At 45.9% G+C, this 70,948-nt stretch overlaps 2 protein-coding genes across 2 annotated transcripts; both read left to right on the top strand.

Moving 5' to 3' along the window:
* The first annotated feature begins 18,986 nt into the window (after positions 1–18,986).
* LOC144251161 (differentially expressed in FDCP 8 homolog) lies at positions 18,987–29,176 on the top strand. The gene is given in 11 exon segments (XM_077794251.1): positions 18,987–19,116; positions 20,048–20,145; positions 21,784–21,933; positions 23,287–23,428; positions 24,634–24,798; positions 25,314–25,441; positions 25,583–25,696; positions 26,640–26,720; positions 28,076–28,216; positions 28,399–28,500; positions 29,159–29,176. Coding segments are annotated over 11 exon segments (1,263 nt in total). The 5' UTR covers positions 18,987–18,992.
* A 3,778-nt stretch (positions 29,177–32,954) lies between these two features.
* Positions 32,955–57,187, top strand: LOC144251160 (mitochondrial inner membrane m-AAA protease component AFG3L1-like). Its single transcript, XM_077794250.1, has 18 exons — positions 32,955–32,963; positions 33,872–33,959; positions 34,575–34,643; positions 35,968–36,062; positions 36,924–37,073; positions 38,356–38,424; positions 39,037–39,161; positions 40,861–41,131; positions 44,752–44,889; positions 45,089–45,242; positions 47,104–47,211; positions 47,861–47,986; positions 50,563–50,673; positions 51,769–51,884; positions 52,393–52,587; positions 52,668–52,847; positions 55,215–56,558; positions 56,753–57,187. Exons 1-18 carry the CDS (start codon positions 32,955–32,957, stop codon positions 57,185–57,187), a joined length of 3,783 nt encoding a protein of 1,260 aa, XP_077650376.1.
* The last annotated feature ends 13,761 nt before the right edge of the window (positions 57,188–70,948 follow it).

Here is a 70,948-nt window from a genome sequence, read left to right as displayed (position 1 = left end):
GACAAACAACCTGATAGAAATATTTCTAAATTCATTAGTATTTCAATATATGTGCATATAAGAAATTACATAATCAAAACACAAAATCTGATAAACTAAGGTAATCATAATAAAAAGCTACTTATATGCAATAAAATACAGTCCTATTACATACGGGATCTATGGACCTGAAATAAAACCATGGAGGGAGGCTGAAAATAAGAGGAAAATAGTAAAAAAATATGAAGTATAAAAGTATCAACTTAACAAATACACGACTGTAGCCATTTTAATATGGAGAAAAAAACACTTCAGGCAAAAACCTTTAAGGTAAAGTGAGGACAGTTATAAAAGAACAAGTTTCCAGGAAACTGTAAATCATAAACCTGTGTGTATCTAATTATAGATTGTTCTAGTATATGTTGCAGATTCATCTAAAGTGTGTATACTAAGAGGGTGACATACAATTTTCTCAAGTACACATAGACATTTACAGAACACCTGGGGAAACATTCTCTTCAAACTTCAGTTTTCTTTTCAGGAAAAAGATAGTATTTATAATATTATTGAAATTTTAAATAATTGATGCACATAAAGCACTTAGTGCTGTTTCTGATGCATAGTAGGAATTATTTATCATCATCACCATTCCTGTTAAACACACAAAAAACTGGCTTACATGTATATTCTCCCCTTTGAGCAAGATGTTTAAATATGCTCACGTTTAAATATAAATAAAAATCCGAGACCAAAATACTTCTTAAAAAGATCCATTCACATGAAGGTTCCTTTTCCACTAGAATTACTTTGCTTTATTGGTTTGATGAAATTCATCTTGCTATGTCAGGCATGATCTTCTCCATTTTCCCTCCAATGTGAACTCTCTGAGCAGGTATCAGATATTTACAAGGTAATAGTATTCAGCAAAATTCCTTGGAATGATAATCTATCCTGGACCATGGCTCTTCCTCAGGCTCTGTTTGTTCCTGTTTGTACACCCAAAGCTGATTCCCATGGCCAGCTGTGTTTCAAGAACCACCTATGCCAAGAATGGTTCTTTCTGTATGTTGATTCAGTTTATTGCATTGGCTTCAGAATACAGATTCCAATAAAGGTGCAAGATGCAGGAAAAGGGGGCATTTATTGCTGAATGGACATTAAGATATACACAAGGCTTCGGAGGGCTTTTCTTATTGTTTGTTTTTATTGTAGTTTTTTAAATTGAAATGTAACAAAATGTAGAGAATGCTTACATCACAATTGTTCAATGAATATTCAAAACATGCATATACCTGTGTAAGCAACATGCAAATATAGGAAATTGAACATTCCAGCACTCTCAGATGCCTTCTCATTACTTCCTCCAAATAAAATACTGTTATGGTTTGGATATGAGTTATCCCCCAAAAGCGCATGTGTGAGACAATGCAAGAAGGTTCAGAGGAGAAATGATTGGGTCATGAAAGTCTTAACCCAATCAGTGAATTAATCTCCTGATATGGATTAACTGAGTGGTGACTGAAGGCAGGTAGGGTGTGGCTGTAGGAGGTGGGCATTTGGGATATATATTTGTATCTGGAAAGTGGAGACCTCTCTCTGATTTCTGATCAGCACATGAGCTTATTCCCTCTGCTAGCATGATGTCCTGCCTCATTCTGAGCCCTAAGGAATGGAGCCTGGTGTCTATGGGCTGAGACTTCCCAAACTGGGAACCCCCAAATAAACTTTTCTTCCCCTAAAATTGGTCTGGTCAGATTTTTTAGTTGCAGCAGTAAAAGAGCTGACTAAAACAAATTACCATCTCTTCTAACAGAATGGATTAGTTCTGCTAGTTTTTGATGTTAGTATAAATGGAATCATATGGCGTGAGCTATTTGTGATTACTTAGTATTCCTTTGAACATTAGTATGTCTGTGAATTTCATCTAAATGTTCACATGAACATACTTGTAGTTTTCCATTGTCATTGCTACATACTATTCCAGTGTGTGAATATAGCAAAAATGTGTTCATTTTTATCTTAATGACCATCTGGAAAGCTTCTTTTTTGATGCTATCACAAATAGTACTATTATAAATGTTCTTGCACATCTCTTTTGGAGAACATATAAATAAATTGCTCTTCAGACTGTGTGTCTATATGGAACATTTGGGTCACAGGTGTACCATGTGCCACTTTAGCTGATACCACCAGACAGTGTTCTAAAGCTGCTACAATCACACTCCCTCTTAGTGTATGGATGCTCCAGTTGCTATTTTTTTGATTTTCTGTAGTTTTATTTTGACATTAATACAGAATCATTTAAACGTTTTGGGGATGTGTATATCTCAAAGTCCGTTAAGTGCTAATAATGATTTTGAGCACTTTTTCATTAGTTATTTGGATATCCTCTGTGTGGGATGCCCCTATTCACCTTTAATTCAGAGACCTTACTAAAGTCATATTTTAATATTTTTAGATATTCTACTAAATATTTCTTATAACTTCTATGGGTAATAATTTATTTTCTCGGTGTAAAATATTTATTTTTATTTGTTTTTTTTTTAATATTTATTTCTTAGTTTTAGGTGAACACAATATTTTATTTTATATTTTTTGTGGTGCTGAAGATTGAACCCCGTGCCTCGTGCATGCTAGGTGGTCACTACCACTGAACCACAGTCCCAGCCCTTTATTTACTTGTTTTAGTAAGGGATTGAACTCAGGGATGCTTAACCATTGAGACATATCTCCAGCCATTTTTTATTTTTCATTTTGAGACAGGGTCTTGCAGAGTTGCTTAGTGCCTTGCTAAGTTGCTGAGGCCGGCCTCAAACTTGCAATTCTCCTGCCTCAACCTCCTGAGCAGCCTGGATTACAGGTGTGCACCACCATACCCAGCTCATTGTAAAAGTTTTTGTGTAAATTAAGCCTCTCTTCATTTCATAAACACATACCTCATTGAAATTCTTCTCTTCTACCATAACAGCCTAAATCTTATGAAATGCCAGCAGGTACATAGGGAAACAGAGGAGGAATAAAAATTGTCATAAATTCAAGAAACTTATTTTCTAAATTTGAGTTACTTTTCATTTATAATACATATTCACAATTACCAAACTATATCTAGGTAGTTCCATGTTGTCTTGATTCTTACTAAAATGACATTGTTTAGATCTTTCTTTGAATAATCTACAAAGCACATAAAAATAAATATTAATAAATATTGTATTGGAAATCTAGGGAGCTGAAAGAACAAAGTGCTAAGACAAAAGTGATTATGGCATCACCAGGTATCTCTTAAGGAGAAGGAAACTAGAGTTTGCTGAATATTTGACAGAGCAGCATATATTGCTTGGATTAACCTGCTAACAAAAATTATAAGAGCTGAAGAAAATCCAAGTCAAAAAAAATGATAAAGGCAGCACAGGAGAAAATTTGAAGGAATGCATTCTTTAAATAGTAAGAGTAAGATCCACATTTTTTACAACTTTGTATTGAGGACACTTTATAGTTATACCATGCTATGAATAAAAGCAATCCAAATAAAATAGGTTCTCTGCACAGAGGCGTTATAACTAGGAGTTCAACAGAGAGCAGCTGCACAGAGTCAAAAGCCACATAGGAAAGAACAAGGAATCTGTATACGAATTTGTTGCTAGTCAGGGATGTCATCTGATGTACTCAAATCTAAGATGCAAGATTAGTAGAAGGCATAGAGTGAAAGACTAAATATGTAAGCACAGATTTTTGCATCTGCCTAGTGCTGGGAAGCAGATGGCTATTCAAGATACACAAATTTGGGGTGACTTAAAAAACTCAGACTTTTAGTTATGACATCAGAAGGACAAGGATTAAAATGATCTAATAGTATCTCTCTGCCTGTCAGAATAAAAACAACCCACAACCTTTCCTTTTTGTTTTTCCAGAAATATAGCAGCACGTAGAGTTTCCTCAATTAAATTTTTAAAAATTTATCCTGATTTGTTCATGTGATGACAGAATGCAAATCATTTCATATTTCACACATATAACACAATTTTACAAGACAGTCGTTGTACAAAATGTATTTTCACACCATTCATGTCTTAATAGTTTCACACCATACATATCTTAAGAGTTTCTCCAAAATTTTCTACACAATGTGGAAACTGATAAAAAATGCAAATCTTGATATATAACAGAAACAATTGAATGGGAACCAAGAAAAACAACCAACTATAAAAAGAGACCCTGTGTTATTCACTTATTGGAGCTTTCAGATAGGAACTTTAAAATAACTATTATTAATATATTCAATAGAACAGAGGATAAAAATTTTGAGCAGAGGCCTGGAGTTCATAAAAAGAGTAAAACTGAACCTCTATAAATGAGACATAAAATAATTGAAATTAAATTTTCAGTTGATGGGGTTAATATCAGTATTGAAACCATGGGAAAGGATTTGTGACTTGTTGTTCTTTTTTTCCCGAAAACTGTAAAAATCAGTCTTAACTTGCAGGCCATATCAAAATATATAATGGGCTGAATGTGGCCCATGGTTTTCCAACCCCTGAACTGGGAATATAGTTCAGTGGCAGAGCACATGCATGAGGCCTTGGGTTAAATCCCCAGCACAGAAATTTTTCATTTACTGAATCCACAACCTGCTTTAGCCTTCTAAAACTCAAGATACAAATTTCTTATTCTTCATTTAGCATAATTTTGAATATTAAATATTCAAAGTCAAATAGGTCGCTCTGGGTCAAGCCCCAGGCCCTGAGGTCTCTGGTGAGAATGGAACAGCTATTCTGCACCGCCTGCAATTCCAGGAGCTCCTCCCTGCCCTCCAACGCCTGGCTGAGGGTCTGCACCCGGGAATGGCGCGGAGCTGCGCGGCCCAGTGGCTGGCGAGCGCAGTCCCCGGTGGTCCTCCAGTCAGCCACAGAGCCGGGGCAGGCTCTAGCCCCTTCAGATCCATGGGCGCCTTGCTCCGCCTCAGCACAGCCAGAAGGTGAGCGCGAGGGGGTTGGGAATGGGGGTGGTGCTGCCGGGGAGGCTCGGGGTGGGGGGCGGAGGCGGAGGCAGGGCAGTGCCTCAGGCCCCAGGCCCTGTGCTCCCAGCGCTTTCAGTTTGCCCCGCCTGGCGAGCGGCTTGCACAAGGCGGCTATGCTGCAACATACAGACACACACACACACACACACACACACACACACACAAACACACACATTAAATTAAAATGAATGTGGGAAGTTGCAAAAAAAAAAATCTAATCAGAGTTTCAGATTAAAAGGAAAAAAAAAAATGATGAACCAGAAGAATTATTAAAAAGAACTTGTGGAGAATTTTCTAAATATGTTGATACATCAACATGGGTTCATGATAGCCAAAGCAAAATAAAAAAATAGAAACTCACTTTTAGTCACATTCTATTTAAACTGAAGAAAAATAAAACAATATGAAAAAATATATAAAATCCGTCCCTGTAAATAAGACACATCACTATTAGGGGAATAGCAATAAGAATATTGTTGACTTGACTAAGAGACTATGGAAGCTAAGACAATAGTAGTGATATATTTAAAGTAATGAAAGAAAAAAAACTCAACCTAGAATTCTATATCTTGCCAAAATATCCTTAAAAAATGAATGCAAACATTTTAGACCAACAAAATAAAAAGCAAAACAAAAAACAAACAAACAAACCTTAGATAATGCTGCAGAATAGAAAAAAGAGCAGTCCAAAAGACCAATCTAAATAAATATTAATTATATTACAGTGCATAGGTTAAAATGTATGTAAAGATAAACTGTGTTAAGATTATTGCAAAGAACAACTAAAATAGATTTGAACTATTATAAATTTCTTGCATTATAATGGAAGTGTCCAATCACTTAAAATCAAAATTAAATATCTAAAACATTTAAAAATGTGTTTTAACAGGATCTGTGATTATAACATTGATCAGCTATAAAGAAGTTTAAACTTTTGCAAACACACAGAGACAAAATTATGTTTCATAAAGTGGCAAAATAAATTATTTTTTTCATTTTATACATTTTGTTAAAAAAAGTATGAGGCAGACACCCAAGGAGATATTTCACAAAACAAATTAGTATCTCAAATTAAGCCACCAAAGGATTGTTGGGAATGTACAAGATGCCATTAACAATGGCAAAGATCAATTGATTCAAAATTGAACAATTTCGAGTTTTTGAAGTTTCAGACAAATGTGCATGATATAAAACATTGCACAATTAACATTTTGTAAGACAAAACCACCTTAATACTTAAAAAATTAGTCATGATTCTATCCTAAACAGGGCAAGGGGTTATATCACAAAGGAATAGGTGAGTGTAGCTCCACCCATGGGGCTGTAGCAAGGTATACCCATGCACAAGACACCGACCCTCGCACCCAAGAAGATGGGGAAGGCTCTGACACATTTCTGTGACTGAGCACCTCAGCACCTAGCCGGGGAGTATGACTCAGTCACTTGTAAGGTTGGTCTCCCACAGGTGTGCATTACTTGCCTGGGGCAAGACTCCATTTTGCCTCCCTGTGGCCCCTTGTCTGGTAAGCCAAGGCATATTGTCAGACCCAAATGCCCTGTACTCTGCTTGGCGGTACCCCAGAAGTGGCTTCCATGGAGGCGGTACCTTTTCACATCACTTTCATGCAGCTTTGTGTGCAGAAGAAATGAGACTGAGGGGGCGGCTAGCTCTGGCTTCCAAGCAGAGAACTGAAGCCCCGGAGGGTCACACACCTCTGGTTCTGGTCCTAATGTAGGCTGGGCTCTGGTGTCCAGCACAGATGGCAACACAGATGTTCACGTGATGTCTCAGCTGTCACTGTGTAACAAACCACTCCAAACTTAACAAAATAGCGATTTGTCCTGTTAACTAGGTGATTTTTGATGCCCCATGGTGTTGGCTGGGATGACTCAAAGCCCAAAGCCTCACTCTTGAGACTAACATCCGCTGGTCACCAGCTGTGCACAAGGGCACTGTCTGCCTGTTCTCCATGCAGCCTATTCCTGTCCACGGTGGACATGCAGCTGCTTCCAGGGGCACTAGGCCCTCCTAGGGCCAAGTCAGAAACAGGCCCACTGTCACTGAGCTATGTCCAGTGGGTCGGCCCAGATGCCCAGGAAGGGACTGCACAGAGATCCAAGAGGTGTCCCAAACAGTCTGGCACACACTGAACTCCACATGTCCTGACCCCCTCCCCAGGCCCGTGTACCCACTTTGGTGATGCCAACTCTGTCTTCCAGGTACTTGGGCCAAGTCTTAGGGTTTCCCTGGGTGGAGGAAAGCCGTTCACCCCAGAGCAGCTGTGAAGCCCTAGATAAAGCCCAGAATCCCCAGGGTGTCTCACACCTGCTGCCAGGAAATCGGGTGGCTCCACATGAGAGTTTGGATCTTAAATGTTCCCCACAGGTCACGTGCTGAAGGCTGGCTCTCCAGCCTGCGGCACTTACTATTGGGAGGTGGTAGAACTTTGAGGAAGTGGGGCCTTGTGGAAGGAAGTTAGGTCACTGGGTGTGTGCCCTTGAAGGGGACAGTGGGACCCAGGTTCCTTTCTTGCTCTTTGCTTTAGGTTTCCAGGCAACATGGTGAACAGGTTTTCCCCACCACAGGCTTCCACCATGATGCTCTGCATTAACACAAGACCCAAACAACAGGCCAAATCTCTTAAACCCTGAGCTAAAACAAGCCTTTCTTCCTTTTAAGTTGATTTTCTCAGGTATTTTATCACATGATCTTCAGAATCCACCCAGAACTCCAATCCCCACATCTGCTGCTATGTCTGCCATTTTGTCTGGTCCTTACTAAGCTCCTGCTCCTGCTGGGCCACTTTGATCCCTTCCTCATATGGCGGCCACATGCTCATGGGATGGCGGTCAGTGCTCACTGTTCTTGCTCATACCCTGCAGAGCCCACTCCTCAAGGGCAACAGAATCACTCAGTGGCCTCACACCTACCTCTCCTTCCAGTTACATCTGTTCACACCACTTTCCTTAATGTTCCTTTTTTAATATCCATTTTTTTTAGTTGTAGTTGGACACAATCTCGTTACTTTATTCATTTATTTTTATGTGGTGCTGAGGATTGAACCCAGGGTCTTGTACATGTGAGGCGAGTGCTCTGCTGTTGAGCCACAACCCCAGCCCTCATTTATGTTCCTTGAATGCACAGCTCAGGCCACCTCCAGCTCATACTAGACCACTGGTGGCCATGCTGAGCGTGCACTGGCAGAGGCTGCGTGAGCTGGGGCCATGGTGCTGCAGACAGAGGGTGGGTGTTGTTCTACCTGGAGCCCCTTGCTGTAGCTCTGGGGCCCACACTCTGCTCCCTCTTCCCTCTCTGGCTTCCCTTCTTGGCCTCTCTCTGCTGCCTCCTCTCTTGCATAACCTCCCAGCATTGGAGTGCAGGAAGCCCGTCTGAAGGTGAAGATATTCTGCACCTGACAAGTTGCATCTTCCAAAGAAGGCCACAGAACGGCTTCCACACCACAGGCCCGGCCACAGCCCTGCCACTCTCTCTAAGAGAGTCTAACCCCTTCCTCTAGAACTCAGAATGGGCTTTTGTAAGGATAGCTGCAAAAACAAAACAACAACAAATACCCCAAAGAGAATGTGTATGGAGCTCCAGGTTGGGGTCCCCATCTGGGATAGGCACGTCAGGGTGAACATGATAAAAGGGCTCCTGTTTGATGCCAGTGGGTTTGGGGTGGCCTTCTGGGTTAGTCAGCTTTTCCTCCCGGTGACCAAAATGTCCAGGAAGAATTTTGAGGAGGAAAAGTTCATTTTGTTTCATGGTTTCAGGGTTCAGTCCCTGATCGGTCAACTCCATTGCTCTGGACCTGATCTGAGGCAGGACATCATGGAGGAAAGGCCTAGCAGAGGGAAGCCAGGAAGGAGAGAGAGGGCAGGAGGAGCTTGGAACAAGATCTACAACTCTCCAGCCCTGCCCCACCGGGCTAGTTATCACCAGGAGTCCATCAAATTGCTAATCTGACTAGGTCACCATTTTACAATCAAATCATCCATCTCACCTCCTGCAGACCTCATGTGAAGACCATAACAGCTGCTATATGGGGATGGACAGCCACTTTGTGCAGAAAGGAAAAGCATAATTCTAGTTGGTTTTTCAAAGTTAAAGCAGAAAGGACTTCCTCATCACGAGCACAACTGGTGTGGCGAGGCTCCAGAAAACTGTCCTAGTCTCAGGTTCAGTTGTGTTGTGTGGATCTGTTTTGAGCAGGCATGTGGAGTTACCCATGAGCTTAGCCCCCTCCCCCAAGACAATCACCTCCTATAACTTTCTTTTCTTTTTTGAGACATGGTCTCCTTGTATTGCCCAGGCTGGTCTTGAACCCCTGGGCTCAAGAGATCCTCCCTCCTCAGCCTCCTGAGTAGCTGAGACTACAGGTCAGAACCACCACCACAGCATTTTTGCAATTTTAATGTAACAGCAGCAGTGTTTTTTAAGTGGTGAAGAAGAAAGAACTCCAAGTACCACACCATAAACAAACAGGTGGGTGGGTCACAACTCTATGTGGGGAGAGAAGATCCAGTTGCAACTGGTGAATGGAATGTACCAGTCCTGATGCCACGCAGGATCTGGGCTAAGTCAAGGCACCCTTCTGCACAGCTCTGCCCCAGCACAGCTGCCTCCACCCCCGCGCTGAGTGGAGCTCAAGTGCCGTTTGGTACACTCAAGCACACGGACAGCTCACTCCTGGTCACTGCGAGTGAAGGATATGGACAACAGGCCTCAGGGAACTTCCCTTACTGTCCCCCACCTGCCCTCCTTCCATGTCCTAAATGAGCTGGCCACCAGAACTCCTTCCACGACCTGGCGGTGCTAAGCCCTATAAAACCCAGCCCTTTGTTGCGGCCTGCCACAAATTTCCCCTCAGAAGTGTGGTCCATGGAGGTCTGCCTCCATCCTTTTCTTCTTTTTGTATTATTCCATGTGCTTTCAGTGAGAGTGGTGGCCAAGAGGGGTGGGGACAGACAGCACCTCAGTTCCTCTTCTCTTCTGTTCCCACTCACCGCAGCTCAGATGGGTGTCCAAAGGGACTGATGGAGCTGCCACACTGTACAACTCCAGGTGGTTATAACTGAAGGAGAGAAGAGTGCCCCTGGAGTTGCACATGCACAAACTGTGCAGCTGCCTGCCCTCTGGGAGAATGGTAGCTCAAAGATGGTGAAGAGGCAGCTGGGCATCTCTCATCTGCACCCGTGACTGAAATGCCTTTGACCAGTTCTGCTTTGCTAAATCTGCTTCCAAGATAAAGAATGACCACTTTTCCACAGAGCTTTCTCTTTGTCAGGCTCTCTCCTAGGACTGTACACATACACCTCCCTGAACCTTCCCAACCTGCCCATGCTGCCCTGAGCAACTTTGTTCTGTCTCCCAGAGTTCCCAACACACCGTAAATAAACAGACCATCAGAGAGGCCAGTGGAGCTTTACCCTGCTGCCATCCAAAAGGAACTAGCTTGACTCCTCTTTACTAGCTTGAGATACACTGTTTTGGCTGACCATATGTAAGTCCCTTCCTTCTGACCCAAACTGCAAGAATCCTGGACATGCTGACCACAGCTTCTGTGAGTGAGTCCCCCAATAAATTGTGCTCTGTACTACCCTAGACCTGGCTGCCTCTTTGTGGTCTTCTGACACCTCCTGGACAGTTCTCCCACTCCAGGACTTGGTTTTTCCTTTATCTGCATTTCACAGAGAAGATGAGGAGGCTCTTTGCTAGCTTGTCCTGAGTCTTGGTGAAGGTTGTGTGTCTCCCCTCTGGGTTACAGTGGCCAAACATCTGCTTCCTCCAGAGCACCTTCACCAATAAGAGCTGCGGCTTTGCTCCTATGGCCGAGGTGATCCAGTACTCCTTGGCCACCTGTGCCTTTATTGTTCTGATTTTGAGACCAATCACTTCCTACCCCCTTACCCACCCTTCAGACCCACAAGCACCAGTGTATGGTGTGGGCTATGTGACAGGATGGGGAAGGGTCAGGGAGGGGAACCTGGCACCTACTAGCCCTCAGACATCTCTGTCTCTTGCAAAAGTTCCCCCTCTGGGGGACTTCACCTAGCATTGTACTAGTGCTCCCCTCCTCCAGTGGGTGGCCATGGCCATTATTACCCATGGAAAACTGTAGCGCTGATGCTGACCTTTTCCATTCTGAGGAGCAGGATGATTGTCCGAAAACAAAGATTAACGAAAACAGAAAACACTGGGCTCACCAAGGTCACACTCAGAGTTAACTGAAACTGGCCAGCATGTCTCAGAAAGGGGGAGAGTAAGTGTCCAGGCCCTCCTGGCATCCCTGCCCTAACCACCTGGATTACCCCTGACTGCAGGATAGGCGGAACCCAGGGGAGTCTTCACCTACAGATGGTGGCTTTTAGAGAGGGGAAGGTGGGGGAGAGCTAGCAGACAGAACTGAAAAGATGAAGGAGGCTTCTGAAAACAGGAGCAGAAATGGGGTGGGGGTAGGAGGGATGGGGTTCATAGGTTTGGGACCACCTGGCTCTTAGAGAGAAAATGTCCACACTTTGTGAAATATCCCTTTCCTACCTGTTCTGATCCATTCTCCATGGATCAGCATCAGAGGTATTTGTGAGTTTTTTGTTTTTTTTTTTTGTATCGAGAATTGGATCCTAGGGTGCTTTATATTGAGCCATATCCCCTGTCCTTTTTCATTTTGAAACAGGGAAGTTGCTAGGGCTTTGTTAAGTTGCTGATGCTGACCTCAAACTTGTGATCCTCCTTCCACAGCCACCCAAGGAGCTGGGATTACAGGCATGGCCACCACGTTGAGCTTCACATAATTTTTTGAAAATAAAGTCATAATGGGGTGATGTGGTGCACACCTATACCCACAGCTACTTGGGAAGCTAAAGTGAAAGAATCCCATTAGCGGTCAGTCTGAGCCACTTAGTGAAACCCTGTCTTAAAATGAAAAATAAAATTAAAAGGGTTGGGGGTTTAGCTCAGTGTCAGAGTGACCCTGAATTCAGCCCAAAGTACTGAAACCAGTCAACCATGCCACTTTACCAGACTCTTCCAGTAGAGACAATGACCACAGTGATGTTAAAGACACTGAGGGCGACCAGATGCCAGTAAGAATGTGAAATGGCATAACCACCATGAGAGAATTTTTAAGTTTCTTAGAAAATTGAACACACTCCATATAATCTACCTATTCTGCTGCTGAGTATTTTGCCTAGGAGAAATAAAGGCATATGTCCACACAAAGACTTGCACACAACTGTTCTAGCAGTTTTATTTGTAATATCAAACAGTGGCAACAGCCCAGATGTTTATCAATAGCAATAAAAAGAGTCAACAACTGCTCCCTACACAACATGGATGAGTCTCAAAGTAACTACTGAGTGAAAGAAGTTACACAAAAATAAGTACATACTGTATGAATCCATTTCCAGGAAATTCTAGAAAAGGCAATATAGTGACAGAAAGTAGAACAGTGGTTGTCTGTAGATAGGGGCAGAAAAGGGCACAAAGAACATTTGAAGACAACAAAAATTAGGTTTTCTACCTTAATTGTGATAATAATTTATCAGGTTCACATATATGTCAAAATGCATCAAATTGAATACTTATAATGTGCAGTTTATTATATGCCAATTGTATCTCAATAAAGAAGAGATAATAGATTTCAGAGGCTTCCATCCCACAATTTAAAGCCAACATGTCTATAGCTGGCCCATCATCCCTCCATCTTAAGCCCTGTCCTCCTGCCTTCTCTTGGCACAAACTCTAGCTGCAGAAGCTGCTTTTGGCTCCACAAGCACACCATGCTGCCAGCTCCTCAAGGCCTCTGTGTTGGCAGTTTCTCTTCTGGATGCTTCTCTCCTGCTTACCCTTGGTATCTTGGCTGGAGCATCTGGCCTTCCTGCCCCTCATCCCAGGTGCCACCTCCTCAACCTTCTTGGTGCTCAATACATCCCTGATTAGTTTGCTTCTTTGCTTATTGTCTGTCTGCCCTCCTGGGTTCTGGGATCTTGTCTGTCTTCTCAGCACCATATTTTGGTGCTCAGTCAGAACATAGTGCACAGTTGGTGCTCAATAAATGCATTGTTGAATGAGTGGAGATATGGTCATGACATATACTAGTTAGAGAGAGGCGGACCTTAAATTGTGAGTCAAGTATGGGGTCATCTTGGCTCTCCTTGGAGCTGGACCAGGACCCACCAGTTGCACAAACACAGGCTCATGTCAACAGTTGGTACTAATATGTGGTTATGGAATGGGCTGCCTGCTAAGCGCACTGTCTTCCTCTCAGCCCTGGCCTTGCCTGGGCATTCAACCCTTCCTCAGTCCAGGGCCCAGGACCAGTAAATGAAGACAACAGATAGCTCACCTGCAGCTCCTAGCTTCTGGTGGTAGTGGGAGGACAGACAATAAATGGAAACATACAAGATGGGGGCACCAGTCAGTGCTGGAGCTGAGCATGAGGGAAGGACACCAATGCAGGAGGAAGCTGTGGAGGAGCCTGGGAAGCCAGGGCTGAGGGTGCAGCCTGGCCTGTTGGGAATCAAGGAGAGAGACTGTCGAGGGAGCCCTGAGGTGGAGTCTGGAACAGGCTTCTTTCTCCCAGGATGCCTGTGGCTGCTGAGTTGAGAGTGGACTTGGGGGGAAAGGGGTTGGGGACAGGTGCAGCTGCCATTAAGGGTGGTATAGCTTTGAAGAGGCTGAGTGCCCACTTGGACATGTTGAGTGTGAATGGCTTACCAGATATCCCAGTGATGTCAAGAAGAGTGCTGGATGTCAGCCTCAGAGTCATGAGGAGTGAGTGAGGCATCACTGGGGAGCCATTGACAGAGTTGTTTCTTAGAGTCACCTGACTGAAGGCATCCAGAAAAGGAGTGAGCAAGGACAGAAGGGGTAAAAGGATCCAGGGCAGAGTCAGAGCACTACAGGGTCCAGAAGCAGGAGACCTGAAGGAGCAGCTGGTAGGGTGGGTGAGCAGGGAAAGGTGCCCCCTGAAGGTCTCTCTGTTCATTCTCCTTTGTTGTGGCCCAGTCCTGGGCTTGCCAGAGGACCATAAGGGCAGGCAGGAGAGAAGCAGGGAGAAGGGCCAGGTGGAAAAGAGTCTTCAGGACAGGGGCCAGGGAGGGACAATCAGACCATCAGACCAGCAGCCTTAGAATCCCAGCTCAGTGAATTCCCCTCCAGTATGAACAGGTCTGGAGAGGATGAGCACAAGGCACCAAGTCACCCAGAGCTGGGTTGCAATCTTGCTTCACTCCTTATTGGTGATGTGATCTTTGTGAAGTTGATGAGCCACCCCACCTGTAGACCACCAACCTCCAGGCTTGGATAGGGTTAAAAGAGGTGGTCTGGAGTTCCCACTTGGGAGCCCCCAGTTATAGGCTCTATCATCATGGTGTCCTCTTTGAGCAAAGTGGCCATTTCCAGAGTCTTTCCACAGAGACCAGAAACAGGGGCACCATGCCCCACAGCTGCCCTCCTCTGTCTCAGTTCCTCCCTGCAGGGATAAAGCTTATCCCTGAGCTGAGGGGCAGGACTGTGAGCTGGAGCAACCCTGCTTCTGTCTACAAACTCCCAGAAAGCACTAGTAACTCCAGCCTCTGCGGCAGAGGCTGTCTCCCACTGCTGCTGCACTGAACAGCCCCAGCCTCCCTGGGTCGAGGATGGACTTGAGAGGAAACTGGGGTAGATGAGTGGAGCTACCTGCTCACCAACAGAGAAGACCAACGTGGTCCAGCACAACGTCTGCTGCCTGTTAGGAGGTATTTAATAAATAAATATTAAATAATAAATATTATTTAATATTTATTTTTCAGTTTTTGGTGGGCATAACATCTTTATTTTATTTTATGTGGTGCTGAGGATCCAACCCAGCGCCCCGCGTTACCGCTTGAGCCACATCTCCAGTTCCACTTTTCTTTTTTAAAGTGGTGTGGCTCGGTTTTATCTAGGACTTTTGCAGCCTCCAGACTTACCACGTTGAGCTGTGTCCCCCGGGGCGGGACGTGGAGGCCGCCAGGCGCGGTCAGGGCGCGCGCCTTGGGGACCTGGTGTCATGAGCCTCCAGGCCACAGGCCGCAGCAGCGCGCGGCGGGGCCAGACACAACGTAGCGGCTGAGGCGCGACGGGTTACAATGTAGAGGCGGCGGTGGCGGCGGCTGAGTTCTGGTGAGCGCAGAGCGGCCTCCGGGCGGCAGGCCCGGCCAGCGGGCTGGGAGCGGGAGCGCTGGGCCTAGGGCGCGCACGGCCCGCCCGGCAGGACCTCCTGAAGCCTGGCTGTGGACGCGGACGCCGGAGTGCAGAGCCGGCGGGAGGCCCCCGCGAGCCCGAGGCAGGGTTCCGACTCGCGGCCCCAGCTGCCCACCCTCTGGTCCCCTCCCGGGAGCGCCAGGCACTTTCATCTGTCAGAGTTTAGGACCTAGACGGGGGGACCTTTCCACCCAGTTAACTGTCACCGTCAGTATGGGATCCGGGAGGCCCAAAGTCCCGCATCACTGTGCCTTCCTCAGCGATGCTGGGTTGCTCTTTGCCTCAGGTTTCCCCTCTATGAAATGGGTGGGCGTGGTGGCAGACTGATCCCCACCAGGACCTGAGTATCCCCAGGGTGCATTCGGGTGGTGGGTGAAGGTGGAGGTACGGGTTGGGGGAGGTTTGTCTCTGCAGCTAGCCTCATTGGTGGGTCGTCCTTAAAGGAATGGTAACGCTGTCCCTGGGCACACCTGGGTCCTGGCAGGCCTTGTTTAAGGTACAGATGAAGCGCACTTGTCCCCTCCAGGGTGAACTCTCAGGACCTCCAGATGACAGCTGGAATGGTAGCCAGGTGGGCAGGACATGGGGGGTCTGATGCATGGATCCTGAAGATATCCTCAGCTTCAGCTCAGTGTCCCTCTGCCCCTGGGGCTCCTCTGGATACACTCTGACGTTTCTTTGATTGCTATGTTTGCAGTCACCTCCACTACAAGAGGGGAGAACTCTAGAGGGCAGAGGATAGAGAGTGTGGTTGTTTCCTCTCTCTCTCTCCCCTTTCTTGCCTGTTCCTTTCTAAGTTCAAGCCAGAATAATGGGTGCAGAGCTCTGTGGGGTGACTTTGAAGGGAATGGTTTGCTGGCTCTCTACTAAAGTCACCAGCTGTACTCTTGCAGCCATGTGCTGGGACATCATCTATCTGCCCTCAGCAGACAGGAAAACTTGATTCCCTAACCAGTCAGGAGAGAAACTAACACTGAGAGGTCAACTGACACCACTACTTCATCCATCCACTGCCTCGGTGCCAGGCCTGGGGGGGTGACAATGCCACTCAGGAGTTGAATAAAAGATGCTGTTTCCTCTGGAGATTGCAGCCCCAAGACAGTTGCTGGGAAGTGTAAAGATATTGAGTCTCAGGATAAGGTTTGCAGGGAGAGCTCCTAGGGGTGGCTTCCAAGCCCTCTACTCCAATTCCTTTCTATTGGGCTCATTATCATGTGAAACTCTGGGCTGCTGACTTTCATGTCTATATGAACATTTAACCTCTCATCCACTTAAGGAGGCAGTGTTCTCCCTGACTGTAGGCAATGTTGTCCTGTAGCTCATCACTAGGAAAGCCAGAATTCAAATCAGAGTTGTCATCTCAACAATAATGGTAACAATGATAATAACAAGTTGTAGCTGGTACTTATCATGGGCTTACTATGTGCTGGCCAGCACTTTCAGAACTTTGTATTAACCAACATTTACAATAGGCCCATATGGTACTATCATATCTTCATGTGAGAGATGAGAAGTTGGAAGTAGAGAAATGTGTAGGCTTTTACCCAAGTCATGTAGTGGGGAACTGGCAGAACTGGGGTTTAAATTGGGCTTGCTCATCTTAACACCAAGAGGCAACTAGGGTGAAGAATCAGGTTTTGTTTGGGCTGCAAAAGACAGAACTCTATCCCCAATAACAGTGGTGTGAATGGAAGTTTGTTTCTGTCTCACTTGAAAGAAACTTTGCAGTGAGTGCTCAGGGCTCAGATGGCATCTCCTGCAATCTTGTCATTTGGCCATCTGCATTGTGACTTCTATGTCCCTGCCCAAGGTAGTTGTTCCAGCTTTACTCAGTACATCTTCACCCCAGACAGCAAAAGGGATGAAGGAAGGACTGCAGAAGGGCAGCCCTCCCTTTAAGAACAATTCCCAGAAGTCTTGTGTGATCTTTTTGTTCATTTCCTATTGGTCAGAACATAGTCACATTACCATGTCTAGCTGCAGGAGAGACTGGGAAATCATGTGACAAGCCAAAAAACGAGGGCTCCCTACTCAAGATGAAGGCATCAGTGAATATTGGGAGTGCATAATCTCTCCCGCTATTCTCTGGGCACTTGGGAGGTGGGTATCAGATGGCTGCCTCTGACTCTGGTGCCCAGTGTGAGCCACCCATAGTCACCAGGTGATAGTGAGAGGCCAGGCTTGAGCCACAGCACCTTCATCCTCTTCTGTACCTTCCGGTTTTGACCCAGGAGCTGCCTGTCAACAGGTGCTGGCTCCTGCCAAACTAGAACTCTGGCTGCCCAACCCATACTCCACGTCAGAGGCATAACAAGCAGGACAGGATCCACAGGTGGTGTGGAGCTCCTGACTCCAGTGTAAGGACAGCATGGGGCTGGGGTGGGGCTGTTTAGCTGCCAGTGAGGTGACACTGGGACCCAGGACAGGGCCTTTCCCTCTGGACTCAGTTCTCTTCCATTTCTTTTGGGTGAGGGAGCAGAGGAGGAGTCACAGGATTGTCTTGCATAACAGGTATGGAAGAAGCATAACCAGGACCCCTGGACTTACTGCACAGCTTTGAAAAATTACCTTTGATAGTAAAACTTTTCTGTTTTTGTTTTTTTTTTTCTTTCTTTATACAATGGATTTAAACCAGGGTTGCTTTACCACTGAGCCACATCCCCAGCCCTTTTTGTTTTCTACTTTCTACAGGATCTCACTAAGTTGCTTAAGGCCTTGCTAAGTAGCTGAGGCTGGCCTTGAACTTGTGATCCTCTTGTCTCAGCCTTCTAAGCTGTGTGTGCCACTGTACCCTGCCTATCAGAGTAAATCTTACCAAGAGCTTATTTTGTGCTCAACTTCTGTGAACCAATTTCATCTGGAAAGTGACTGATTTGTGGATGATGGAATGGAGGTAGAGGGAGGCTGTGGAGGGAACAGGGCCAGAGAGGTTGAGGAGTGTGACCCAGCTAATTAAGTGGGAGCCGTATTTGGCTGCCTGTGTTCCTTCCCAGACAAAGCCCTTCCTTCCTGCCTTGAGTCCTTAGTCCTGTGTGTCCTTAGTTTGTTGAGTCCTGTGATGGGAAAGAACAGTTACTGATCCTTGACTAGTCGCTTCCTTCTTGTTACCTTGGAGGACAAGGCACAGAGCTGTGAGAATGTCCCAGGTCATGTGGCTCTCAGCAGGACTGGAACCCAGACCTGAGAGGTGCCAGCAGAGTCTGGAGCAGAGTCCTGGAGGCATTCCCGGAGCAGGGGGAAGGTGGGCCCTGCCAGCCACACAACAGACAGAAAAGCAGGGTGGGCCCTGCACTGGTTGCAGTTCCAGGAGTTGTGGTGGGAAAAGAGCACCTTAGGTTGGGATGGAGGATCCCAGTTGTAGGAGACGTGTCTCAGGGAAGTCGGCCAACAGCAAGGGCATGGCAGGACTTGGCCTAGTGAGGCCAGTTTAGATGTATGGGGGACCCCAGCGCTGGAGCCCTATAGTGTCTGGGGTAAAAAAACCCCTGAGCTGGGAGGGAAGACCTTGGGTTCCAGAGCATCTGGCTGGGCACCCTTGGATAGGTCATATACATGACGGACATCAGAAGGGCCGGTCACTGTGGACTTCCCCATGGGAGCCAGCCAAGGGTCCTGGAGGGGGTCTGCAGGTGGTAGAGTCTGAGGATGGAGGCTGTAGTGTGGGGATACTTCCTGAAAGAGGCAGGGGTTTTCGAGAATGGGAATGCTCCATGGTGAGGCTGGGACCTGGGTCCTCATCTTGCCCTGCCTGGCTACCACAGGTGGAATGCTATGGAATATGATGAGAAGCTGGCCTGGTTCTGGCAGGCCCACCTCAACCCCTTCAACAAGGAGCTGGAGCCAAGGCAGCATGAGCAGGGACCTAGTGAGGAGGCCCTGGACATTTCTTCTGAAGGTAGGTGCTGGGGTACTCTGTGGGCCCCCTGACCCTTCTCCCAGCCCACCCCCTTTTCTCCCACTGCCCTCTCCAGCATGCTGGCTTTCTCTCATAGTGGGTTCCCAAGGGCACAGTCGCTTTCTACCTGCTCTGTGGATTGCTTCTACCTTCTTGCCAGCAGGAGCTTTTGAGGGCAGGGATTTGTGTCTGGTGTGCCACTGCTGAATCCCAGGGCCTGGCACATAGTCCATGCTCAGAGGACACTTGTGGAACAAACTCAGAGCCAAGATTGGTGGGGGAAGTTAGCAGATGGAGCATCCTGTGCAGAGGCCCCTGCTCACCTAGGGGTCAGGAGGGTATGAATCCAGGAACTGCAGAGGTGGCCTGCAGTACACACCAGATTATGCATTTTTTGTTATAACTGTTCAGTGGCTACACCACACACACACTTCCTTGTTTTTAGAAATTCAGTTGCTTTTTTGGCTGTGTAGAATCAGTGCAGAGTCCATGTAGTTATACATGAAGTATCTGCTGTAGAAACTGAGATGTTTCTATAAAGCTATCTTGTGGGCCTCTTTTAGCACCATTGAATACCATTCCACCTCATCATTTTTTTAATGTTTATTTTTCTGGTTTGGGTGGACATAATATCTTTATTTCACATTTATGTGGTGCTGAGGATCGAACCCAGGCCCTTGCACATTCTATGCAAGCTCTCTACCACTGAGCCACAATCCCAGCCCCTCCACCTCATCTTTTTGAATTAAACCAAATGGGCATGCAGAGCTGAGCAGGCCCAGCTCCCCAGGGCCTCCTTCCTGTGTCTACCTGCGTCCCACTTCCCAGCTCCAATGGCCCAAGCTTCCTTCCTGGGGGATAAGGAGCATGAGAGAGAGCAGGCTGAGTTTTCTTTCCTATCATCCTCCATGCCCCTCCTCTCTTCCTCCAGAGACCCTGCCTGAGCTGCCGCCTGGGGATCCTGGGTTCCACTGCTCTGAGCGCGTGATGGATCTTGGCCTGTCTGAGGACCACTTCTCCCGCCCTGTGGTGAGGTTTGGGTCTGGGAGGGGAGAGGGGCTGGACCATGAGGTCTGAGGTGTGCAGTCTTCTCTCCCCAGGGAACCACCATTTTCAGGTGTTGATAGTCCCCTCCTCAGCCAAGTCCCCTGGAGCTCGAATCTGAGCCTGTTTGAGAGCAGATGGAGAAAGCCTGGGTTTGGAGCTTGAGAACCTGGGGCTTCCGCCCTCCTCTAGGCTCCTGCTCCAGATTCTTGGGGAGCCAGTGTGAGGATTGGTTCCCTTTGGGGTCTTCAGGGGTCTTGTAGATCTGCAGTAGAGTGTGGGTGGATGAGGAAAGCAGGAGGCCTTCCCTGCTTCCCCAGCTGCCCAGCACTGAAGGGCCACTCTTGCTTGTTCTACATGAAGTTCTACAAAAGGGTTACTTTATATTAAAAGTGAATGTGGAAGAGCTGGAATTATTTGAAAAGTTAGAAAGCCTTTAGTTTTATGCAAACTATCTCCAACTTTTATTTGAGAGAAACACAGTAAAATCAGACTGTAACTTAAAAAGATTTAGCCAGAAGTCACCCGATTCTAATTCATTTTTCATTTTGTATGTGGCCTTAAAACGTTGCCCATGCAGATACATGTTTTTATCTTTATCGTAACATTTTGAATACTTCCTTTTGGCCACAGACTTTCCGAGGAGAAGGGAAGGGTGCGACTTCTCTTTGCCTGGGTCTCTTAGAGCCCAGCACACCAGTGGATGAGGAAGGTTCCTGAGTGTCAGCCCAACCTGCTAATCTCCAGGAGCTGCCTCCCTGTGGTCTGTTCTGAGTCTGGGGCTTAGCAAATCCCTGCTAGTCTGGTGGTGGTGAACAGCTCCAGGCTCTTTTATTGGCCTTTGTCTGGGCTTGGCAATTAAGCCAAGTGGCCATTTCCTCTCCTTTATGACAGCAAGTATCATTTCCCCAGCTTGCCTCTAAGGGGAAGTTCTTTTGAAGTCAGTGTAACAGTCAGCCACAGTGGTGCGTACTTGTAATCCCAGTGACTTGGGAGGCTGAGGCAGGAGAATTGCAAGTTTAAGGCCGATTTTCTCAGCAGCTTAGTGGGACCCTTTCTCAAAAAAAAATACCACCACCACCACCAACAACAAACAAGCACTGGGGATGTAGGACAGTGGTTAAGTGCCCCTGGATTCAACCCACAGTACAAACAAACAAATAAATAGTAAGTGAAATAGTAGAGTCAACAAAACAAAAAACAAAAAACAAAAAACAAAAAAAAAAAAAAAAACAAGCCCTAGTCAAATTTCTGAAAAAAAAAAAAGGAAGTTAGTGTGCTTGTGTGTTGAGGAGTGGTGGTTGGGCTGGGGAATACATCAGCTTCCACCATGTAAAACAAGCCCTGTACCACTGAGCGTCCATCCCAGCCCTTGGAAGTTGTATTTTGGAAAGCATCCTGAATTACTAGGTCTTCAGAAGTCTGTGGGTAGACTAGTCCAGTTGGGGACAGGCAGTGCAGGATGGATTCTGACTGTGCTGCTAATTCTCCTGGGCTTTGAACAAGTCCTCATCTGGGGGAAGGGCTTGAGGTCTGCTCTGTGCCTAACTGTCCATGAGGATCAGTCTGGCCTCCAAGGGAGAGTCCAAGGAGTGGCCATCTGATACCTCCCCAACCTGGCAGGGTCTGTTCCTGGCCTCCGATGTTCAGCAACTACAGCAGGCAATTGAGGAATGCAAGCAGGTGATCCTGGAGCTGCCTGAGCAGTCAGAGAAGCAGAAGGACGCAGTAGTGAGGCTCATCCACCTGCAGCTGAAGCTCCAGGAACTGAAGGTGGGTGCTGGCCGGCTGTGCCACAGGGGGAGTCTAGAGCCAGGGCTGTAGCAGTGGGGACAGGAGCATCAGGCTGGCCTCCAGTTCCTCCCTGGTGCATCTTTTTGGGCTCTGAGGGGCTGAGATATAAAGGCATCTAGAAATGCAGAGTGAGGGATGGGCCCTTATCCCAAGTGCAGGCTTTTCCCCTCTTGGTTGCAAGGAACAGAAACCTGACCTTAAGTAGCTTAAACGAGAAGGAAAGTATTTTCTTGTTAACCAACAGATCCTCAGGAATCCTGCCCTCTTTTGTTCTGCTTTCCATGTTTGACCCCTCCTCAGTAGTCCGCAGACAGGTGATGCAGACATGAGCCCAGCAACGGCAGCTGGGCTTTGCAGCAGAGGAGAGTTTCCTTTCCTTTTTCTTTTCTTTTCTTTTTTTTTTTTTTTTTTTTTTTTTTTTGGTGGTTCTGGGATGGAACCGGGGCCTCCTGCCAGTTAGGCAAGTGCTCGACCACTGAGACAGCCCCAGTCTGAAGCTCCCCATTGTCAATGGTTAAGGCAGAAGTCAGTCCTGGGCCCTCCTGACCTCTGATTGGCTGGTCCTGCCACATGGCTATGCCTGAAACAAGCACCACAGTGTGCCAGCTCTGGTCAGGTGCCCCACTGAAGCAAGTGAGTGGGGCAGTACCTCTTTGAGCCACATCCTCCTCTCTAGATGATGATGAGGAGTTTCCTGACAGGAGAACAGAAGGAGGTAATGAATCCCAGAGTCCAAAATCCTTAGGTGTCCACTGCAGGCCAATTGTGTTCCTCGGCTTGGCTGTCATTGTGTGCCCCGCAGTGACCCACAATCTGTGTGTGGCCACAGCCTCACTGATTTCCTAATGAAGACTCCACATCAGGAGACCCTGGGAAATCAGTAAGGCTGTGGCCACACACAATCCAAAAACTCAGTGATTTAAAGGAGATTGGTGTGTGATTTTCCTCATGAAAACCCCCCCAAGTGGTCCAGGGCCTGTGTGACAGGTAATGGTGTTGAAGACCCGAGTCATCCTTTTTCATGGCTCTGCCATTCCCTGGGAGAGTCCCAAAGGGCTCCACACCATGTCGCTTTGGTCTGCACCCAGCCAGCAAAGGGAGAGTAGATCATTCCTGCTCACAGGGCAGACCCAGGTGGCAAGTGGCTGACAGGGCTGCCGGGAAATGGTGTGGGTGGTCTGTGATCTGCCCCTGACTGACTGTCTTTCTATGGCTAATGGGAACTCACACTCCTATAAGCAGTGCCTGGAGGAAATAAGTAGAGGGACTAGAATAAAGGAAAGGAGTTGAAACCAACTCACTGGTGGCCCTTTCCTGGCTCTTTGTCTGTAGGACCCCAATGAGGATAAGCCCAACATTAGGGTTCTTCTTGAGCACCGCTTCTACAAGGAGAAGAGCAAGAGGGTCAAGCAAACCTGCAACAAGTGCAACACCATCATCTGGGGACTCATTCAGACTTGGTACACCTGCACAGGTAGGCCAAGACTGAGACCCACTCCTACTGGATAAGCAGTCTAGGTCTCTGGGGCAGGGCAGAGAAGTCCAAAGCTCTGCTTCCAGATGTGGGTCATGTTCAGGTGAATCCTCTATAGTGTACACAGTGGACCAAGACCTATTGTGTGCTAGAGATACAAGGAACAGTTAGGGGCACAGATCCTGCCTTCACTGGCCTGCATCCAGATCCAAGCTGTCCAGTACAGTGGTCACTAACTCTACATGGCCATCAAATTTAAATAGGAATAAATCAGTGGTACTGTCTTCATTGCGAGTGCTCAATAGCCACCTGAGGCTGGTGGCTGCCACACTGGACAGTATAGAGAGAACATTTCCATCACTGTAGAAGATTTCCTTGGTGGAAATATCAGACTAGTAAATGACATGGTAGTAAAGAAAAAAGGGAAAGGGAATAGGATGTATGGTGGGTAGAGTGGGTACCACTTCAGGGTGTCCACGTGACATTTAAGCAAATGCTTGGAGGTCAAGGAGCAAGGCAGGGATGTACCTAGGGAGGGGTGTTCTGGTTGAGGAAGCCATGTGATGAAGGGTCCCATGGTTGAAGTCTTCAAGGAGGAGCAGAAGACAGTGACTAGAGCATCCTGTGTGAGGAGGTGTGGTGAAGTTGGCTTGTTTGTAGAGCCATAGGTGCTTGACTGCTTTAGACACTGGCTGCTGAGTTGAGCAGGGCTGGAGGAGGGGGCAAAGCCGGAAGGAGAGGTGAGTAGATGGGGGAGGGTACAAAACTCTGATGGGTATGATGGAGTGAGAGGTGGCTGAGGCCATGCCAGCTGGGGGTTTTGGTGTGCAGTGTAAAAGATAAGAGGAGTTGGCATAACTCATGGTGTCTGGGCTCAGCTGTGGATGGATGGAGTTGCTGAAAACCAGAGGGGAAACAGGACTGGGGATGGAACAGAAGAGTGAGAATTCCATTTGGAAAGCTTGGGTTTGGTGGGTGGGAATGGCAGGTTGGCCCCAGGACATGTGTGTCTTGAGTTGAGAGATAAGGCTCAGGGAACTGTGAGGATCTTTAAGGCACTTCTGGGGCAATGCCACAATAAGGTCTTGGATTGATCTGGACACTGCAGCAGAAATGTGCAGGATGCAGAGTGGTCCTGCTGAAGGTCAGCCTATGCTGCAGGACCCTCCTCTCCACTTCTAAGAGGCCTGGTTGTTCCCACCCAGGGTGTTATTACCGCTGCCACAGCAAGTGCTTGAGCCTCATCTCCAAGCCCTGCATGAGCTCCAAAGTTAGCTATCAGGCTGAGTATGAGCTGAACATCTGCCCTGAGACAGGGCTGGACAGCCAGGATTACCACTGAGCTGAGTGCCGGGTGCCCATCTCTTTGTGTGAGTGGTGGCAGGGAGAATAGGGTGAGGGAGCTGTTCCAGCATGGGTACTGGAAGGATTAAGTGAGAGTCTGGGGGTCAGTCCCTGCTCCCTGTCTTTGGGAAGTGACTGACAATTGCATTTCTGACTAAAAGCAAGCTGAGGTTCTAGCTATTTCCTGACTTGCCCACATCTCTACCTGGCTGGGACCAAAGCTCAGCTCTGTGGCCCTCTGTCACAGGAAGCCCACCCAGGCAGGGACCAGAAGAACCACAGGCTAGCCATACAGAGCGGGTGTTTTGAGACTTATCAGCATTCATTCATGGGGTCCCATAAGCGGTCCTAGAGTGGGATCCTCTTGCCCTGTTTAAATGGTGATCAAACTGAGGGCATAAGCCCCTCAGCCTCATGGCTTAGGGATGGTAGGTCTGGTATGGAGGGTGGGATCACTGACCCTGCTTTCTATTTTCTGTGGGCTGTGGGCTGGTGAGGCAGGCCGCAGCTGCCAGTGACCTTGAATGGCTGATCCCCACAGGGGGCGTGCCCAGCGAGGCCCGTCAGTGCTACTACACAGGCCAGTACTACTGCAGCCACTGCCACTGGAATTACCTGGCCGTCATCCCTGCACAAGTGGTGCACAACTGGGACTTTGAGCCCCGCAAGGTAGGGGTTGGGGACAGGGAAGAGGGCCTGGGGAGGGAGAGCCAAATGGCAGGCAAGCGGTGGGTGTGTCCCATGGCCAGCAGGCACGTGTGGGCGGGATTTGGCTCCCTGGGCTGACATGGTCACTCCAAGACCCCGCAGGTGTCTCGTTGCAGCCTGCGCTACCTGGTGCTGATGGTGTCCCGGCCAGTGCTCCGACTCCGGGAGATCAACCCTCTGCTCTTCAACTACAAGGAGGAGCTGGTGGAGATCCGGGTGAGGCTAGGGGTTGGCAGGATGCTGTATTTGATGGATTCAGTTTTCTAGCAGTGGAGGGCCACAAAAGGTGTGCGCAGAGGAGAGGTACTGCTTAGGTTCAACTGGCCCGCTTGGCTGCCCTGCAGATTGACAGTGCTGACACTGTCCTGGAGCAATCTGATGCAGGCACGGAGGCGATTTTTTAATTTCTAGTAGTCTTATTATATTTTATGTAACCCAGTGTATCCAAAAGGTGATTTAAATGTGCAATCAATATGTAAAATTATTGATCTATTGTACCCTTTGTGTGTGCCACATCTGAGAATGCCAGTGTGTGCTGTACACTTAGTACACACCAGCTACGTTCACCTGCTCTGCGCCACAAGGGAGAGCTGGGACTGAGGGCAGACTGAAGCTCTGTCCAGGTAGGAGGTGCCACATTGCCTCAGGCAAGGTGGGGGAAAGGGTTAGTTCCCATGTCACCTGGGAGAGGACCAACAGAGCACGTTGAGTCGCCAACGCCACAGGGCTGATGAGAGATGTGGGATCCAATTGGAATCTCAGTTCAGTGCTGGATGTGGACCAGTATTGCCCTGATGGGTGCATTGTAGGCCTGGGGAGCTGGGATAAGCAGAGTGGCTGGGGGATTCTGTGGGCAACAGTAAATGAACCTCAAGATCCTGACGTGAGTGTGGCTGGAACTCTCGGATCTGGGACCATCCTGGGGAAACTGAGGGTACCTCCCCATTCCCTGCTCATCTTGTTGCCACGCAGACTGTAAACCGAGGCCACCTAGTGGACATGACCCCATCAAACCAGCACAGGGCCAGTCCCTTTGCCTTGCTGATGAGGTCATGGCGAGGGGTCATGACCACCTTTCTGGATCTGTGTGCCCCTAACTGTGTCCTATATGCCTCCCCTCTGCCCTAGCTGAGGAGTTAACCTGCTCCCTTGTCCACAGAAGTTGCGCCAGGACATTCTGCTCATGAAGCCATACTTCATCACTTGCAAGGAGGCCATGGGAGCTTGTCTGCTACTGCAGGTCAGACTCTCAGAGCGACTGGCCCCAAAGAGCCAGGGTGATGGAATCACCTCACACTCAGAACTTTTCAGATAACTTGGTAGTTGTGTATGTTTAGCTTGTAGCAGTCTGGGCCTCCTAAACTGTGACGGAACACCAGGTTGATAATAAGCCATCAGGTAGTCTACCCACAGAAGTGTTCTTGGATTATTTCAGTTTTGGAAACAGATGAGTAAGATGTCCTTCAACCTTCATGTGAGTCTCCATGGGGGTGAACCTGGCCCAGCTTCCTCCCACAGGAGAAACACAAGTTGTCTTTTTTTAAATATCTTTAATTTTTATTTATACATTTTTATGTGGTACTTAGGATTGAACCCAGTGCCTCACACATACTAGGTGAGTGCTCTACCAGTGAGCCACAACCCCAGCCCAGGAGGAACACAAGTTTTATTTTATTTGTTCATTTATTTTTTAGTTGTAGATGAACACAATACCTTTATTTTATTTTATGTGGTGCTGGGGATCGAACCCAGGGCCTCACACATGCTAGGCGAGCGCTCTACCACTGAGTCACAACCCCATCCCAAACACAAGTTTTAAAACTCACCTGTTTGGGGCTGGGGATGTGGCTCAAGCGGTAGCGTGCTCGCCTGGCCTGCGTGAGGCTGGGGTTCAATCCTCAGCACCACATACAAACAAAGATTTTGTGTCTGCCGAAAACTAAATAAATAAATATTTTTTAAAAATAAACAAAAACAAAAAACTCACCTGTTTAGGGCTGGGCCTGTGGCTCAGTGGTAGAAGGCTTGCTTAGCATTTGTGAGGCCCTAAGTTCTATCCTCAGCACCACATAAACATAAATGAATAAAACAAAGGTCTTGTGTTCAACTGCAACCAAAAGAAATATTTAGAATAAACCGCCTGTTTATTCTTCAACCAACATTCAAGACTCTGGTCTGGATTCTGAAAACAGTGAATAGGACAAGCAAGAGAGTTCTGTACCCTTGGTGAGTGACCATCAGTCAGGAATTCAAGAAAAATGAGTGTATGTCAGAGATAGGCACAGTGGACAAGAGAAAGCAGGGAAGGGGACAGGGAGTGCGGACCAGGAAGAGGTACAGCCAGAATTGGGAAGGACTGGTAGAGGGGAGTAGTGGGACCACCACTGTGGCTGAAGGGGCATCAGAGGGGCATATAGACCAAGAAACATGGCCTTGGCTCTGTGACCCTCTTAGGCGTCCCCAGGCTCCTGGATTCTGTTCTTGAGCCCACACACAGGTACCTTCCTCAGCACCCTGAGCCCTGACAATGGGTGTGGCCTGGGTGGAGAGGAGGGCCCTTGCTCTGTGCTTGGGGTAACATCTTCTGGCTCACAGCTCCAGGACCGGCAGCACTTTGTGGAGAATGATGAGATGTACTCCAACCAGGACCTGTTGGATGTCCACGTGGGCCGCCTGGGCTGCTCGCTCACTGAGACCCACACACCCTTCGCCAAGCACATCAAGCTGGACTGTGAGGTGGGTCTCCATAGCCCTCCATGGTTGGGGTCTGGACCAGAGGGACCATGAAGCTGCTCTTTGGCCCTCCAGACTCAAGAGCTGGATTGGCAGAAGCAGCAGCTGGGTCCAGCATATCCATGGCCCAAGCTGGCACCTACCTGCCCACCTTCAATTCCCACACTGTTTCCCCTTCCTACCAGCAGTGGTTCGTGTGTGAGCTCTGCAGAGAGGGCAATGTGCTGTTCCCATTTGACAGCTACACATCTGTGTGTGCCGACTGCTCAGCCATCTTCCACAGGTGGGTGTGGCCTGGACCCAACTTCAGACTGGTTGCTGAGCTCAGCTGTGACTCTGTCTGCCCTCAGCTGTGGCTGGTCTGTGTGAGCCTCACTGCTGTCCCCGAGAGACAGGGAAACAGATCTTTGGTCCTTGGCTGATTCTGAGATACGTAATTAGATCCTGGTGTCTGACTAAATTAAAAATCCTATTAGGGATGAATGCCCATGGAGCTGGGAAGGGACTGCTGCAGCTCAGATGGCCCTGCACTTGCTCCCTTCTGCACCAGTGGCATTCACTGTTTCAGGTCAGTACAGGCCAAATGTTCCCAAGCTTTAGTTCCTGAAACCCTTAGTGCCTCAGTTACTTAAAAAAACAAACAAACAAACAAACAAAAAAAACTAACACTTTTGATTCCTAAGTACCTATGTACAAACAGTGTTATAAGGATTTATGTCCTGAAGATTTATTTAGTGGCTGTTTGGAAAAATAATACACATAAATTAGTCCACTTCTGGGAGTGGCGGTGTGTGCTTCAAGTTCTAGGCTCAGCAGACTGAGGCAGGAGGGTCATTTGAGCCCAGAAGTTCAGGACCAGCTAGCTGGGTAACAGCTAGACCCCGTTTCTAAAAAAGAAGAGAAATTCACTCATGCACACTTGCATGGTTTCACATTTCTCTTCAGATTCCTGGTCCGTTTTGAGCATATTTTGTGAGGTATAGATCTAATTTTATGTTCCTCCAAACGGTCAACCAGTTATCTTGAACTATCTTTTGCAAAATCTATCTGCATCCATGTCTGAACTCTCTGTTCCCATCCATAAGCCTGACTTTCACACTGCTTTAATTATGGGGCCTTGATCTTGTGCTCTAATGTCTGAAAAGGCTAGTCTCCTCTTTGCAAGTTTTCTTTTTTTCCTGATGTAAATAAAAAAATGTTTTCACAGAGGTAAATACAGTTTTAATGACAAAATCTGATACTTCAAATTGTGAAAAAGGAAATACCTTTCTGAGTTGGAGCTCAGTGTTAGAGCATTTGCCTAGCATGTGTGAGGTCTTGGGTTGAGCCTCAGCACCACATAAAAATAAAACAAAAATACTGTGTCCGTCTACATCTAGTTGGCCCGGGCCGACTCGGATGCAGGGCAACACGGAGTAGCGCTGTGGTCCAAACCCTTAACAGTTAGGCCATGGTGCGGATGCCTGCGAGAGGCGGGCCCGTTGCGCACTGGGGCCTAGTGGGGCGGCGCACCCAGACCCATCTGCGTCTGCAGTGCGCAAGCGCGAGCCCGGCAGCGCCTGGGGACTGGGGGCGGTGGCCCTCCATGACCTGTCTGCCTCGGTGGGCGCCCTGGCTGCGCAAAGTCGCAGGTGGGTGATGTTGCACCGGCTGAAGGTGGTGGCTGGCAGTCGGGCGGTGACCCAGCTTCTTTCCATGCTGTGGCTATGAGGCGCCAGCTGGTGCAAGGTCCCTCGGCACCACCCAGCAGGTGAGCAGGCCAGCGCTGTATTGGGGGCGGGCTGCCGGCTGGGCGGGGCGGGGCGGGGGGTGGGGCTGGGCGGCGGGCTGCGGGGGAGGCCGGGCGGCGGGGGCGGGGCGGGGCGGCGCGCTGCGGGCCGCACTCGCCCGCACTCGCCGTCGAGGTGACGCCATCCGCGTGCCCCGGCCACTGCCCGGATGGTGAGCCCCTGCTCCCTCCGCGGCCCGCGTAGGGCCACCCGGGCTCCTCCCGCAGAGTCGCCGTGCTAGCCAGGTCGATGGTGCACGTGAAGGTGTCGTGAATGGCTTCAGGGTTCTCAGTCGTGGAGCCCGAAAGATCGCCCTCATAATGGCTGGTGCTGCGGGAAGGCTGGTGCTGGAGCTTTGTCCCACGGTCCAGCACGAAGGTGCTGTGTGGCCGTATCTTACAGAAGAGGATGAGCACGGAGTATTCCATGTTTTAAAGTTGTTTTATTTCTGTTTTGTCCATCCTAGTGGACAGTAACCACATTGAGTTTTGGTCTAATACACTAATGCAGTTTTTGGTTTTTGATTCTGGAAAGTTAGGTTTTCAGACTAAAGTAAGATAGAAGGATTGCATGGGTTGATTTTTTTTTCTTTTGTTATGTCTTAAATAATGAATTTTTCACAGGGCGCGGTGGCGCACGCCTATAATCCCAGCGGCTGGGGAGGCAGGAGGATCGCGAGTTCAAAGCTATCCTCAGCAACTTAACTAGACCCTAAGCAACTCAGCGACACTGTATCTCTAAATCAGATATTTTTAAAAGGCTGGGGATGTTGCTCAGTTAGTTAAGTACCTCTGGGTTCAATTCCTGATACAAAAAAAAAAGAACTTTTCTCTCTTTGTGTCTATCCTTTTGGGAGAACACACCTTAGTTTTGTCTCCCTCCCTATTATCAGTGTTCCCTCCCTGGAATCAGTGTTTGACCTGTGTTGCATGTCCACATTGTAGAGGGCTGTTCTGGTTGTTAACATGTTCAGAGTCAGTAGTATAGTGAGTATATGTGAATTGGTATAGCACAGGTGAGTCCTCAGTCACTGAACTGTCGTGGACCTCCGTGTTTTTACACTGAAGAAGGAAGTTGGGTGGTCTTTGAATTCATTCCCAAGCTGAGTCATTCTTGCTTATCTATTAGGCAAACTTATCAGTTGGCAATTCACTAGCCAGAGAGTATGAGGGTGAAAAAGAGAGGCTGTAGCAATCTGCCTTAGAGTTGAAAGATGTACCTTAGCACTCAGCACTCCTCAAGGGAAGTCTATGTTCTTGAGGCTTCCATGTGGTCATTTTCATTCTACAAGCTGCCTGCACAGTCCTTGGACCTTTAGAGTTTACATGGTGTGTAAAAGAGTAACCAGACAATAAACGAGTATACCTTGTTCTTGTGGAGTATATGAAGTATGAAGGAAAAGGAGGCAAAATCGGGAATAATGAGAAGGGAATGGAGGAGGGATGCATGTATGTGACTTGCTGCTTGGGGGGAGGGGAGGCAGGCTTGCCAGGTGGAATAGCCAAGGCATTGCCTTAGGGTAGGTGCAGCTGGTGTGTTCTGTGTGCTCAGAGTGAAGAAGTGGTTAGTGAAAGGCGGTACAGTCCGAGGTAGGGTCTTGTAAGCCTGGGAAGGTGTCAGCTGTGTGCTGTGTTGTGTAACTGATCTATAAGGGTCACCAGACTTGTACAAGAATGACTAGAAAGGGACCTTGGTGTGTCCAGCTTCATGTCCTGGCTTTGCAGAAACCAATTTTGACAAGTTTTCTACTATTAACTGCAAATTAATGGCAGAAACCAAATTTCAAGAAGGGGCAGGTAGCATGTACCTGTGATCCTAAGGACTTGGGAGGCTGAGGCAGTAGGATCACAAGTTCCAAACCTTGGCAATTTAGTGAGACCCTGTCTCAAAAAATAAAAAAGGCCTAGGGGTGTATTTTAGTGGTAGAATGCACCTGGGATCAATCCCTGGTGCCAAAAACAAATAAAAAAATCTGTATGTTTACATTTACAGTGAGAACTAAATTTGACCTGTGTTTCCTACCAAATCACAGAACTAAATCATGATTTGAAACAGAGGAATTGGTTGTTTTATGAAGTTTTGGAGGCCCAAAGGGTCATATTTTCTACCTCTAGGGTATACACCTCTCAGTATCTATGAAATTAGTTACTAGTGCCAAAATTGCTTCCTACTTTGAGATGGTCTTAGAGAAACCAGAGAAGATTTGGGAACCAGAATTGTCATAACACACCTCCTGCTACCAGTTAATTTTTGCTTTTCTACCTACTTTCTTAGGCTAGGTTGTAAGGATTGGATGAAGTCACTAAGACATATCTGGCCACTATCCAGTAGTGACATCTTGTACCTTTTTTCTGGATTCCCTGTTGACCCGCAGCTTTGGTTCCAGAGTAACATCAGGGTAACATAGAGCCATTTTTTGTTGTTCAGTGTGTCATGTACCATCCTCAAAAAAGGTGCTGAGAGGACTTGCTACAGCAGAAGTCCTTGTCTACCTGACACTCTTTACTCTTGATGATGTGACATCATCACCTTTTCTACCAGTCTTTCCTTTCTGAACTTGCTTGTTTAAGTTTACCCTGATTTTAATATCTTTTTTTATGGCTTATTTTATTTTTTAGTCCACTGAGGCTGTTGATAGGATGTTTGGATAAATAAATTAGCACTTTACCAATGGGGGGATGGATTTACTTTAGAGTGATAGTCTACAAAGCTTGCTTCTTCCTCATGTTGACAGCTGAAATAACATGGGTGTTATCACCTATTGGTCTAGTTTCAGTATAATAAAATATTGGATACAATCAAAATTCTTCAGTTATGTTAGAATTTTGTTGAATACAGTTAATACTGGGTTATTGAATGTGCTTAATTTTTTTTTTAAACAGTGTGTTGCCTTTTACTTTGGTAGTTTTTCTTGTGGCTTTTGAATTGAATTAATGAAAAATCTAAATTGCCTCTAGTTTTGTCCTTAACTCATGTATCAGGTAAGGTTATCAGCTCATGGTAAAAATTGGCATTTTCCTCCCTGAGGGTTGAAGAAATACAGAGGTTCTAGAAAATTGTGTGCCTTCTTGACCTGACAAACATTAACCTCCTAGCTGATCAAACATAAATCATAAGATTCTTTCAGTATTTTTTCCTTATTATTTTTTTTTATAGTGCTAGGGATCAAACCTAGGGCCTTACACATGGTAGGCAAGCACTCTATCACTGAGATATATTCTCCTCAAATTTTCTTTTTTTCCCCCCAATTCTGAGGATTGAATCCAGGGCCTCGAACATGGTAAGCAAGGGCTCTACCTCTGAGTAACAACCAACAACCTTAAACCTTTTTTTGTTTGTTTGTTTCTAGACAGGACCTTGCTAAGTTGCCCAGGCTGGCCTCCAACTTGTTATCCTCTGTCCTTATCCTTCTGAGTAGCAGGGATTACAGGCATGTGCTTTCAGGCCAAGCCTCAGTATTTTAATTTTGTGAGATTTGAGTCTTAGAATCATGTTTGGTTTTGAGCTGCATTAGTTAGGGTTAAGGCCTTATGCAAAAAATGGTCAGTTCCCTCCCCTGCTTTTGGACGCAGTAGCTGTACAAATTCATCAAGCATTTCTGCAGTGAATATACTTTATGTTTGCCCTGTTTCTACTATCTTTAAAAATATTTATTTATTTTAATGGGGGTGCTGAGGATCGAACTCAGTGCCTCACATGTGTTTGGCTGGCACTCCATCACTGAGCTACAGCCCCAACCCTCAACTAGATTTTTAATGCATATTTAAGCAGATAAAGAAGGGCAGCAAGCTGATACTCAGCCCACATCCTGTCTCTTGGAACCACTGTGAGGAAATGCTGCACTGTGTTGCAAAGGCAGGTCATCTGCTAATTCTCTGTCCTCTTTCAGTGCCACCAGGGGATCCGTTGTCAAAAGCTGGCTCTGCAGGGGAGACTGGCGCCATTTTCCTGGTGGCTGTGTTCAGAACCATCCAAAGGTACTTGCCTGTCTTTTCTAAATTAGCAATATGAGGTTTGCAGGGACCAGTGAAGCTTCTTCAGAGTGTCTCCTCCCACAGTGATTAAGCAGGGAGCAAGGGGCATGACAACTAGGAGGTCCCCCTTGCCATCTTTCCTAGTTTGCATATTGAGCCACAATACATCATCTTCATGCCTTTACTGTTTTGATATCTAGAGAGACTGGAAAAAGGAACTCTTTTCAGAAGGAAGGTGCTTGGTGAATCTTTTGGAAGGCGTGGTAGTAAACCTTTATTCTGCATGTGTGATTCTGAGAGCCAGTCAAGCCTCGAATCTGAAAAGTAGACAGATGATATGATATGTAAGCTGTAGTCATCTTGGAGCATGTTGAACCAGTTAGAGCCCTGCTCTTCAGAGCAGGCTGTGGGCCCTGGCTTAGTGCTCTCAAAAGCACCTAGAGATCTGGCAGGGGCTCTTCAGTCCTATGCCAGTGTTAGGACCCTGGGCTGTGTGTTGAGTGGGGTAAGTAAGGAAGCAAGACTGAAGATAATGGCTCCATGCTGATTTGACTATAGTGTTGCTTTTCTGAGTGGGACTTTTCTCTCAAAGTACTTCCCCTTCATTTTGTCTCTAAGGATTTGAAAAATTCTTTAAGAGGAGTGGAAGAAACACAGATTCAGAAAAATCAACAGTGCCAAAAAAAGGTAAAAGGGTCAGTTTGATAAATCAAAATAAAGGTTCATCAACATCTAAAAAAAATATTAAGGGCTGGGAATGTGGCTCAAGTGGTAGCGCACACGCCTGGCATGCGTGCGGCCCGGGTTCGATCCTCAGCACCACATACAAACAAAGATGTTGTGTCCTCCGCAAACTAAAAATACATATTAAAAATCTCTCTCTCTCTCTCTCTCTCTCTATCTCTCTCTCTCTCTCTCTCTCTCTCTCTCTCTCAAAAAATACAAAAAAATATTAAAATAAAAAAATAAATTACATCATGGCTTGATGATGTGGATTGGTTTTGGGGATCAGTGTAGTCAGTATTTGTCAGATTTGTTTCTCCTGCAAAAAGTTTCCTGCTTCTGGGTGCAAGGAGGACATCCAATCCCAGCAGCTCAGGAGGCTGAGACAGGAGAATCACAAGTTCAAAGCCAGCCTTGGCAACGGGCAAGGCGCTGAGCAACTCAGTGAGACCCGATTTCTAAATAAAATATAAAATAGGGCTAGAGAGTGGCTCAGTGGTTGAGTGCCCTTGAGTTCAATCCCTGGTACCAAAAATAAGTGTTCTGCCTAGGTATCTGTGAGCATTAAGTAGGAAGAGATGGGTAGAAGCATTATGGGAGGTGTGCCCACATGTTTTGCTATGAACAGAACATTTTTTGAAAACTTGTGTTTTGTCCTTAAAATTTGTGCAAAATTTTACTCTCTCATGATTCATTCTGCCCTTCCTTGGGTCCTCCTGGCCTTCTCTAGTCTTGCATGGAATTGTTTTGGATTGTTGGTGTGGCAGTGTATATGGAAGGGGGGCTACCTGTGTCCTGGTTTATTTTGTCCTGGAACTTGTATGATTGCTGTAGAAGGGGCTCACAGGAATCCACCTCCTAATGTTATCTACTGTCACAAAATGTACCCACGGGTCCAGGTTTTCCTGAGAGATGAACTGTGCCTGAGGGGAGGTGGCCTGTGTTCTGGTTCTCTGGAGTAGGGACTACCTGTGCCAGCCTACATCTTGCTTTTCTTTCTTCCTTCCTCTCCCCTAATTACAGCCATGTTTATTAGCTAAAAATGATTTGTCATTAAAGCTCAGGTCTGAAGCCAGCAAGGGCAAATTTGAGGGATTTTAGATGTATCAGAAGCTACTTCTCAGCCGTGTCTCCTGGCATCTTCCTTTTCCTGTCTGCTGTTTGTTTCTGAAAGGCACCAGGGTAATTAAAAATTTATGATGGAAGACGTTACTCTGTTCTCTGAGTCCTCTTTCTGTGAAAAAGTGTATATAATTATTTTGTGAAGTCACACTTTGTTTTTTCCTAGAATCTGGTGAACTAAAGAATGCTGAGCCTGGAGCAGATGGAAACAAGAGAGAAGGGAGGCAGGATGACTTTACCTGGTGGAAACGGATGCAGAAGGTTTGTGTGCATCTGAGTGTGCCAGACCCAGACACCTGTCACTTCTCCAGGGGTGCTGTTGCTGCATGACTGAGACTGCATCACACTTGTCTCAGTCTGTTCCTGCCATGACAAAATACCTTAGACTGGATGGTTTTTAAATAGCTTGAAATTTATTGTTCATAATTATGGAAGCTGGGAAGTACAGGGTCAAGGTGCTGGCAGGTCCAGAGTCTGGTGAGGGCTTGCCTTCAACTAATAGATCATGGAGTCTTGAACATGACTTCCTTCAGTGGGACCAGTACTGTGTCCTCCTGTGGTGGAAGGGACAGACTTCCCTCCTGCCGTTTAGTAAGAGCACTAATCTCATCCATGAAATTATAGCCCTTGTGGTGTCATCACCAAGTCCCCATTTCTTACTGCCATCACCTTGGGGGTCGAATTCCAACACACAGAGATTAGAAGAAATGAACTTTTTAAAACATGCCAAGATTTTTGTCTGCACTTTGAGAGTTGCAGGTAAGAGGACATGCTATGTGATGTTGCAAAGGCAGAGCTCTTGGTGGGTTTGCTGCTTCTCCTGTGGCCTCTGGTGGGCAGCAGGTTTGGTGTGCTGTTCACAGTGTGCAGGTCTTTCCTGCTGAGAGCAGCATCTGAGCTTCCCCACATGCCTGGTCCCCCTTGGGGACCATAGGAGGGCAGGGTTTGGTGACTCCAACATCTGAGAGAAGTTTCATTGTTCATGATGGCTCAAGGGTAGAGCTCTGGCTTAGCTGAGCCAGGACCTAGGTCTGATCTCCACTATTGTGAAAAACAAACATATAATCAAAAGAAAGAAACACCTGCATTTAATTGCAAAATTTGTTATCTTTTCTTCCACAGGGCGAGTTCCCCTGGGATGACAAGGATTTCCGAAATCTGGCCATTTTGGGTGCAGGTGTATCTGTGGGATTTTTCTACTTCTATTTTCGAGATCCTGGAAGAGAGATCACCTGGAAACACTTTGTTCAGTATTACCTGGCCAGAGGTCTGGTGAGTGAACGTAGTCTGCCTGGGAAGGTGCTGTGGTGGTATGCCCTTGCAGGAGACAGGTGGTGCCCCAAGAGTCAGTCCTGCTGGTGGGTGTCCTTCATGGCTCAGTTTTTTTTTTCCAGGAGATACCCCAGGAGAATAGCACATCATGATGTGTTCTAAGACAGTTCTGTTTGTCTCCTTATCTTTGACTTTTGTTCTCAATCCTGATTTGGGATTTTTTCCTTTTCTCTTACTTTCTGCTGCCAGCCACTCCTTGACAGTGGACTGTGGCTTGGTGACCGCAAAGGAGCATGTGGCACCAGCAGAGCCTCTCTTGTGTGTTTTTCCCTTGGGGTGCTGAGTTGGGTGAAGTACTGCTCAGGCTTCAGTGTAAACCCTGTATGAGTAAGTGCCTTCCCTCTGTTGCCCTCAGAAGAGTGTTGGCCGGACCCAGGCATTATTAAGAGCTGAAATTTTGTTTGATGAAACTCCTGTTTCCCATTAAGGTTTGTGGCCACAGCCTTTGTGTCTAACCACAGGGCACATGCCTATCTTCAGAGAGGCCCTTGGCAACTCTCCCTATGGTGGAAGGGGACAGAGCTGCTGCAGCCCTTCCCTGTCTGTGGATCTTCTACCTGTAGGCATGGCTGTGAGGGGGGTGAGACAAGTGTGGTGAGCCCAGGATGCCTTTCTGTGCATGGACTAGACCGCTCTCAGCACTTCCTTGAAGTCTTTTCCAAGTGTCTGACCTGACAGTGATGTGTTATTGTGGTGGGAAGGTTTGTAGGATTGAACATGTTCACCTTAGTCACATGGCCCTAAGTCCCTGCTTTTGGAGCAGTGATGATATTGTTGCTGCATGTAAGAATACACAATGTGCCCTCAAGTTGCTTCCCTTGGATTGCTTCTCTGAGGGGCAGGCTAGCCTGCTGTGTGGTTGTGTGTGGTGGTAACCACAACTGGGGAGCCTGCAGGAGTGCATTTCCACCCTGCTTGGCACTGCTTCCCTGTGCTGCCTTTAGCTGGCTGAACAGGGTGGGTGGGTTTAAGATTCTGCTGTAAGATTTATTCCTGTTTCTTTGGGGGTTTTAAGCCAGTCTGGCATAATAGTGCTCAGATATACCAGATTTTAGAAATTAGTCTTGAATTGTTTCCTGTTGATTAAAATGGAAATGAATTCAGGAAAACAAAGCTTGTACTGAACTGTGAGTGTGTGTGGGTGCAGATGGGCCTGGGCTGAACTGCCCAGGGTCTGTCTGAATGTCCTGCTTGGCCTAAGCCGTCTGGTTCCTTCTCCCAGGTGGACCGGCTGGAGGTCGTGAACAAACAGTTCGTTCATGTCATCCCTTCCCCTGGGGCGTCTTCTGAGGTGAGGGCTAGGTTTCATTCTGGGTGTTCCACACATGGCTTCCCCTCCCCCAATGACATACAGTTTTAATTTTTTTTTTTTTTTTTTTTTTAGTAAGATGCTTCCCCTGGTGTCCAGCAATCCCTGTTGATGTGGTGGTTTATGTCATTGACCTGTGCACAGTCTTGCTTTCCAAGAAGGATAGGAACTCTTATGAGACTATAACCATGGTTCAGTTTTGCCAAATAACATGTGAGAACCACTTATCAAGGTTTGGGAAGAGGAAAGAATAAAAAGACAAAGACGGAAGGTCAAAGGCAGACCTCAAGCAGTTATCACAGCATTTCATCTAGGACTTAAAGCCTATAATTTTGTGGGATCCGAAATGAGGGAGTGTCTGCTGTTTGTGTAGTTACCATTGGAGCTTGCCACAGGGTGGGATTTGTCCATGTGTGGAGATAGGGGCTAGGAGAAGAGGCTTGGTTGGAAGATAAGTTGGTAAATGGGAATGCAAGCTGTGGACAGGTGTGTGTGTGTGTGTGTGTGTGTGTGTGTGTGTGTGTGTGTGTGTATGTTAGGGCAAGTCTCAGGGGAACACAGAGGTGCCCCTAAACTTGCTCTTGGTCTCTGCAGAGGTACATGTGTTTTAACATCGGCAGTGTTGACACCTTTGAGCGGAACCTGGAATCTGCTCAGTGGGAACTGGGGATTGAGCCAACCTACCAGGTTGCTGTGGTCTACACCACTGAGAGTGACGGGTGAGTGGCAGGGGTGAGGTGGACATGAGACACTTTATTCTTGGACCTCTGATTTTGAACACAAAACAAATACTGTTGAATCTCTTTAGGAATTTTTTTTTCCCCAAGTATGTCATAGTATGTGCTAATCTTTACAGTGTCAGTAGTAAAAGAGTATTCATTTGGTCTGGCTTAATTTTTAAAATTTTATATTTACTTTTTTGAGGTGGAGTCTTGCCCAGGCAGATCTCAAACTCAGTTAAGTGGGTTGCAGATATATGCCATGGTTTAGCGTAGGTCTTAATGAGAAGAGAATTGAAGCAAAGAAATATTTATCTAGGTAACCTTTAAAAAGCATTAAATGGGAAGAATAAGACAAAGATGCTATGTGTTGTAGCACATTACTGTAGTGCAGATTCCACTGTGCAATAGAACCCTGTGGGAGTTCTTTGAAAGTGTGCTGCGATCCCTGCACCCTGACTCCCACTGAACCGTTGAGTCAAAAATCCAGGTGAGCAGTCTCTGCTCACTTGCACACAGACAAACTTGCTTCCCACAGATCCTGTGTCAGCTTGCTCTCTGAACCTGCATTCCACCCCCAGTGTGTTCCTGCCATGCTTGTGGACTTGAGGGCAGACCCATCTCTAATGCTCCTGTGTGCATCCCAGGACAGCACACAAGTGTTGTCCTGCTCTCATATTTACTACATAGGGACATCATTGCTCTGGCCCTTCCTCCAGCTTGAAAACTGAATGGGTAGAGTTTGAGATCAGGACCAGCTTTAGCCAGGAGGGTATGAAGAGTTGGTGTGGTGATGGCTTAGTTGGTTTCTTCTAGACAGGGCAGAGTGGGAATTGCATTGAGAATGAGGAAGGTTAGTGCCTTACCATTTTTTGCTGCTGTGACAGAAGACCAGAGAGTGGGTAATTTGTAAAGAAAGGAAACTGTCTTACAGTCTGGAGTCCAAGGCTGAAGGGCCATATCTGGGCAAGGGTCTTTGCTGCATCATAATGTGCAGGGGAGAGAGGATGAGAGGGATGGTAGGACTGAACTTTGCCATTTTTATGACTGACCCATCCCCCAGAACTAACCCACTTCTGTTGTGGTGACCTTAATCCCTTCATGAGGGCCCAGCTCTCACCATCAGTTGCCTCTTGAATGGCTTTCGCCTTATACAGTTGGGTTCCAACGTGAGTGTGGGAGACGACATTCACACCCTAGCAGTGAGGCAGACAGGGCTCTGGAGGTGACTTACAAGTGCTGGTGGGGAGGCCTGCGGGGCCTCAGTCTCCTGGTGCAGCTCCTGAGTGTTCCTTGGGGTACTGCTGCGTATTGGCAACTGGGGTTTTGTTCTTACTGGCTCAGTTGCCAGGACTACTGGTTGGAGCTGAGGTGTGTTCTAAGAGCTGACAGTGACTAGAGCCACCTTGAGGGGTGGTGGGATTGGGCCTCTGGAGAGTGTAGGAGCAAGTATTGTGCTGTGATGTGACTGGTCTGTGGACCTCACCTGTGAGGAGCTACATGGGGTATGCAGCTCCTCCTGAGGGAGACGTGGGTTGGGGCATCAGTGCTGTTAGAACTGGGGAGGCCGAATTTATAGACAGACCTTGACACTCTTCAAGAAGAAGAGTGCCCTTTTGTGCAGCAAATTCTAGAGTGGGTTACTCTTCCTGTTGAATGTGATGCTGCTGACATGATGAATGGTCTCCTTGGTTCTCAGCTCTTTCCTGCGAAGCCTGGTTCCTACTCTTCTCCTGGTTGGCATCCTGCTCTATGCTGTGAGAAGGGGTCCAATGGGGGCCGGGCGCAGCGGACGAGGAGGGGGCCTCTTCAGCGTTGGTGAGACAACAGCCAAGATCCTAAAGCACAACATCAATGTGCGGTTTGCAGATGTGGCTGGCTGTGAAGAGGCCAAACTGGAAATTATGGAGTTTGTGAATTTCTTGAAGAATCCCAAACAGTATCAGGACTTAGGAGACAAAATTCCAAAGGTACTGATTTCAGAAAGCAGTCATGCTCTGAGTTCCAAGTCAAAGCCAAAGATTGCTGTTGTTCAGAGAATGAATATCAGACAAATGATTTTTCCTTGAATTTATATTTTATTAATAACAATAGAGGATGGAAATATGTAGAACAGAACAGTAAAAATCCTCTTATTTTGTATACAGAGATATGATAAATTGTGGTATAAAGGTGTATTAAGAATTGTAATGCAAAAAACAATAATAAAAAAAATCCTCTTATCTGTTAGACTTGAGACCACAAGTCCTAAAATTCCATAATGTTTGGTCTATGAAATGGACATGGGAATATGTGTGATTTTTTTGTTTGTTTCTTTTTTTAAAAAATTTAAAACACAAATATACATTCCTTTACTGGTCTTCATTTAGAGGCCAGTCATTGCTTTGAGTTTAGTTCCAGGGATCAAAATCCTTTGTTAAACTGGGTGTGGTGGCACATGCCACATGTGGTGGCACTGCAGTCTGGGGCAGTACCTGTGCATTTTCGTGCATTCTGTCATACTTTTCTTATCTATGCAGCTCAGGAGGCTGAAGCAGGAGGATCTGAAGTTCAAAGCCAGCCTCAACAATGTAGCGAGGCCCCAAGCAACTTAGTGAGGCCCTGTCTCTAAATAAAATATAAGAAGTGCTGGGGATATGGATTAGTGGTTGAGTGCCCCTGAGTTCGAACCTCCCCAGTTGCACCTCTGTTGAATTGTCCTGTGTGAACCACATCTTTTCTTTTCCTACCAGGGATTGAACCCAAGGACATTTAACTACTGAGCCACATCCCCAGCCTTTTTTATTTTTTATTTAGAGACTGGGTTCGCTGAGTTGCTTAGGGCTTTGTTAAGTTGCTGAGGCTGGCCTTGAACTTGAGATCATCCTGCCTCAACCTCCCAAGTTGCTGGTGTCATAGGTGTGTGCCACCATGCCTGGCTGAACCACATATTTTCTGCAAGTTTGTTTTTCTCAGTAGAAGCAAGAACTTACTTAGGTGCAGTCTGAGGCAGTACCTGTGTATTTTGGTGCATTCTGTCATACTTTTCTTATCTATGAAACTTGAAAACATTTTATAAGACAAATTTCCTTTATTCTTTAACTATTCAGAGCTTTCACCTTACTTTATTTATTTTTTTTTAAAAAAAAACCTCTTTTTAGTTATATATGAACATAATGTCTCTATTTTGTTTATATATGTGGTACGGAGAATCAAACCCAGTGCCTCACACATGGAAGGCGAGTGCTCTGCCACTGAGCCACAGCCCAGCCTTCACCTTAGATTTTGAAGGAGTTTAAAAAAACTCTGTTTTGTTAGTTTGTGTAATATCAACTTACAAATTTAAAACAAGTAGCCTCCATGGTCAGGTTTGGGGGCAGACACAGCTCTCTGGAAGGCTGGTGAACAGCACAGTGCAGGAGTATGCAGCCAGACAGCAGTGTATCCTGGGGCTGGTGGCAGCCTGGGTGTCCTGAGAGGAAACTGCCCTGGCAAAGATGGCTGCAGTACAGAGGGCCAGTCAGTCCACTGGTGCCTTTGTGTGGTCATGGACCCATTTAGGGCTTGATGGAAGCTTGGATTTTTTTACCAGGAAGATTGGTATCCTGTGTGATCACAGAAACTTCAAGTCCTCTCTGCTTTCTGGACCAGGCTAGAAATTCCTGGTTGAGGTGGTGCTTAGATGACACTTAAGCCCTTTCAGTAGCTTTGTGTTCCCCCAATTCCTCCCTACAAATTGGGCACCACTGGACAGTTTGTTGTGATTAATATACAAAAAGATTAGCAACCATTGTGAACCAGGAATTCCAACTAGGACACTGGATGTGTCTGTTTTACAGTTGGTGTGTGTTGGGGCCAGAAAGCATGTGGGTGTGGCAGGTGAAGAATGGTTGCCTTCTGCTTCCTGGTGGAACTTTGCCAAGTCACCACCCAGCTGCCTTGCACCTCTATTGACAGCCAGGTGCTAGAGTGGGTGTGTCTCAAACTTATTTTATATGGTTTGTTCTGGGTGTTTGGATTTATTGGGGAAAATGTGTCTGGTGGAAGGAATGGGTAAAGGAGTCAGGTTCCAAGGGAGGCCTGTCACCCCAAGTATGAGTCCCCCTTGTCAGCCAGGCTGGCTCCTGCGAGTGGAAGCTTCTGTCAGCCTGTGTGCTACATTATAGGCTGGTTTCCCCAAATCATCACTGCCCCCTGCTGGGAGTCTGTCATGAAGAATTGACTACACTCACATAGATGTGTTTCCTGTGCACAGGAATAGGACATGGCATGCCATGGATATATCCTGCCCCTAGAATGTCCTTATGCCTACCAGGATGGCTCCTGAGACTTTGTGTCCTGTCCCATGGCATATAAAGATCATCCATGTCGTGGGCTATTATGTATCAGACCCATATGTGCCATGGAAAAGGAAGTGCTCTGTGACCACATTTGGAGGACGCAGGGCTCCACATCTTGTGGGTTTAACAGCTGGATGTGGTGTTCACGACTGTAATCCAGCAACTCTGGAGGCTAAGGCAGGAGGATCACAAGTTCAAGAGCAGCCTGGGCAACTTAGCAAAACCTTGTCTCAAAATAAAAATGGGCTAGGGGTGTGGCTCAGCAGTAGAGTACCTCGAGTTCAATCCCCAGTACCACAAAACAAAAACAAAACAACAAAAAAAGGTCTGATAGCAACCCAGCATTCTACTTATTGGTACTAGGGGTTAAACCTGGGGCAGTTTACCACTGAGCCACATCCCAAGCCCATTTTGTTTTTCATTTTGAGTCAGGGTCTCACTAAGTTGCTTAGGGCCTTGTTAAGTTGCTGAGGCTGGCTTTGAACTTGTGGTCCTCCTGCCTCAGCCTCAGAATGCCACCATGCCCAGCTGCAATCCAGCCTTCTTGACTAGAAATGGAGCAGTCCATCCCCACCCTGTAAGTCTCCTTTTAGTTTTCAGATATAACTGTAATCCATAAAATAAAAATGGAGTTGTGTTACAGGGACGTGATTTAGTATCGTGTTTTATTTTGTTTCCAGTATTGGGGATCAAACCCAAGGAGCTTTACCACTGAATCACATACCAGCCCTTTTTATGTTGAGATAAGGTCTTGTTAAGTTGTTGAGGCTGGCCTTGAATTTGTGACCCTCTAGCTTCAGGCTCCTGAGTAGTTTTTGGATTACAGTTGTGCTACCGCCCTGGTGTGAATTGAATTTAAATCTTAAGCTTGAATAGAAAAAGGTAAGAAAAAGGTAGAAGAGCACATTGAACACAAAGATGTCCAACCTGAATACCTGGAGAAGTGCCTTTAAAGAGATCTGTGCCCTTCAGACCAACAAGGCAGCACAGCTGGATAGTTTTGCTGTGGCACAGTTCCAGCCAGATGGCCGTTGTGGTTCTCGCCTGGTGGGCGTGAGAGCAGCTTGGTGATAACCCCCTCAGAATGTATTCTGGCCTTTGACCCAACAGCTCTGCTTCTGGAGTTTTTCCTGTAGGAAGAGCCCACTCTTCTGAGTTAGTTACGCGGGCTTCCATGTTCCATGTTACAGGTTTCTAGTCAGCTGAGTGGGAAGTGGGGTTCATGTTCCATCTGTTCCCTTTGAGAGCCAAGTGTCTCTTTTTTGTTGCAGGGAGCCATGCTCACAGGTCCACCCAGTACTGGCAAAACACTTCTTGCCAAGGCGACTGGAGGAGAGGCCAGTGTGCCCTTTATCACTGTGAATGGATCCGAGTTCCTGGAAATATTTGTCCGTGTTGGACCAGCAAGGGTAGGTGAAAGGGTGATCAGCTTCAGAAGGTGCCAGCCACTTCTTGACGAAACTGGTCACCTTGTTAGCAACAGACTGTGTGACCCTGACAACAAGCTGAATACATCCCACCTGTGAGAGCAGCAAGGACAGGTTCAAGGATGTGTTGCCATGCTGTGTGTGTGTGAGTAACAAAATAGACTCTGGGTTCCTCTTCTAGGTTCGTGACATGTTTGCAATGGCCCGTAAAAACGCTCCTTGTATCTTATTTATTGATGAGATCGATGCAATTGGCAGGAAGCAAGGCCGCGGGCACCTTGGAGGCCAGACCGAGCAGGAAAACACCCTGAACCAGATGCTCGTGGAGATGGATGGTGAGTGGACCCTTAGCAGGAGGCCCTCCTCTAGCCTCTTGTTTCTGGAAGGGTGCTCCTCGGAAGAGAATCCCCGATGCCTCTATTTTAAGGAAGGCTACTTTCAGGCACACAGTGGAGAAGGCCGTATTGATCCATGTAGCTTCCCCCACTGCAGGGGCAGAGTGAGGCAGATGCGCTTCTCTGGGTGGGGGAAAATCAGCTGAGACCAAGCAGATGAATGTCAGTCACACCATGGATGGAGCCGAAACAGCCGAGCTCTTCCTGCTTGGTGTCTTGCCCCCCCCCCCCCCAATACTTGAGTGTTTCCTTCTCCGGAAGGTATGTTTAGCATATAGGCCAGGTGTTTCTTTTTCTTCTGTTTTTTTTTCATACAACTGGGGCATTCTAGTACTGAGCTACATTCCCCATCCTTTTTATTTTTTTTATTTTGAGACAGGGTCTCAGTAAGATGCCCAGGCTGACCTCAAATATGTATCTTCCTCCCTCAGCATCTTTGGTAGTTTTGGTTACAGGGTGTCACTGTGCCCAATTTATGCCATTTTTTGAATTTGGAAAAGCTTTCATTGGCTCTTTGGCTTCAAAGGGTTAGAGGGTCAGGTTGGGTCCCTAAGACCACCCCTGACTTTGATTTTTTTTCCTGAGTCACAAGGTGATCTTGTAGTTGAAAAGCTGTGTTTCTCAGTGAAAGCACATGCAAAAAAACCAACCAGGAGGGCCAGCTGCAGTCAAAACCTGTAATCCCAGCGGATTTGGAGGCTGAGGCAGGAGGATCAAGAGTTCAAAGACAGCCTCAGTAATTTAGCACAGCCCTATGCAACTTAGTGAGATTCTGTTTCAAAAAAGGGCTGGGGATGTGGCTCAGTGGTTAAGTGCACTTGAGTTCAATCCTTAGTACCAAAAAAAAAAAAAAAAAAAAAAACCAAGGTGGAAGGTACATAGGACAGGTCTAGGAGTCTAGAGGAGGCCAGGCACAGCTTCCAGAGTCCTCCAGAATGTGACAGCACATTGAAGTGGTGTTGACCTGGGAGCTGGTGAGAGACTCAAGGCTCTAGGGTTTCACTGGGTGCTGGTCATGTGGGCACCCTTTGTCTGGCACATAACAGGATGCTCCAGAGGAGGGCAGGTGTTCATACACCACATTGTTGCAATTTGGGTACAGGGAACTTGTCTTGCTAGGGGATGGTGGGAATGCTCCTAGAGTCACAACCCCTAGGAATTGGCTATTTGCTGATGTTAGAGGTGACCCTGTCTGAGGATAGCAGTCAGGCCTGGGTTCCTATTTTTCTGTGTAGGCCAAAATTGCTTCCAAAGTCTTTTATTGTCTTCAGAGTCTAACAGCAAATGTGCTCTCTTCTGGAGGGCTGGACTGGAGAGGACTGTGGGCAGGAGTGGGTGGATGCCTTGCCACCATCCTGTGCCCTCTTCCTTGGTTGGCATCCCTGTTCTTTGCTCCTCCTTGCCCACCCTTGGGTAGTCCTGCATTGTGGTCTTGCTGAGCATCATGTGGGGTTGGGCAGGGGGAACCAGGAATGAGTGGTGAGGAGATCCAGGTGCTGGGACTTCCCACAACCCTGAGGTGGGCTGTAGAGTCTTCATTTAGCTGAGGCATGTCTGGCTTCCTGCTGGCAGAGAGGCATTCAGCTGACACAGGAGGGGACAGACTGGCAGGAGCCAGGGTGAGTGACACTGCCCAGGAAGCAGAGAGGATCTTCAGTCAGGTTGGGCCAGCCAGCTGGGCAGGGCCTCCTGCCTGCCTGATAGCCCTTGCAGTGTAGTGTGGAGTGAGCAGAGGGAAGCAGCAAGGGAAGGATATGTGCTGGCCTGGGTCTTCCTTGGGCTTACCTGGTTCTCTCTCCAGGGTTCAACTCTACCACCAATGTGGTGGTGCTGGCCGGCACCAACCGCCCTGACATCCTTGACCCAGCCCTGACGCGGCCCAGCCAGTTTGATTGCCAGATTTACCTTGGTGAGTTGCTTAGGTACCTGGGTTTGGTCCTCAGCCTCTAGGGTTAAAAATTGGGTAGATTGTTCGCTGCATATTTGGAGACAATTTTGATGGGGATCCTGAAGTAAGAAAGATGATATTTTGAAAATGTGGAGATACTCAACTACCCCATGGTGCTGCTGTGTTATTATGTCAAAATGTCACTGCAGTGCATGTAGGTGGGCATTATGTAGCAGATTTGTACTCTCCAGCTTTTGTTTTTGTACCATATTATAAAAAAATAGTTTAGAAGACAAAGAGTTTGTACCTCGCCCTTCACCCTGACAACCCGCTGTCTTTGTCTTCCCTGACACTTTCCCACTGGGACACTAGTCCATGTGGGTGCTCTGGGCAGCTGGGCAGTGCTCATTTTCCTTGCTGTCTGGTTGGTTACATTGCCTGGAACTGGATTTAATATTGGTCGAGGCAGTTAGGGTGTTTCATTGAGTTGAAGAGCTAAACACACATGCACTTTGATCTGTCCTGCCATTGCAGCCTGCCTCCAGCCAGATGACAGTGGCAGAGTGTGCTCCTGGCTGGCCTTGCAGTCATGTGAGGTGACAGTTGGGGACCCTACTCTGAAGGTCCAGTGAACACAGAGCTTGTGTATGTCTCCCTGTTTCTTCACTAGGCCCCCCTGACATCAAAGGCAGGTCCTCCATCTTCAAAGTCCACCTGCGTCCTCTCAAGCTGGATGAGAGCCTCAGGAATGATACCCTGGCAAGGAAGCTGGCAGCACTGACTCCAGGCTTCACTGGTAAGTGTTGCTGGGCTGAACGTTCACCCTGCCAGGAGCCAAGTACGCCCAACTGGTGGCATTTGGCAGGTGTTTTCTGTGCCTTTGTATTTGGTCCTGGCAAGTGTCCACTCTGGTCTGTAGAACATTAAACCTGTTAAGACATTCAAAGGCCTTGGGGATCTTCTCCCCACAGCCTATTGGTGCCCGCTTGAGTTTGTTTTTAATTCTGTTCAGACGTTGTAAGGACCAAAAACTGAAGTGAAGACACATCACACTTTGGGATGGTTCCTCTGTGTTTCTGTAGCAGAAACCCAGTCTCTTATGATAACATTCTTATTTTCCTGCCAGAGTGGTCTGAACCCTAGGCATGGGTGCGGACCTTTCAAGGGGCTCCCTGCCTACTCACCCTGTGAGCAGCCTTTTGTAAGCTTTAGTGCCTCATCAGATTTGAGCAGTCAGAGGAGAACCAGAGAAACTGGAGCTACAGCAAAGAAGTTAACCACTCCATAGAGCAGAAAGGAACAAGAGTGAAAAGCAAAGCCTAAGGGCCTGTGGTGCATTGCTGCAAGTACCAGCATGCATTGTGGAAATTCCAGGACAGTTGAGGGCCTGGGGCAGAAAGAATGGTTCAAACGTCCCAAACTGGATAAGACCTGAACCTGCACATCTGAGAAACTCTGAACTCAGAAGTATGAATAGGTTCAGAAGAGATCCAGGGAGACACATCATAATCCATCTGTTAAGAGCCAAACATGAGAGAGTCTTGAAAGCAACAGGAGAGACAGACATGTAATGAAGGAGTCACAGCCAGCTTCTCTTCAGGAACTGTGTAGGCCAGAAGGCACTGACAAGAGGTACAGGGTGCCAGAAGAAAATGTGTCATGGGGCTGGGGTTGTGTCTCAGTGGTGGAGTGTTTACCTAGCACGTATGAGGCACTGGGTTCAGTCCTCAGCTCCACGAAAAAATAAATTAATGGGCTGGGTTGTGGATCAGTGGCAGGGCGCTTGCCTAGCATGTGTGAAGCACTGGGTTTGATTCTCAGCACCACATATGAATAAGTAAAATAAAGGTCCATTGACAACTAAAAAAATTAAAAAAATAATAAAACTAAGGTTTTGTGTCCACTTACAACTAAAAAAAATTGAAAGAATAATTGGTCAGCTGAGAATTTTATATCTATATCAAGAATTCTAATTCTATATCAAGAATGAAAGAGGAACTGTTACGTTGTAGATTTTAAAGACAATGAAGGAGTTTACTAGTAGGCCTCCCCTGTGAGAAATGTTGGAGGAAGCTTCAGGCTTTAGGTTAGCAATGACAGTGACTGAAGTCATGTGAAGAAGTGGCACTAGCAAAGGAGGATAATCAAGGCCAGTATCCTTAGGTTTTATAGTTTTTTGATAGCATTTAAAAAACAAATGCATGAAACTCATTATAGATGAATGCTAATGAGCACACAGTGTATAAAGGTGTGGTCTGTGAACCATATACACAGGGAGAAGGAGGAGATATAGCGGACAGAAGTTGAAATTCAAGCCGAACTATAGAGGACCCCTTGTAAAAGGACAAAGTGGGACTCACACTGCCCTATTTCAGAACTTCTTATAGAAGTGTGGAAAACAACAGTGTGGTCCTGGCACAAGGATAGACATAGACCACTGAATGGAGTTAAAAGTCCAAATAGAGGGGGGAAAAAAGTCCAAATAGAAACCCACCTGTGCATTTATGGTCAGCTGGTTTTTTACAAAGGTGCCAAGAGCATTCTATGGGGGAAAGATTAGTCCCTTCTACAGAAGTCCTGGGACTACTGGATTTCCAAGGAGGTGTTAGACCCCCTACCTGACATCATATTGAAAAACAAGCTCAAAGTGGATAAAGCATATATTTAAGAACCAAGAGTATTGTAATTTGTGACAGCTAAAAAGCAGAGCCACCTCGGTGTCCACTCACGGTGAGCAGATGAAGAACAAGGGCATAGGAAAGGACGGCTTTCATCTGTAAAGAAATGAAGTACCCAGCTGGGCACAGTGGCACACGCCTATAATCCCGGTGGCTGAGGAGGCTGAGGCAGGAGGATCATGAGTTCAAAACCAGCCTCAGCAGTGGTGAGGCTCTAAGCAACTCAGTTTTTAAATAAAAGAGCCTGTCACACACATTTTTAAATAAAAGACCCTGTCACACACAGATGTGGCACAGAAGAGCCACATCTGACATGACCCCAGTGATAGGAAATGCTGAGAATGCAGATCCGTCGGTGGATGGGTGGGAGTGGGATTAAGTGTGAACAGCCATGGGGTGTCTCAGGTGTGGGCAGTGTCCTATAACTAGATTGTGCCCTAGTTGCACAATTTGATTTTACTAAAAACCAGTGACGTGTATGCCTAAAATACACACTTGTATGGTATGTGAATTATTTCTTAGTAAAGTTGTTTAACCAGGAAATTTGGCTAAAAATAATGACGAATGATGAAATGGTTCCCTCTACCTTGCAGTTTTCCTCTAAAGTTTAACCCTGGCCTCTACCTTTAACACACCTTATCTGGGTGTCACTGTAGCTGTCAGGGAACACTAACCATCTCTTCTTCCTGGTCAGGTGCTGATATCTCTAACATGTGCAGTGAAGCAGCCCTGATTGCTGCCCGCCACCTGAGTGCTTTTGTCCAGCAGAAGCATTTTGAGCAGGCCATTGAGAGAGTCATCAGAGGTGAGCCCATCCGCCTCTGGGGAGGAGAGGCATTTCCAGCTCTGCTCCTGGCAGGCCCTCCCCAGCCAAACCTCACTTTTGCATATGGAGACATGATTAGTTTTCTAAGCCAAAATTTGGGTCTGTGGATCTCCCAGCAGCTTTCCTGCCCTTGGAACTGTGTGCAGTCCATCTGAGGGTCAGTATTAGATGTGGAAGGCAAAGCAAGTCCTCCCTGAAGGGAGGCGAGGAAGCCAGAAGGAATGGCAAGTCTGGGGAAGCCTTTGGGAGCTCTCTTTGCACTGCTGAGGAGTGAGTGTCAGTGTCATCTTGAGCCAGCAGTGGGTGAGTCGGTCTCCTGCAGTTTGGGGAAGCCCAGGACTCAGCTGGGCCAGGCAGGTGGCAACTGGAGTTAGCAGTGGGTCAGGGTCTTGTAGGGCCACCAGAGTTGCCAGAGGCTGCAGGGGCTGGCCTGGCTCTTCTTGGTGCTGTTCCTGGAAATGGAGATTATAGAGGCAGCAGTAGCACATCCTTATGGTCCTGCCCCATGCTGAGACCAAATCAGCCAGCTGGGAGGTTATCCTTGAGCTTTGTTTTTATTTGATTTTTTTGACATATAATATCTACTAAGTAGCTCAAAGCAAAACCCAGAATTTGTCAAGGGCATTCTGGGGGCTGATGACCTATGCAGCTCAACATGTGCTGCTCTTGTTTGCTTCTCTGTCCTGTCACTGTGGGGCTAGGCTGTGAGATCTTTGGGAACTGCCCTCTTTGTTCCACCCTGCTTGGGTTTTGCCTTTTGTCATGCCCCATAAAGGACACAGTACCTCTGACTCACATTGGCTCACAGCTGCTTCTTGAAGCAGCCTGTGTCTGAGGAGTGGGAAGTAGGGTGGGGCATGGAGGTTGGGTGGGAATGTCCCCCAGAACTAGGACATAGCATGGAGCTACAGTTTGGGGCAGCCCAGGCCTCTCTGCCACCTTCTGCCCTAGAGGGAGGGACTCCCAGGTGGGTGTTGGGAATCAAGTGTGGCAGCAGATCCAGGCCCTCAGTCTGGTGGGGTGAGGTGGCTTTTTTCCCCCTGCCTCTCACTCACCCGGGAATGTGATTTGTAGGCTTTGAGAAGAAAACTCAGGTCTTGCAGCCCAGTGAAAAGACAACTGTGGCCTATCATGAGGCAGGGCACGCAGTGGTAGGCTGGTTCTTGGAGCATGCAGACCCCTTGCTGAAGGTGGGTCTCTTGTGCTGAGAGTGTCTGCCCGTGGAGCCTAGGAGTTACCTGCTCATGTGCCTGGCAATCCAGCCAGTTCATGTGGGCACAGCCCTCCTGGGGGTGACCCTTTTATTTTTCATGGAATGTGCTGGTCTTGAGTCTGTTAGATTCCTTGTGGGGGCAGGGGGAGAAGAAGCATTAGGAAGGCAGAGCAGGGTGTGTTGGCTCTAGGTTGGGCCTCAGCCACTGACTCCTGAGAAGTCAATCCAGAACTGGCTTTGCTCCTGAGCGTTGGATTTGACCCCTGTCAGAAGAGGTTTCCATAGCAACCTCTTGAGCTGAGCCCCTAGGCAGGGCCAGTGCATTTCTCAGGGTGAAACTTTCTGTCAGTGGTGGGGCTTAGGCCCAGGGCTGTCTTCTCCAACTTGTAAGGGGTGAGCCCCTGGCCAGGGCTGTGAGAGGGTGTGTCTGGGCTGCACTGGGGTGCTGCTGGGGGACTGATGAGCTTGTGGCCCCTCTTTTGCAGGTGTCCATCATCCCCCGGGGCAAGGGGCTAGGGTACGCCCAGTACCTTCCCCGTGAGCAGTCCCTATATACGCGGGAGCAGCTTTTTGACCTTATGTGCATGATGCTGGGCAGCAGGGTGGCTGAGCAGCTGTTCTTTGGGCAGATCACCACTGGGGATGGCTTGAGGAAGGTCACCCAGAGCACCTATGCCCAGGTAAAGAGCAGCTGTCCTGTGAGTGGCTCTTGGTGGCTGTGTTGGGGGCGGCTCACCCTCTGCTCCTTTTGTACTTGCAGATTGTGCAGTTTGGGATGAGTGAGAAGCTGGGCCAGGTGTTCTTCGACATTCCCCAGCAAGGTGAAGCCCTAGTTGAAAAGCCGTACAGTGAGGCCACTGCCCAGCTCATTGATGAGGAGGTGCCGCGCCTCATTGGCTCTGCCTACGACCGCACCCTGGAGTTGCTGAAACTTGAGAAGGTTGCTAATTCTTAATGTCAAAGCATATGTTCTTGTATGAAGAATCTACACCAATTGTCCATTTAAGTGTTGATTAACATTTGGATCTTTTAAAGTTTGGGGGTTATTATGAATAGGGCCGCTATGAGCAGTTTAATATGTATTTTGGTAAACATTTGACATTGGTGCATTCCTAAGAATGGAGTTGCTGGTTCAGTGGGCTTCCATATGTTTAATTTTAGTGGATGTCTCCAGTTTTTTCAAAGTGATTGTACTAAGTACACAGCATTTGACTTTTTTTTTTTTTTTAAACTGGGGCACTTTACCACTGAAGTACATCTCCAAACCTTTATCTATTTTTTTTTAATTTGGAGACAATGTCTCCCTAAATTGTGCCTGTTGACCTTAAACTTGTGATCCTCCCTCCTCAGCCTCCCCAATCTTAGTGAGATTACAGGAAACTGCTCCTGTGACTGGCAAGCATTTGACTTCTTGCAGAAACACTCTAGGGAAGATGTTTCAGCATAACCACTAATAGAACAAGTTTTGGAGTCACTCAGACCAAATTTAGCCTACCTCTAAACTGCTGTGCCACCTTGGACAAGATACTTAATTTTAAGCCTCAGTTTACTTAACTGTAAAATAAGTGCAGTATAATAAAGTCTTTGTTAAAATCTGTGACAATTTGGATTTTTAAAAAACCTTTTATTCTATTTATTTATTTTATGTTGTGCTGAGGATTGAACACAGGGCCTCACACGCACTATGTGAGAGCACTCTGCCGCTGAGCTACAACCCCAGCCCCAACAATTGAGATTTTAATGCCTTTGGATAATGCCTAACTCATAGTAAATTCTTAGCTTATAATATGGTAGTTATTAATCATTTGTTAGTGATTCAAACAGACAAAATGGAGAATTAGAAACAAATATTAGCAAACTAATCCACAAATAATTTTAATTCTGATAGAAGAAAACTGAAATTCTGATCCGAGAAAGGAATTACCAATTCCAGTGAGTACTACACTTGCACCCTGAAAAAAAATCATTTAAACGCTATCCAAAAATGCATTTGCAAATTACTCTTGCCAGAGGCAAGGTTCTTGGGTGCAGAGCATTACCATCCATTTTTTTTTTTTCTACCAGATATTACTCTTTAAAGCCAGGACTGCCCAGGGCTACTCTGGAAAGTCACTAATATAATACCTTTTATTATATTTGCCAATTTCACACCTTCCTCAGCCTAATCCCCAAAGTTGTTGAAAAGTGACTATAATTGGGCTGTTAGTTCAGTTTTCTTGGAATCTTGTATCTAAGACAACTTTTAGATCCCTAAAAATGAGTCCAAGGCCTTGCTTTAAATGACAAAGAGCTTAGAGCTTGCCTTTATTTTGTGGGATGAACTTAATGACCTCTTGTTTTCAGCCTCTTAGAAGTTAACACAGGTACACTCTGTACAGAGGTCCTATTTAGCCAATTGCTCCAGGCGCTGCAGGCTCAGTCAGCTTAGGGAGGTAATTTTGGAAGGTGGTATTGTTTGTTCCTAACAAATTGAAACAGATCCCATATAACAGGCACTATTTTCAAGAAATAAAGCACACGATCTTTTTGAAATTATGTAATTTTTGAGTCGGCAGTGGTAGACCTGAAAGGGCACTTTTTGAACATTTAATTGAAGTTCTTTGATTTAAAAGATAGAAAATTAGTCATTTAGAAGTCTTGCCCAAGGTCAAAGGGTTTCTTCCCTGTACAGGCATAAAGCTTGACTTCTAATTCTCAGTCCAGACCATCTCTGCAACTGGTATCTTGAATCCCCTGCACCCTGCATCATTACTTCCACTCCTATTTTAGACAGATGCAGACCTGGGATATAGTGATGGGGAAGCTGGAGTGTAACTTAAAAATAGGGAATGACAAATCATGAACTTTTTTTTTCCCCAGAAGCGCACGAGGAGTGAGGCTTGCGTGCTCCTGGTAGGGTCGGAGACCTAGGAAGGCCCTCAGGACTCTGCACCATGGTAAGCCGGGTTAGTTCTAATCACACTGAAATGGGAAAGGGAGGGGCAGCGTGGGGGATAAAGGAAAAAGAAAAGCAGCCAGTCAGTCCGGGGTGTGTCCAAGAAAACTCGGTCCTCCGCTGTTTCCTTCCACCTCTTTCCCATAGAACTAATGAGCCAAGTAAGCCGGGATTCTAAATTAAGAAGGGTCCTACACAGAGCCTAGAGACCCGGTCTTTTCCCTTCCTCCCCGAGTGGGCTGTCCAGGGCAACAGGGTGACGGGCGGTGGGGTTCTGGTCGCAGGGACAGTGAGGTGCCAAGGGGCTGGTGACGGCCGGCGAGATCCCGACTCCATGGACAGGCGGTGGCCCTGCCTCCCTGGGCTCCTCAGGACAACTCTCCACAAGCACCAGCTGCTTTCAGTCGCGGGGACATGGTGGAAGCCTGCGGCGGCGACGGGTCAAGTTCTCGGCCGCCCGCGCCCCTGGCCGCACTGGAGGCCGCCAGGCGCGGGGAGGCTCGGCCTCGAGCGGCGGTGCCACGTGGGGAAAAGTCTGCAGGAGCGCTGCGGGACCTCGCGGCAGCCGGATGCCTGCTCCCTCTGTGGCGCCCGGTCACGCCCAGGCCTCAAGCGCCCGCGGCGTCCCCGCCCCGAACGTCCTCCCTTGAACCCACGGGTTGCCCAGGGGAAACGCCCTGGGGCTCCTCAGGTGGGTCGAGGAGCAAGTGTCCCGGGAAGGCGCGCGGAGGGTCGGGGACCGCCGGCGGGGCACTCTGGACTGCCGCCCCTGCGCGCGGCCCACGCCGCTGGTCCCCCTCGCCCCCTACCACTCGCACCACGCCCCCCCCCTACCCCCCCCCCCGCGCCCCCTACCACTCGCACCACGCCCCCCCCCTACCCCCCCCCCCCCCCGCGCTCGGCGCCCCGCTACCCCCAGTGCGCAGGCCCGGCTGCCCCAGCGCGCATGCCCTGGGCTCGCAAGCGCTGCTGGCCCCCAGCCTTCTGCGTTCCACACACTCTACAACTGGGGAGGGGGCGGAGGAGCCCGGCCGCCCACGTGATCCTGTTGGCTGGGCGCGGGAGGTAGTGGGCGTGAGCTCGGGCGAGGCAGCAAGCAGGCTGGCTGCACGGGGCTGGGCTGAGGCGGCGGCTGTGGCGGTTGGTCGGCCACGCAGGGGGAGGAGCGGGAGCGCAGCGAGGCTGGTGGAGGATGGGGCCGTGCCTGGGCTCCCGCTGCAGCCGCCAGGGGACACGCCGTGCACCCTACGGCTCCGGGCTTTGGCGGCGGCGGCAGCGTTAGCGGCAGCGGTGAGAGCTGCGTTCTTGTCAGCGCTTAGGCGCGAGGCGGAGACGGCTCCCCAGCGGCTGCCGGGGAGCTTTCTTTTTGTTCTGCTTTGCTTGTCGACCGCCTGCCTCGCCCTCCCGGTTTTGGGGGAGGGCGCCCTCTTCTTGGGACCGGGACTCTGTTTTGTGGCAGGGGCAACGCAGCGCTCCCCTCCCTTCCGGCAGCCGGGGGCCAAGCGCCACCTCAACTGCCCGGCAAGACTCGCCTGCAGCACACGGCGCCCCGTGCTGGGGAGTCTGGCTGCTCCGGTTGCGCGGCTCGGAACTCTCAGTGACCTGGCAGTGAGTTTCCTGCGCGGCGAGCGTGAGCAGCGGCGGGGGCGTTCTCTCGCGCCGGAGCAGGTGAAGTTCCGCGCCCCCACTTTGCCGACCTTTGCGGCCCGCCGGCGGGTGCGTGCAGGGAGCGTCTGCGCAGGGCGGGGGGCGCGGCGGGCCGCGGCAGCGGGGCGGGTTCCCCCGAGCCTCCTCGATTCCCGATCAAAGCATTCCGCTATTCTGATTTATTGCCTGCTCGGTGAGTTATTTCTCTGCCTTCGGAGGAGACCTGTGTGTGCAGCCATTACTTTGCTTGGCGCCGCTCGCAGGCGTCTCGGCCCTCGGAGCACTTGGCCTCGCCCTTGCAGAGGCGCCCTCCCCTCTCCCCGCCCCTTCCCCTTCTTTCTCCTCGCCTTCCTCCTTCCCTCGCCGCCGGGCGCTGGGCCGCTGCCCCCGCGCCCTGCTTGGGGCGGAGGGACGCCGTGCAGCAGAAGGGAGGGCTCCGTGTCAATTTTTTTGTGCGGCTGCGGCCGGAGCCTGTGGCGCGCGGGCGCAAGTGCGGGGACCCCGGCGTGGCAGAGCCATGGATGGCAGCAAGACCGGGAGAGGCGCTCCCTGGGCGGTCTGGGGGCCAGCGCGGTGGGCGGCGGCGGGGCCTGACGGACAAGGAAGACAATGGGAAGCCCCCATCCTCCGCCCCGTCCCAGCCCAGAACCCCGCGGAGGAAGCAGCCGAAGAGGACATCATCTATGGGTTTGCCATGATCAGCTTTGTCACTTTTGAAGCCCTGGAGGTAATCGCCCCCCGTCTGCCTTTATGCGCGGCCCCGTTGGCATCGCCGGGCTCCCCGCTGGGCTCGCGATGCTTGGCGCTGTCTGTCGGTCTGTCTGGCCCGCAGGGGCTGCTGCGGTCGGGGCGCGGTGGGAGCGCTGGCGGCGGACTCCTGGAGCCCTGCCCGCCTGCGGGTCCCTTCCTGGCTCGCCTTCCGTGGCGCCCCCTTCCCGCACCCCTCCACAGCAGATGGGCAGAGAGAAAGGGGTGCGGGGACCACAACAATGCGCCCCCCTCCGCAGAGAGCGCTGCCCCTGCCCCTGCCTCCGCGCCCTCCCCAATCATGGCTTCTTGGCTGGTGAAGTCTCTGCTGGGCTTGGGGCGCCTGTGGACCTTTCCCAGGTGCTTCTCCAGAGCCGGTGTCCGTGTGTCTCTAGCACACACCTTTCCTGGTGTCCAGGGGCCAGAGACGGAGGGGTTTCGTGGTTTCTTTGCCACCCCCCACCGCATTTTTTTTTAATTGAAGCTGGGGAAGGGGGCGTTTTCTCCTGTTTGGGAGAAAGGAGGGAGGAGGGGAGAGAAGAGGAAAGGATGGAATGTTTTTCTGTATTCCGTGTGGAGCTCTGTTACAGCAAGGGTTAATTATAATATTATCTGTACACATACACATGCCCGTGTGTGTGTGTGTGTGTGTGTGTGTGTGTGTGTACATGAGCAATTGAGTTGAAGGACAGAAAAAGGTACACCAGAGGACTGGTAGGAGGAAAGAATAAAATGCTAGCTGGTTGCTGAAGGGCTTGTCACAATTGTACCTCTCCTTTCCTTTCTCTTTTTTGGGGTGTGTGTGTATGCTTTTCTTAAGTGATTTGCTGTGTGTGTGTGTGTGTATGTGTGTGTGTGTGTGTGTGTTTATTCCTTAGGCACCTGCAGGCAGCTTTGGTTTTCAAATGCACATTTTCCTGCTGGTTAAGAGGCTTGGGGTGGTGGTGGTGGTGTTCAGAAGATGGTACTAGATGGGGGGGGGGGGTCTGTCTAGCGTTCAGGGGAAACTATATTTGCCTGAACAGATCTAATTTGCTGCTAGGATTGAGCATTGGCCTCTATGAATTTTAACTGCCCCCCCATTTCCCTGTCCCTTACCCCAGTGTTCGTACCCCCCCCACACACACACACTGAATGCTTTGAGACTGCAGAGTTGGTCCCGCTTTCTTAAGCACAAAACCTTTCTTGCACCTAATGTGAAGATTTGAGAATCCTGAAGGAAAGTTTTCACTTTAATTTTTTTTTTTAGCTGTTATTATGGTATTGTTTCAAAAGCACAAATACAAGCTTTTTCGATGAAAGGTTATGTTTTACATATAGTAACAGTACTTCTGTGTATGTGTTCTGGTGTCAGGTTAAAAAAATCTTCCTGTTAGCATTGTTCTCTTCTGTGAAATGCTTTTGTTCGAGGTGGTGGTGGATGGTGGACATTCTTTTGGGGAGTACGGGAAGGTGATGATGGTTATTTGGTGGTGACTATAGAGTTTGATGTCAGTGATGGAATCAGTTACCCTTTGGTTCTAGAACTGGTGTATTGGCCAAAATTTTGAGTGTTGAGGCTCACCACTTAGGATAATTTTAACCGTGGCTTTAACTTTGCCAAGGTGAATGGGTACTTTGAAGTGTGACTTCTCTTCAAGGTAGAGATTGATATGGCATCATGTATTCCTAAGAGAAAGCATTGCCTAGAATTTGGTTCACCGTTGCTAATTTGTGGTTGGTTCAGGAAAGTACTTGTAAAAGATGGTTACAAGTGGTTCTTCTTTCTTTGTGGTCCCTCTCATTAAGCAAGAATGGCCTCTGGATTCCCATGATCATTTTGGAAGACCAAATAGAGATGGATATAACATGTAATAATTTTTGATTGTTTTATTTTTAGTAAGCTTTCATACCTAGGCTTATATACTTATGCCAGTTTACAACAATAGCTGTTTGGATTTGTAATGTATTTATCAATATGCTTGGCTTTTGAAAGAAAATGTGCTCTTTCCAGTTTATTTTGAGTTTGAAAACTTAATTTTTAAGTAAGACCCCAAATTAAAAATTTACTACTAATACTGTTTCTTTCCTTGCTGTAATTGTTTTCTGGTACTTTTCCAGATTCAAAACTCAGGTTACTTTGGTTAGCTGAACTCTGTGTCACCTTCATATCTAAATATATATTATCTGTGTGGGTGTAACAGGCCTAACTTTTTGAAAAGTTTATTTAAAATTTGGTAGCAAAATGTACACATACACAAAAGTAGACAAGCCGAACATTAATTCTTAATACACCCAACACCAAAGTTCAGTAACTACCAACTCATGTGTTATCACGTTTCTTGCGTGGTCCATGTACTTACTCCCTGCTCAGATGTGATATCTCATCTGTAAATATTTGTATATAAATCTCTAAATAATGACTCAAAAACTACAAAACCCCCACAGTATCATTATCATTCCTAAAGAAATTCATCAATTCCTAAATGTCAGATATGCTATTACTATTTACATTTTCATAGGTCTAACTTTTGTAGGAAACCTGTTAATAAACTTTTCATATTAAACATACACAGGGGAAAAATATTTGTCTGGTTCTTTAGCAAAAGGTAGATGTGGTGTCTGCTTGGTATCACACAGTGCCTGTTTTGAACAGTCAGAATATATGTGTAGTGATTGTTAAAATAAAACCTCTCATGTTCCACTAATCGTTTTGGAAGGTTTAGTAAATTATAAACCAGGAAACATGAGGGCTGATTAGGAAACGGGCAACTAAACTATGAACTTGGACAAAAATGTGTGTTAAGACCATGTTTGTAAATGTTAAGAATTATTATAGAGCCTAAGAGTTACCCTAATGTATACTGTGTTTTTGAGCCCTGTGTTTAGAACTGAAAACAATTGTTGTCACCTCTCACTAAGGCTGCTGCTGGTATGATGTGATGATAAGAAACCAGGAATATTGACTTTCATAGCTAGGCTTATATACTTATGCCAGTTTATAACAGTAGCTGTCAGACTCAAGGAACATGCTGCAGGTGTTAATGGACACATTGACTTCATGATTTTGTCTTGAGTAGCTTGATTTTGGGCTCCCTTTTTAAAAACTCATAATGAAATATGTTGACATAAATAATTCCAGTCCAGCTATGATTTTACAGATACTGGAGAGTAAGTAAACTTGTCTAATGAAAGCCTTGATTTTTATGCTGATTAGTTTCACTATTGTTGGAATCTTTTTTTAGATGATGAAAGCTATACGGGTAGTTTGACAAGTCTCACACCTCATAGACAGTGAAACTGGCTGAGGTAGTTTTATATTCTGCAGGGACATTTCCCTTGAGTAATTGTTCCCTGAAGTTCAAGTGTGTGATTATGAAGAATCTGATGATAGAAGATAAGAGAGTAGGTGAGGAGGCTAAAGTTGAACACGGTGTTCGGTGTTCTTTTCATTACGTAGTAGAGAAGTAGAATTACCATTTGGGTATGGTATTGTTTAGCTGGAAATTTTTTAAATGACAGAATTAAGAGCTAATATCCCCAGATATGTTTAGGGTTTTTTTTTTTTTTTTTTTTTTTTTTTTTTTTTTTTTTTTTTTACAGTGGGTGTAGCTAAGAACTTACAAATGGTGGAAATATTGGGGTCCTAGTACCATCAGTGAATGCTGATGCACCAGATAATAGTAACTTTTTGATGTTTGGCTTTTTGTGTCATCTCTGTTAAGAGGAAGTCATGTGATCATTATGGCTGAAAATTTGATTTTGCAAATCCACTTCCCCTTTATTCTTTTCAAAGTATTTTTTTAGTTGTAAATGGATACAATACCTTTCTTTTTATGTGATGCTAAGGATGGAACCTAGTGCCTTCCACATTTGAGGAGAGCATTCAGTCACTGAGCTACAACCTCAGCCCCCCTCCCCTTGTTCTTTTTTTGTGCATTGGGTTCTTTGGGAATATTCACTTAGTGCAACTGACATGGGGATGTAAAGATTAAATTAGTGGAATTAGCAGACAAGAGACTTGTTAGAGCCTTGGAATCTTGTGAAAATTAAGGAACATAGTTCTTTCTGGTGGGTATAAGATCATACTGTGGTTTTCATTTCCTAGCTCTGTCTCAGGGCTTACCCACACATCAGTGGTCTTAAATAGGATGTACAAAAAAAAAAAATCATACTTTTTTTTAGTTGTAGATGGATACAATAGCTTTGTGTTTGTTTATTTTTTTATGTGGTGCTGAGGATCAAACCCAGTGCCTCATGCATGTGAGGCAAGCACTCAGCTACTGAGCTACAAACCCCAGCCCAGCTGTACAAAATTTGATGTATTTATCATATGCCATGTTTCCAACAGTTTGTTATGGTCAAGTCTCAATGAGTTGTTTTAAAAACAACAATAATCATGTTCTTTATTTGAGAGAGCAAATATTTATGGATTGCTAAGTATGTGCAAGGCATTAGAAACATGGAGAAACCTTAAAAAATATATAGCATCTTGAAGATGTATGCAGTTTAATTGATAAGTTTATCACCTGTAAAATTCTTTTTAACAGATATTTGAATACATAATAAGTAGACTTAGACATAATAAGTGCAGTAGACTTTCAGAGATAGGCAGAAGTTTTTTTTTTTTTTTTTTTTTTTTTTTTTAGTATTTTTTACTTGTAGTTGGACACAGTACCTTTATTTTATTTTTTTTATGTGGTGCTGAGAATTGAAACCTGGGCCTCATGTGTGCTAGATGAGTGCTTTACCACTGAGCCATAACTCCAGCCCCAGGCAGAAGTTTTTGAGGGGTCTTCATGGAGAAGTTGGGTCCTAGAAGGATGAAGTGATTTGCATAGATAGGGTAGGAGTGAAGAACTGGAGAGCATTTTAAATACTGAAGAAGCACATAAAATAGAAAAGAAAGAAGACATTACGTTATGTGATTAAGACATGGGGGCAAGGAACTGCTGTTAGAATTGAGTGCATCAGTAAGAATGCTTGTTGCCATATAAAGTTTTTAATCCCAGCTAATCAGAAGGCTGAAGCAGGAGAATTTTGAGTTCAAGGCTGATTTCAACAACTTTAATGAGAACCTGTTTCAAATTAAATATAAAGCTGATGATGTATCTCCATGGTAGGGCCCCCCTGGGTTCTCAAAAAGAAAAAAGTTACAGGGTCAAGAGACCTGTGGAGACCTATGGTCCAGGCTTATCCCTTTAAACTAATTGTATAGAGATCTTTCTTGGGGTGTTAACTCTATAAAAGTGTCATTTTCTTCATCCATTATTGAAGGGATTTGGGCAAGTTTAGAGCAAAAGAGTCTCAATCTTGAAAGGGAAAATAGCTTTGCAGGATGTTCATAAGTTGTATTTCAGACCCAAACAGAGTAAGCTACACTCAAAATAGATTTTGGATCTTAGAGGGCTAGACAAAATTAAATGAATGACTTATTCTGTCAGAATTAAAAGTCTTCATTAGGTGAAAATGAATTTTGAATATCAGTGAAGACATGTGACTTGTTTCCTAAATTTATTTGGCCACAGGGTACTTATACTTCAGCATTGTAATCTGTAAACCAATATGGGACATCCTGGACAGTATTCCAAAAAGAAGTCTTTCTAGATCTTGGAATATGGTGATTTCTTGGCAGTCTTGGGTCAATGGGCTGACATTAGACAACTTGGAAAATCAGTCACAGAAGCATGTAGTTGAGTGGGATGCTTGGGCTTAAGCAGTTGTGGCAAGGGCAGTGTGAGGCGTACATAGTGAGGGTTATAGCCTGCTGTGAGCTTTCTAGCTGATCGTTAGCATCCCTACCGTGAGGTGAGTATTGGTGAGTGATTCTCATTATTAACCTTTTCATTGTGATAGCAGCCCAATTCTGAGGCCACCAAGCTGCCCTTCAGCCGGTATGTTTTATCCTCCCTTGGTCCCTTCCAGTTTCTTGTGTTGCTGCTTTTTAGCAATCTGGGCGGGGGGCGGGAAGGTTGGACGAGAAAGAAGGTTGACATTGATGATAAAACAAAGGTGTCAGATTAGCTGCCTTTTGCTCATACGTATGAACTGATAATTCAAAAAGGGTTAGAATGTCTCTTCGGCTGTTAACAGAGCCAAAGAAAGCTGTGGAACTGTTTTGGTTGCCTGTTTCACTTTCTGTCTTGGACAGTTTGGCTTGGGACAGCTGAGTAAATGGGTCAGTTCCAAGCATTTCACTTCTGAAAGTGTGTATAACGTTAGCATCTGAGGAGTTTGTAAAGGATGAGAAGGGTTGGAAGACAGAAGAGTGTGGATAGTGTGTGTGGTTACGAATTGAAGCATTTTACCATACTTACTGAATTTCAGTATTTTATTCTGTAGGGCAGAGTATCACTGGAGGAGTATTTATGTGAGATGAGGTTGGTGGTTGTGGAAGGATGAGTCCATGTGGCTTGTGTTAACTGGAAATTAACCACTTAAGCTGTTTTTTTGGAAGTAGAGAGGATATAAATGAATCATTAAAAAGGTGATTTTTAGTTTGAGGGAATGTTAGGATTAGAAATAAAGACCCCCAAATGGGAAAAAATAGTTGAAGTTTAGCATTTGGACATTTTTGGACAAGAAGGCTGGTAGCACTTGAGGAAGGGAGGGACATGGGGTGTGTGTGTGTGTGTGTGTGTGTGTGTGTGTGTGTGTGTTTTCATGGGTATCCATGTAGAAGGTGAATTTTATTTTACCTCTGTATTGAATAGGAGTTGTAATATACTAAATGTAGTTTTAACCTTGTAAAAATTACTAGTTTTTGAAAAAGCTCTGAAAAAATTTAGATTTGAAAACTCAGATAATTGAGGTTAGGAAGAAAAATATGGCAATTAGTTTGGTAAAATTGGAGACAGGAGAGGATCAGAAACAATTTGCGTACATTATTAGGGGGACAGAACTGTTTCTGATATATAATCTATACCTTTTTTCTGAATGTAGATTTTTTTTGTTGTTCCTCTAGAAGGAGAATATAGAATTTGAGGCTGAGACCCAAAGTATCTTCTTTCTTCCAGATATGAGCTCTATTTTTGCTTTACTTCTATCAAACTTGTATGATAAGGATTGTTAGTGTTGCATATCTTGGTATTAGTGAATACAAATCATTGTTTTAGTTATTAGTAACTTCTGTCAAACTTGTAGGATAAGGGTTGTTAGTGTTGCATATTTTGGTATTACTGAATACATATCATTGTTTAAGTTATTAGTAACTGAGGAAGGGAAGGAGTAAATTTCATCAAATGCCTTTGCTTTTAAAATGATAAATGCCTTTGCTTGCTTAGGAAGGGAGGGTCTAGGCAAGTGCAGGCTTCTTTGCCTCAGTCTTGTTCAGGTCTTTGATTCCAGGCATTTGAGAACTTTGAAATCTGAAATCATAGGAACTGCTCCCTTATTTTGAAGTGTTTATTTCACACATTAGTGTTTTAGTGTGGCAATCTCATCTTAGGGTTTAGTTAGATTATCACCCACTTGTTGTCTGCCCTTCTACTTCCCTGTTTTCCCTCCTCCCTCTCTCCTTCCTTTACTGTGAAGCTATCAAAATATTATAGATAATACAAGATAATGAATGGATTTAAGAAGTTGTGGATGAAGTGTGAAGACTTTAAAATTTCTGAACTTGCATTATTTGAGGGACTCTGATACTAGCTCTGTATAGGGCAATTATTTGCTACAATTTTCTAGACTCATCTTTTTAATTTCTCAGTTTATTTCTGGATTCTGTTTGGGGTTTGCCTGAACAAACATGACACATTACTAACTACATGCAAATATTAAAAAAAAAAAAACAAAACAAAAAAACAAAAAAAAACTTTTCCTGTTATTTTGGCTTGTGTATACCTCATGGAGCTATACCTCCTTGGTATCTTCAGAGCCCTTGAAAACCCATGTACAGTAAACTTGGAGTCACAGAAGGAGGAAGCCCAGTGAATAAAGTAATGCGAAGTGGCTAACGCAGGTTGGAATTAATTATTTGGCAGAAAATCCTCATATTGTAAGTACCTTTGGGTGCTACTAAGGCACAGCCTGCAAAAGACAGATCGTTACTCTTGATTATATAGATGAAACAATGTTTTCAAATTGCAACTAAATTCTGAATCTGAGACTTGTCTGTCAGGGTCAAAATGTGATGATAACTGAGCGATGTCATTTTCTTTGTCCTCACACTAACCATTTATTGCAGCTCAGAGCCAAACTCATTTTAGATTTCAGTAAAGTTTCTGATGACAGTGATATTTAAGAACTTAAAGCTAAGGAATTAAATAGGTTATAGCTCAGACTTGCAGTTATCCCTGAGTTGTTATATTGAAGTAGACTTTTTGTTTTTCCTTCTTCTCCTAGGTGTCTTTGTTCACTTGTGCTTGCAGGCTAAAGGTTGCTGGCCAAGCATTGCTCAGTGAATGGTTTTCCATATTTAAAAACAAAGTGTGTGTGTGGGAACCCTTAAGAGAATGAAGATGTAGATAACAATAGTTGGAGATTAGATCATCACTTGTTTCCAGCCACAAGAAGAAATTCCAATGACTTCTACCCTCTGAATCTGTACATGTTAAGTTGGAGAAAATAATGATCACCCTGGATTGTGTTTTTCTAAGGAAAATCTTTTTTAATGGTTCAAAGTGAATTTATACTTTCATCAGGGTAAAAGACACAAGCATTTGTTACTATGCATTGCTTTGTTTTGCAGTTTGCTCTTTCCTTATTTTTTATGGTGATCACTTTAGTTGCTTGTGAAAATTAGTTTTGAGATTAATGTTCCTCAAGTTTGGACCTGCACCTTTTCAGAGAATCCCTTGGATCCATTCCACTCCAACCATTATTAGTGCTTTCTAAGCCTCAGTGGCTTCAGAGATAGAGACCTTATAGTCAGTTATGTATTTCTATTTTTCATTTTGACATGAAAACACAGCTCTGAGGAATTAATTGATCTGTAGATCACTCTGAGAGTTAGAGGCTCTAAGTGTTACTCAGCCAAACTAGGGGACTCTACTTCTCCTTAGTACCCGGGAGTTTTGTGGATTGGGAACCTTAAAAGGAAGTGTCTATTTGTTTGTTTATTTATTGCTTCAAATAAGGATGGATACTCATGATTGTAAAGCTTCCATTTTTTAAGTAATGTTCTGATTATTACTGAATATCAAGAATCTTTAAAAAAATATTTTTCCAACCTCATAATTCTTCCTCAGCACTTGAATTATCCTGAAATTCATTGACCTTTTTCTTTGTGTACTTACTTAAAAATGTCCCCTACTGGGCTGGGGTTATGGCTCAGTGGTAGAGCCCCTGCCTAGCAGTGTGAGGCACTAGGTTCGATCCCCAGCACCACATTAAAAAAAAAAATCCCCCCTACTGCTAAAGAAGTTAGGGTGGTAATATTTTTGAGGGTTGCTCATTTATCTTAGTGTCCCATGTAAAAATAACTATTTAGTTATAAGATGATCTTAATTTGGGCCATTTTCTTGAGGGGAGGGCATAATATTTTCTTCATCCTCGAAATCTAGGGAAACTCAGAACAACTTAACAATATTGTTAGCAGAACACATACTACAAGGGAACTTTGGAGCACATTTGAGTTGAAGACTCAACCAAAATTTTTCTACTGAAGAGACTGAAAATATTAAGTCCTCGGATGTGTTGGCTAAGGCACTTTGTTCATTGCTGAACGAGAAAATTTATAACAACTATTTGTCATGTGTGTGTATTTATAACCATTCATATAATGAAAATAAGTTTTCATGGGATTGTAATAACATATCAAGATGGGTGTAATTAAAATAGAAGCAGATTGACACCTAGAATTAAATGCAAATCATAAACTAGGATACCTGAGCATTGTGCCTTACATATTTGCTCTAGGGGGCAGTCAGCCAAATATGCAAATTAAAAAGACATTGATGAATTTCCCTGGGTGTGTATGTGGTTGCAGAGAACCCAACTATTTTATTAATCTTTTATCAATCTTTGTTTAGATTTGCAGCAGCAATGGAAATGTATTAATTTGGCAGACCAAATAGCTTACCGCCAGAAAGTAGGGAATAATAAGGGGAAGACATGATTGATGTACTGTCCTATAAATAACACATGCGACTGACATAGGGGCTGAGTAATCTTTAGATCTTGCTTGATGTCATTAATGGAGTTGTTAAACCAGGATGTTTGAGTTAAACTTAAATCATAGAGGCTCTGCCTTCCATTTGAAATGCAGACCTATCTCTAGTTACACTCTGGACTGATACTTTGACAAAACTGGTATAAATCATTTTTTTTTTTTTGTAATTGGATCAAATGTGCCATGGAATTTTGCTGTGAAAAATTATGTCTTTTTTTAAAAGACTTTTTTCTTTTAAATATGTATACTTAATTGTAGATAGACACACAATATATTTATTTGTATGTGGTGCTGAGGATCGAACCCAGTGCCTCACACATGCAAGGCAAGTGCTTTACCACTGAGCTAAGTCCCCAGCCCAAATTATGAGTCTTTAAAACAAAACAACAACAACAACAACAACAAAAAAACAAACAAGTACAGCACTCCTCTCTGTAGGGAAGCTGGGGTTTTTGTAGAGTGAGAGGGCATAGCTTTTCTTGAGACACATTTCTTCATGTATTCACTGTGCTCCTGGAAGAAGGTGGCTGAAATTTGCCTTGGTTGGGGCTTCCAGGGATAATTGGTGGTGATTTGAATAAGCCCGCATCATTCAGATTTCAGAGCTAGGTTTTCAAGTGCGGGCTAAGGAGAGCTCCAGGCTATGAATATGGAATATGATTTCCATATCTGTTCTGTTGGGGAGTCCAGGCATGTCATAACCACTTCAGAGTCATGATTGTACAGAGACACTCCAGCTATGATTTTTCGATATGACAGTTCAGTTTTAAAATTGTAAAGATGCCAAAAGCAGGGCTGTATTGTTATTAGGGAAGTTGGTGACATCCGTTATATCTTGTTAACCAGGGAAGGAAAATGCTTTAATCAAAACATCTAATTATGCCCTCTCAACTGATGAAACATCCTCTGCTAAATTTTTAGAATTGACCTTAATGGAAGAAGCTGGCCTTTATAGGAAATATGAAGTAAATTTACTCTTTGTATTTTGAAAAATAGTCATTCCTAACCATAGAGTGTTTTTAAAATATTTTTTTAGTTTTTGATGGACCTATATTTTTATTTATTTATATGTGGTGCTGAGAATCGAACCTAGTGCCTCACACATGCCAGGCAAGCACTCCACCACTGAGCTACAACCCCAGCCTCATAGTGTGTTTTAAAGATATTTCAGAAGTTGTGTGAACCTGGGTGAAGTTTTTGTTTTTGTCTTCTCTCTCACTACATAGCAGATGAGACCCTCAAAGGTATGTTTGAGGCTCTGAGGATACATGGTAGCTGAGAGCCACCAGGGCAGGGAGCAAATGATAATTGTAGGTGAGAGGTAAGGGGATAATTCAGCCTTGTGTGCTGGGAGGTGTGATTTCACACCTGAATGTTGAAACCTGTGTAAGATAGTTGTGTTGTTTTAAAACATCTTATTAATCTAATATAGCAATGGACCAGATTGTTTCAGGAATATAACTGCTTTTAGATATTGAAGTATAATGTGATTCCAGTAATAATTCCTGTATTAAAAAGTAGTTCTACATAATATCTAAAAATATCAAAAACTTTGTAATGGAGCATTTCTATCCACTGTTACCTCCCTTGATCTCTTTTTAAGAATTGTAAAATATTTTGGTCATGTGGCTCTTTGAGTCGCTCAGACTTCAAAACCTACTTCAAAACCATGCTTTTATTTGTATTTCATACCCAGAGTTAGTTTTAACTGCAGCTGCTGTCCTGTTTGTGATATCACAGATGATAATAATAATGTTAATAATAGTACATAATTGATAGTCTTAATACTGAGATATGGCTTAGGTCAGAGAATACCTTATTTCTTACTTTTGGGAGCATTTATTTAATCTTTCTGAAATGATTTCCCCATGGATTGAGGTCCTGGGGCCAATGTGAAGGAGATTTTTGAAGTGTTGACCATGATATGATGTGCTTCATTCTTTTCTTTGGCAGCAGGTAGTAAATTCAAGTGCTATTAGTTTTTTTGGGGGTGGGGTCTGTTATATGTTCTGTTATGGCTTACTCTGTGTCACTTGGGAGTTATGATTGGAATCTAAGAAATGAGAAAGCCAGAGTTTTCTCCCTATATTTTCTCCTGTGTATTCTTTTAGTTCTCTACATTCTCTGCCTTTAGTCCCTACTCTCTCCCTACATATATCCTTCAATAAATATTTGAGGACTTTAGAATAATTGCTTTTTTACTCAGTAATCCATGTGTTCAGTATTTTTACTCAGTAATCCATGTGTTCAGTGTTTTTTTTACTCAGTTTTTTTTTTACTCAGTAATCCATGTGTTCAGTGTTTTTTTTTTTATCTGTTGATGTATTTCCACAAAAAAATCCACCAAAATATATTTTTGAACAGGGAGCTGCCATTTACTGTTTGCTCTATGCCAGGCATTGAATGTGCAGTTTTTCATTTATTATGCATAGAACTACCCTGTGAAAAAAGAAATGATACCTGTTTTTCAGTTGAAGAAAGCTCAGAGAAGATTGTTAACTTACTCAAGATTGGAAAATGTAAACTTGGACCCTTCATCCCTTTATGCTCTTCTTTTTAATACAGATTCATTTTCTGAAAGCCTCAAATTGGTCTCTATTCCTTATTGCTCCTGAAAATTATCTTTGGTTACAAAGGGTTTTCTAGTTATAAAAATAGGGGGAGAGAAAGGGCTGGGTTTGTGGGTCAGTGGTAGCATGCTCGCCTAGCTTGCATGAGACACTTGGTTCGAACCTCAGCACCACATAAAAATAAAGACAATAAAGTCCAACAGCATTTTAAAAAAATAGGAGGAGAGAATACTTTACCACTTTTTGGGAAGTACTTTCTTTCTTAATATTTTTTTTTTGTAGTTGGTCAGCATGATTTTATTTTACTTGTTTATTTTTATGTGGCGCTGAAGATAAAAAACCAGTGCCCTACACATGCAAGGCAAGTGTTCTGCTACTAAGCTACAGCCCCAGTCCGTGAATCCTTCCTTAATTTATTTTTTGTGGTGCTGGGAAATGAACTCAAGGCCTTCCACATGATAGATAGGCAAGTACTCTACTATTGAAAATCACATAGTACATCTGTACCATGATTGTTGTTGCTGCTGTTTTGTTTCTTTCAGTGTCTTTCCTTGTATTAGAATCTGACTTTTCTCAGCATTACTCAGGTAGATTTTAAAATGACAAGAGTTTCAGGCTCATGAATGAGAGGGCTGCTGTATGCCTGTCCCTATTGTAAACCCCTTGACCTAATTTTCTTAGTGACTTCCTGAAACCAGAGTGTAAAATTGGAGAAAGGATTAGCACCCTTCATACTTTTCTGTGCATTAAGGAATCTACTAGAGATTTCTAAGTATTTTGCTGGGAGGTGGCACTTCTCTCAGAAATCTTTTCCACAATAAAAGAGACCTTATTATTCATGCAACTTTAAAACAGAACCCAAAAATCTAATAGGTGCTCCATTCTACTGGTTAAAGACTATACTAAATATCTCTTTGCTTTTCTTGATATCTATTTCTTGAAGGTACCTAGTGACAAATAGTCCATTATTTCCTCATTATTGTTTCCTTTCATTATTCTAAGGACATTTGCAAATTGTTCTCTTTCATTCCCCATTCTATACTGGTGAGGTTTGT

The sequence above is a fragment of the Urocitellus parryii genome, chromosome Y (assembly GCF_045843805.1).
Source record: "Urocitellus parryii isolate mUroPar1 chromosome Y, mUroPar1.hap1, whole genome shotgun sequence".
NCBI classification, from domain to species: domain Eukaryota; kingdom Metazoa; phylum Chordata; class Mammalia; order Rodentia; family Sciuridae; genus Urocitellus; species Urocitellus parryii.
This window is presented reverse-complemented; position numbering and strand designations above follow the sequence as displayed.

Coding starts and splice junctions, on each gene's coding strand:
- LOC144251160 (XM_077794250.1), top strand. Junction 34,644..35,967: donor ATCAACAGTGCCAAAAAAAG/GTAAAAGGGTCA, acceptor GTTTTTTCCTAG/AATCTGGTGAACTAAAGAAT. Junction 52,848..55,214: donor AGTTGCTGAAACTTGAGAAG/GTTGCTAATTCT, acceptor TGGGCTCCTCAG/GACAACTCTCCACAAGCACC.